Below are 72,089 nucleotides of genomic sequence, written 5' to 3' on the forward strand. Positions count from 1 at the left end.
TGCTTGCCTATTGTAGATTCACTCTTCCCAGTCTGGTGCAGGTCTACAATACTTTTCCTGGTGTCCTTCGAAAGCTCTTTGGTCTTGGCCATGGCGGAGTTTCGGAGTCTGACTGTTTGAGGCTGTGGACAGGTGTCTTTTATACAGATGATGAGTTCAAACAGGTGCCATTCATACAGGTAACGAGTGGGGGACAGAAAAGCGTCTTACAGAAGACGTTACAGGTCTGTGAGAGCCAGAGATTTTCCTTGTTTGAGGTGACCAAATACTTATTTTCCACCCTAATTTACGAATAAATTCTTTACAAATCCTACCATGTGAATTCATGGATTTTTTTTTCACATTCTGTCTCTCACAGTTGAAGTGTACCTCTGGTGCAAATTACTGACCTCTGTCATCATTTTAAGTGGGGGAACTTGCACAATCGGTGGCTGACTAAATACTTTTTTGCCCCACTGTAGATACATTGTCTGATTTTCTTATACAAAGTTTTTTTTAATAAAAGTGAAAATTATAAGCTAATTGACTTGAACTAAGGAATTCTCTATACGCCTACTCATGTGTATATAAAATGAAAAACAAAAACTAACAAAACAAAAAAACGTTGGTTTTTTTCCGTTTATTTCTCTAATCTTCATAGAGGCTGGCACAGTGGATGCATGCAGAATAACATATGCTGCTGTAAGAGAGAAGGGGGGTATTTACTGACCAACAGAAGCACAAAATTACTTCTGTAAAAAGGATTGCTTTTGTTTTCTTATATGGTGTTGTCTGTAGCTTTGTTAGATGTGTATATATTATTTATAAATGTAAAGATGTGAGTGACAACTTGAGTTTCTAAAACTTATGCGTCAAATAAAATCCACATATAATATGACTTTAAAGCTCCTCTTTTAGACACGTACTGTATCTCATACAGCTCAAACTGCCACATGTGTAGTTACATGTGGCAGGAAGTACAGTAATTTGATCTAAAATAAATACGTGTTTTTTATTATGTAAAAACTTCTGGCTACCAACTTTTTTTTTCATCTGTTGTTGAAGCAGAAGCAGGAACCAGCAGAGAGATGTCCTCAGGAAGTCCTTGTCAACCCATCTCAGTGGATCCTTTCTATTCTGTAATACAGTAGGTAAGACTGGGGACAGGGATGCCTCATGAGCTGCATTCACAAATCTGCGATGAATAATAGAGATCGATAAGTTTGGGATTGGTAAATTAGACAACGTCATACATGGCATATGGATACTTTGTAATATGTATCACTCACTCCTGGATTTGGTATGTAAAAATGCTAATTTCACTACATAGAATAAGAAAAACTTTTTTATATCTAACATGCTCCTTGTGTGCTTTCTGCACCATTATAGTAATTTTATTTTCTATTCTTTAAAAAAAATGTCTACACTTATTTTGTGTGTCTTACAGGTTGCAGAGAGAAAGCTGTCTAAAGACATAATTACATCTATGTGAGAATGAAAACAAAGAAGTAACCCAGTTTTATCACGTATTGTTTTTGTTATTAAGCACATCGTACATTGTCATCTGGGTTTGGTGTACATGTCTATAAACTGTTATAGGTTTTCTTTTTTCCGTCAGATACAGCTAGTTGCCATTCCCGCATGGTTATAAATACATATATAGACTGAACCAAACACATACACCTGCCTCTTATTTAGAAGTTGAACTTTAACCAACTTGTTTGATCTTCTTTCTGTTTTTACACATGCATGAATGCTGTTACAATAAAAGAGCTTCTTCAGTTTTCAAAGACACCCACTGTGGTCACCTGCTAATGTCAAAGGGTCACATTACTTTTTTTTCCAATACAGATTCACTGAGTTTGTTTTCAGAAATAACATATAACTGCAAAGTTTGATACTGAGAATGACTTTAACTGACTTTAAGTGTGGTCTAGTACACAGACAACATAAGAGGTGTTTTATTTCATGCTGGAGCTTCACTTCAATAAAGCTGAATTTCTACTTTACGTTTGGACAGACTGTGTGAAAAGCCGAAATCAGGAGCTGAGTGAGGGAGGAAGTGTTCAACTCCTATGGGCTTGGCCTCAATAGGTTATAGTAGGTGATATTTCGAGAGGCTAAATAATGAGTTATTTCAGCAGAATTTCCTCTCCCAGTGTAATAAACCAGTTTACACAGTGTTACATGAGAATATTTTTGAACAAAGAGAGATCATTAGAAAGAAATTAACATGATTTATTGATGTACAAAATTTAGATATGTACAGGATATAGACAGAGGTATTTGGCCGTTAGACTCAGATGGTCCGCGGAATGGATCCTCAGCACTTGAGATATTAGAGAAGGACCCCAAAGAAAAGAAAAGCTATCTTACCATGGCAAGAGTTCTGACCTACAGGGAATGGAGCATATGAATGTAAGCAGTAATGCATGGCAAAAGCAAGACATAACATGCATAAGCACTGTGTCATGTGAGAAACCAAGGAAAAGCAGCAGAATCGAGAACGAGGCTCGTAGGCTGACGGAGGCCAGAAAGGTGCAGAAAAATTGAAAAAAGATGTGGAGCTAAAGGAAAGAAGTAGAGCCTTCATAGGCTTGGAGGTGATGAATCACAGCAGAGCAACAGTGTCAGCAATAAGGCTTAGAGGTGGCAAGGAGCCAGGAGAGAAGAAGAAAATTGCAAAGGATGAAAACTGACGACTCAACAGAAAGCAGAGGCCTGCAAAAAGACTGGTAAAGGAACAAGCGAGAGAAGACCCTGCATTAAGGCTCAGTCTACTGTAGGCCAGGAAAGAGCACAGAGACCATAATTAGGCAGAGTAAGAAGGAAGACTTTCATACCACCACCAGCTATATGCCGACTTGTCAAGAGTTTAGACTTGTGTCACGTAGAAACAGGCTGAACCACAGATCACGAAAACATGATTTAAGCAAGCACATGGATACAGGGTGATGCAGAATTGAAACAGATACAAAAATAAAAGGCCGCTGATGACCTGCAGTCCATTTGAAGACAAGAAGGAGGAAAGTAGTTTATAATTGTAGGCTGTTATCAGTGTTGGGGAGTCTAATACATCTAATACTAGTCTAATACTAAATACAAAATATGAGTAACTGTATCCTGTTACAATTACCGTTTAAAAAGGTGATATTCATAATACAGTTACTTGAAAGAAAGAAATTTATTACACGGCGGTCTTTTCCTGTTTCATATGTTAGGCTATGCCCTCTCTATTTTTGGTAATTCCACGCTGGTGGAAACACAAACAAAACACACATTAAGAGGCTCTAACGTCTGTGTCTCAATCTCGCGGCCCATGTCACTTCTAATTGCGGCCCACATAATGACGTGAAGAAATATTTTTAAAAATTATTATTCAAAAAATGATTTAATATGAAGGCAATAGGCAGAGTGTTACAGGCATAGCCCTAAAGAATGTAGCCTCATGGGCAGTTTAGTCCGTGCTGCAGGGAGAATGGACTGCCATACCTATTATGTGTCTGTGAGCGTGAGGGAGGGAGAAAAAGGAGAGTGGAAAAGTACGAGTTGTCACCGAGCAGAAACGGGAGCTGGAAGCATGTAAATATAATAACAACCACTGCAGCCAAGAAGAGTGCCTGACGAGCCCAGTTGTAAGTAAACTAAATGACTCGACTGTACACTGTGTTCGTGTTTTCCTCAGAAACAATAAGTTCAGTTGGAGCAGGATTTCAACGTCTCTCGCTAGCAAAGTTGACCCAGACAACAAAGTAACGCTAGTTTTCAGCTAAGAGCCCAAAACGAAACCTGACGTATTAGCCAGAGGTCCCTTTACTACGGTTCGGAGCCGCGGACCTGTTTTATATACGCGCGGAATAGTTTTCTATAAAAGATCACTGCAAAAAGTGCAGCCTTACCTAATGTCCACCCTACTGTTACTCATTTTATATTAAGATTTAAAAATCGAGTTCATATTGGTATGGTGAGTAACCTTCAATAATAGTAATAAATCACACAGCAATAGTACATTAATGTAGTTGTAAAAAGCATGATAATATATTAAGTATTCCAAGGTATTCAGAATACGTTACTCTCATTGAGTAACGTAACGGAATCCGTTACAAAATACATTTTGGGACACGTATTCTGTAATCTGTAGTGGAATACATTTTAAAAGTAACCTTCCCAACACTGGGTGTTATCTTATAATATTAAGCCTCTTAGGGTGACTTGAAATGAAGTTTGTAAAGCTGTTGGACACCACCTACCAACCTATTTAGTGATGAAATATCACCATGAAACAGCATAGATAGAGATTTACTAGTTCTTAATGCAGGCCCTTTTCAAAGATCCACCTTTAGTTCACGATCAGTGAACAATGGAAAGTGTTACTGTATTGAGTCCAGGGTAATGCTGCTATAATGACATGAAATATAGGGATGCATGTATTTCCAATTTCATCTTAAAAGAGGTGACGTATTACAGGGTCTAGCTTACAATAAAAAGCGCCTTGAGGCGACTGTCATTGGAATTTTGTGCTGTATAAATAAAACTGATATATGACAAACCTTCCGAGACCATCTTGATCACATAGCAGCACCATGCAGTACAGAAACAGTAGCAAACAGAGAATCTGCTTGCTTGCTTCAATGAAAAAGACAAATCAAAAGATCAAAGGTTTGATCACACTACATTAAAATTGTGTTTTGAATAGTTATAACTATAAATTCAACAAATCTTAAGCAGGTATTCCAAATGCATTTTTATGGAATTCAGACTATAAGAAGAGTACTTTAAATTGGTCATACCTGTTTGCGAACTACTTTTTGAAGATAATATTGGAATATAATATTAAGAAAACAAAATTGTTTCTATGTGTTTGTTCTTTTAAATGCTGTTTATTTTTATTCTATACCATAATACCTTACATGTTGCAGAGTGAACTGACTGAAGACATAATTACATCTCAATGAGTATGAGGAGAATAAAGTAATCTAGATGTATTACATATTGTTTTTGTTATTGAACATTTGTCACTTGGTCTTGGTTTGCATGTTCATAAATTGCAATAACTTGTGTCTTGTCAGTTAGAAACAACTGGCTGCCAGACCCAGATGGTTAATAGTACATATGAGGTCTCGCCTCTCTGTGCCTCTCTGGCTGGCTGACTCACACTGGCTACAGGTTTTGTTTACATTTTGCTTCTCTCTCTCTCTCTCTCTCTGCTGCCTGGCTGGGCGGAGCTCGTTAAGGGCTCTTGATCTTGGCACACGCACCTGTGATGATTGCCACCACCTGATGATCTGTCCGGGTTTGTCTGTAACTATTTAACGCAGTTCACCACTGGAACGTTGAACCTCCCGTGGTCCTACTCTTAGCTCTTTCTAAGAAATCTCCCTGTTGGAGTAACCTATGCTGTCTGTATATAGATTTCCCTGGACCTTGTTACGGACCCTCCCTTTGACTCCTGTGTGTCGCTGGCAAGAACTCTATCTGAGTCCATCCATTAGCCATGACAGAACATTCCAGCCAGAATATGGACTCAGCAGACCAAGACCAGGACCCGACCCAGTGAGCCCTGGCAGCACAGGAGGCGCTGCTGGTCCATCACAAGGAGATGTTTTTGCATCTCCTAGGCGAAATTGTTACCCTGATCTAGGCAGCAGCCCAGCTTATGCCACTGGTGAGAATGCCTCTTGTGGCTGATCTTCAAGAATATTTATACAGTTGAGAGTGGAGAGTACTGGTATTAGACTGAAGGAGGGAACAGAAGCAACAGCATCAACTCTATCACTTGTATGTTTACAACAAGGAAACAATATTTGGGGATTTTAAATTATTTTAATAGATGAATACATCTGACTATTCAGATAGCTGATTTTATAGTTTAATACTCTTAACAGCAATAAAATACCATCCATAAATATTCAGGCTACCCACAGAGAGTCTTCGTCTCCTTCACGAATGCTCCCGGGTACTGCACCATCCACTGGACCAGATCTGGGGCACCCTTTCTGCACAGGCACCAACAAGGAGTAGTAAAAACCAACTCCAAAAACCTTTTTGTTTTTTGTTTGGTTTTGTTGTTGTTGATGTTTTTGTTTGTTTGTGTGGGTGTGGGCAAGATGCGATGGCTGCTGTTTTGTCCATCCATCCAACCGCACACTTCTTTGGGTTGGCCGTGAGCCCCACCTGCATCAAGGATTCCAGGTCGACGGCCACTCGCTGCACATGCTCTGCCCATGTGTTGCTGTAGATAATAATGTTGTCCAGGTGGTCATCAGCATATGTTGCATGTGGACGTATCCTGTCCACGAGGCACTGGAAGGTGGTTGTGACTCCAAACAACGGAAGTGAGACAAATTGGTGCAAACCATAGGGAGGCCATTTTATTTTCCTTGGACTCTGCAGACAAGGGAATCTGCTGGTCGCCATTGATTAAATCCAGTGTCATTAAAAAGGAACAATACCTAAAAGGTCCAGGAGCTTTACGCTTCGCATTTTAAATCTCAGTATTTTTGCACATCTGCAAAGTTGTTTTTGTCTTTCAATTTTGATGGGAGACCTGTAGTGTTACTAAGACCTCAATACAAATTTTATCCCCTCAAATTTTATCTCATTAACTTTCTCTTGTTTTGCAAAATGATAAAGACATTAAATATTTTCATCAATACTTTTATTTTATTACCATCCCAACACAAAAGCAACCTCTATTTCTTGGATCATTTTTTAGGCCAGAGGCATCTGTTTCTCTTATCCTAGAGCATCACCATGGAGTGCACTCAGTGACAAAGATGGAAATAAATGTTCAAAAGTTACACTAAATTAAAGTAATGTTTTTTTTATCATGTATTGAGATCAGAAATACAAATTTTAAGCAGAAATGACAATTATCATACATGAACAGATTCTCTCCCTGACATTTTTGGAGTATATCTGAGTTAAATCATTGGGCAGATAAATATCTACTATGTTTGAATTACAGAATACTTTATCTATAATAGCATTTACTGTCCTGTAACTGAAAATAACTTCAGTGACTTGACTTCAGACATGACCCCTAGAAGAGGTTTAAAATGTTCACTACTTTTGAGACATATCTCAGCACCGTACACCAAACTGAGCACAGGAAACATGAACCAGTCTACAAGCTGCATCAAACACAGCATTAGTCTGAACTGGTTTGTTGTTCCGCCCACTGACAGTGAACTGAAACAGTGAGGCTTGACTTGACACAAAAACAGCTCAGCTTCTCTGGGAACGCTTCTTTTGTAAAACTATATAATAGCATTAAGTCTGAAAACTATTTAATTATTTTAAAAATACTTTTAGTAGGAAAGAGACACCTGTGCTCACTATTGTTAAGTCTTCCATCTACATCAAGACGACATGGAGATCAGAGCTCTCTGCATCAGACTGTGTGAGTAGTTGCTCTAGTTCTACATTATTAATAAATTTAGGTTATTCATTCTGATTAAAAATATGACAGTTTACTTTGTTTTATATTTTAGGCTAGAAAAGTAGTATTTTTGTGGACATATGAGATGTAATAATACTTTTAAACTTTTAGTACATTTAGCAATTTTACAGTACATGTGTTAGTTACTCTGTACCTCGTTTATCTCTGTTCAGTGATGACCATCATGATTATCTTGGGTGTACAGGATGAGAAAGTTGGTGAGTACCAGCTGTTTGCTTGTCCATATCAATGTTCACATTTTGGACAAGGAATTTAGCAGAAAAAAAATAACTTGTGAGAGAAAGAACTGTTTCTGTGATATTTGTTATTGTTTTATTTACTGTTTTATTTGTTCACTGTTGATGTGTGGGATGCCAGATTTAGTAGTAAAACTTTAAACTGAGTCTTTCTTTTTTCTTTGTTTCAGATGCAGTTTCTCTTCGTGTTGTTCCAAACAGATTGCAGTTCTTTGAATATGAATCAGTGACATTTCACTGTGAAGGAGTCGATTATTGTGAAGTTTTGCATAAATTCAAAGGAAAAATAAAATCATGTAGTAAAACTAATAAGAGGACACCAACAGGATCATCCTGCTCCATTCAAGCTGTTTATGCAGACAACAGTGGAGAGTACTGGTATGAGCTTGAAGGAGGGAGAAGAAGCAACATTATCAACCTCTCTGTCACTGGTATATTTGAATAAACAAACATTAAACAAAAATTAAAGAACTTTTTTTATAATAAGTTTTAATTAAATTTAATTTCTAGTATTTAATTATCAAATGCATCTCATTTAGCTGGTCCTGTGATCCTGGAGAGTCCTGCTGTTCCTGTGTTGATGGAAGAAACTGTGACTCTAAGCTGTAGAAACAAAATTCCTTCCTCCAACTTCAAAGCTGATTTCTACAAAAATGGATTTTTCATCCACAGAAGCTCCACAGGAAACATGACCATCCAGAGAGTTTACAAGTCAGATGAAGGACATTACAAGTGTAGCATCTCGGGAGCTGGGGAATCACCAGAGAGCTGGCTGAACATCACAGGTGAGACACTGAGATGTTTTAAAATAATGTTGATGTATAATTTTTATATGAATGACAGCTGATGCTCTTCATGCAAAGCTGTTGAATCTGTTTGTATTAGCATCTTTGAAATACTTTGAAGTTTCCAGTGTGCACATCTAAAATGCACATTTAAACAACTAAAACAGGTGTGCCAAACTTCCATAGTGTTTTAGAAGTTTTAAGTTGGTTGGAAAGATATTTCATGTCATTATGAAGAAGCTAAAATTAACGTTTGATAGTTTACCATTCTTGTCTCATTTAAACCTTCCTGTCTTTTCTAACCATCATTTAGATTCTCAAAATGTAAATTACACGATTAATCCAGACAAAGAAGTGTGCCATTCCTCCTCTGCTGCCACACCTTGGATCATTTTAACCATTTTAGTCAGTGCTCTGTTGGTGGCAGTGGGACTGTATCACTTTGGCAAAGGTTACTGGAAGAGAAGTAATGAAAATTATTATTATTGTTATTATTGTTGTTGTTGTTATTATATTTATATTGAAAATTACTCTGTCAGACTGATACATTGTCTGATTTTCTATTCCAAATAATTAATAAATATTTATTTCTTTAATCTCCGTAGAGGCTGGCACAGTGGAAGCAGGCAGAGCAACATATTCTGCTGTAAGAAAGACAAGAGGTATTTTACTTTGCAACAGTAGCACAAAATTACTTTTCTGAAGAAATGGATTGGTTTTGTTTTTTGCATCTTTGTTAGATGTGTATGTGATATTTATAAATGTATGAATGCAAGTGATAATTTGAGCTTCCAAAAGCCTCCAATGAAAACCGCATAGAATACAATTTTAAAGCTCATCTTTTAGACACGTACTGTATCTCAATATAGGTACATGTGGCATTAGATACAACTTCAGACATGCATTCAGTTTCAAAATCAACTTTAGATTGAGCCCAATTACTTTCTCTTTCAAACAATAATATTCAGTGACTAGCATTAATTGTCTCACAAAGTATTCTTCAGGAGAAAAAAAATGCAGAATACAACCAAGAATTTTACAATTTGACAACCCATAAAACAAAGAAATATATGATTTCCTTGTTTTGTCATTAAGTCATCAAAAATTTGAAAATAAATAAAATACCTTCAAATGATATCTGAGATTCTTAGGGGGTAGAGTATATACTGTACACTAAACCTAATACAAATAGTTAAAAACTGTAAAGTTTTAATATATATTTTAGATTAGAACAAAATAAGCTACAATACAATAAATATGTAAGATTAGATTCCCTGCTTATTACAAAGAAAATACCACAGGTATTTGAGTCGTAATAACTTAGAAATTTCCCCATTATTATGTTCTTGTGTCTTTCTTGTTACTCTACAATAAGCGTTTTATTAACAAGCTGTAGTTCCACATTATTACCTCCAGTTTTGGGGCCCTTATTATCCATATTATACATAGATTTAAGTGTAATATTATTAATCTGTAATGACTATTGTTACCATGCTGTTAAGTGACTATTACTTTGGTAACTGCATGATCATAACTTGGAAATTCCTAAATTATGTTATTGTTGTTACCATACTATTAAACCTTTCTTTCTAATAGAAAGTGCTACCCATTTAATTTAATCTCTTGTCAAAGCAGAAGCAGGACCCAGCAGAGTGATGTCCTCAGCAGGTCCTTGCCAACCCACTGCAGTGGATCCCTTCTATTCTGTAATACAGTAGGTAAGACTGGGGACAGGGATGCCTTATGTGCTGCATTCACACAATGTGTGATGCATAGTTTGGGATTGGTAAAATAGACAATTTCTTACATGTAATATGTATACTTTTTCATGCATTCGACTCACTCACTCCCAGATTTTTGTATGTAAAATATAGAAACAGAAACCTAATGTTTTACATCTACCATGCTTATTTGGGAACTACTCTATGAAGTGGATATTGCTGTGAAATATGCACCATTATAGTAATTTTGTTTTCAATTCATTTTTTCCCCCCTCTACACTTCTTTTGTGTGTCAGGTTGAAGAGAGAGACCTGTCTGAAGACTTAATCACATCCGAGTAAGAGCGAAAACAACAAGATTTTATCACATATTGTTTTTGTTGTTAACCAAATTGTACATTGTCATCTTAGTTTGGTGTACATGTCTGTAAACCGTTATAACTTTTTTTACTCAGTCAGATGCAGCTAGTTGCCATTCCCATGTGGTTATAAGTATATATAAAGACTGAACACAAGCACAAGCGCCTGCCTGATATGTAGAAGTTGAACTTTAACCAACGTGCTTGATCTTTCTGTTTTTACACATGTATGAATGCTGTTACAATAAAAGTGCTGCTGCAGCTTTCATAGACACCCACTGTGGTCAACTGCTGAAGTCAAAATGTCACATTACTTTATTTGAAAACAGATGACCCGAGGTTGTGGTCAGCAATGAAATATAACTGCCAAGTCTGATGCTGAGCACGACTTTAACTGACTTTAACTGTGGTCTAGAACTGAGACAAAATAAGTGGTGACTTCATGCTGCAACTTCTCTTCAAATAAAGCCAAAATAATTATGTGAATTTCTACATTTTTTGGTCAGACTGTGTGAAAGCAGAAGTCGTGAGGGAGGTCAAACATGATTTGAGCAAGCACATAAATATGGGGAGATGTAGAACTGAAACAGATACAAAAAGAAAATATCGCTGATGGCCCGCAGTCCAGTTGAAGATAAGAAGGAGGAAAGTTCTTTATATTTGTAGGGTGTTACCTTACAATGTTAAGCCTCTTAATAAATAAATGATTGTAATTGGATTGTAAGGCTCTAGAGGTACAACTTACCGACCTATTTAGTGACCTTTGTGACCTTTGATCTTTGAAAAATCACCATGAAACAGCACAGACAGAGGTTTACTAGCTCTAAATGCAGGCCCTTTCTGTAGATATATCTTTAGTTTGCAATCGGTGACAAATAATGATATGAAATATAGGGATGCACATATCTCCAATTTCACCTTATAAGAAACATGCTCGAAATGTTCCTGTGCAGGACAGGAAACAGAAGAAACTAAGGAGGGCCACTCCTGCTGACTATTGCTTGAACCCCCAAAATCTGAAGATGGTGCTAAATTTTCAAAGCACTGAGATGAAGAAAGAAATGGACATACAATTCAAAATATTGAGCAGGTATGACAAACCTTTCGAAACCATCTTGATCACATAGGAGCACCATGCAGTATACACACAGTAATACACAGGGAATCTGCTACTCAGTGAAAAAGACAAACCAAATGTTCAAAAGTTTGCTCTCACTGCAATAAATTCAGAATCAGAGAAACTTTATTAATCCCAGAGGGAAATTGAGTTGTCATAGCAGCAAATATACAACAAACAAGAAGCAGTCAAGAAAATGAGTGTAGAAACAGAGTGATGATAAATATTAAGATAGATAAATATAGAGAAGTGACAGGGTGCATTGAGGTGTAATTAATTTTTTTCCACATATGTGCGGAAAGAGTCAGATAGCAGCAGGAAGGGATGACCTTCCAACAGATAGCGAGGTTGAAGGAACCTGTTGCTGAAACTGCTCTTTGGATTGTCCAGTGTGTTATGGAGGGGGTGGGAGCATTCTATCGCTGATCACCTCCTCCAGGGTGGCGAACTTCATGCCAACAACAGACTCAGCCTTCACAATGACTTTGTTCAGTCTGTTTGGGTCCTTTGCTTTGATGCCTGCACCCCATGCACGCCACAGCAAATATAGCTTGTGATCCAGATGAACTCCCAGATACTTGTAGGCTGTGACTATTTTCACATTAGTCCCACCAATGCAGACAGGGGAGGGTTGGGATCTGTTTCTGCCAAAGTCCACCACCAGCTCCTTTTTTTTGGCCACATTCAGCTGCAGGTGATTCACCTCACACCACCTCATGAAGCGATCAATCAGTCCTCTGTACTCTGTACTCCTCTTCCCTTCCCATCCCCACACTTTTCCAATAATCAGAGAATTTCTGGAGGAGACAGGTTTCTGTGATATACTTGAATTTGGCGGTACAGATGTTGAAGATATTGAAGGGGAAAGAACAGTTCCCTGGGTTGCTCCTGTGTTGCTGTTCAGACTCTCTGACACAAAGCTCTGCAGTCTCACAAATTGTGGTCTGCCTGTCAGGTAGTCTGGACTGGTGGAGCCTCCACCTGCATGTCATCCAACAACAATCTCAGAGTCCGGGCTAGATTGTGTTAAAGGCACTGGAGAGGTCAAAGAACATCATCCGGACTGTGGTTTGGGGTCTGTGGAGGGAGGAATACACTCTCTGCAGCAGATGTATCACTGTGTTGTCCACCCCCAAGTGGGCCTGGTATGCAAACTGCAGAGGGTTTTGTGACTTGCTCACCAGGGGTCTGAAGTGTTCCAGGATAAGTCTCTCCATAACGTTCATATTATGAGAAGTTAGTGCTACAGGCCTGTAGTCATTTAATGCCGCTGGATGATACTTCTTAGGCACTGGGACCAGGCATGATGTTTTCCATAGCACTGGGACTCTCTGGAGGTGCAGGCAGATACCACATACTATCTTACAGGTTGCAGAGTGAACTGACTGAAAATATAATTACATCTCAGTGAGATTGAGAAGAATAAAGTAATCCAGATTACTTACATATTGTTTTTGTAATTGAACATTTGGGAGTTGGGTTTGGTTTGCATGTGTATAATTTAGAATATCTTGTCTCTTGTCAGTTAGACACAGCTGGCTGCAAGACCCACATATTTATAAGTACATATGAGGTTTGAATGCCAATAAAAACACCTGACTTAGTCCATCTGCTGTCTTTTGAAATGTATTGATCCTGTTTACAAGAAATGAGTTGTTACAGCTTGTACATGCTGATACTCACTGTGGTCAACCACTAATCTAAAACTGTTGGTTTACTTTTTTCCCCAGACACATCACGCTTGAGGTCAGCATAACAAGCATGCCTCTAACTGAAATATGATCTAGTACCAGACAAAACACAATGTTTAAAAAATTATTTGACAAGAAATGACTCATTAAGTTTAAATAAGTTTTTGGTTTCACAAGTCACACCCAAGCCTGGTTACTACCAGATTTACTGACTCACTTAAATAGAACTCATCTTTTTTTTTTTTTTTTTTTTTTTTTTTTTTTGTGTCCCAGTTTGGATCTTTAGCCATCAGAATTGTTGTCTTAAGGCCAAGAAAGATGCCAAGCGGATTTATTTTACCAAGTGGATCATCATGGCCTTGCCATATTGGTCCATTTGATTGACCTTTATTATAATTATGAATTTATTTTATTTTCAGTTGCTACAAACGGGACAGACATGACTGGGGGATAGGACAGGGAGAAAGAATGAAAGAAAGAGAGGGAGAGAAAGAAAACCAAAGGGGAGAAGAGACGGTGAGAAGGGGGGGAAGAAAGAGAAAAAAAAGAAAAAAAAGAAAAACAAACAAAACACCTGGATCACCTGTATGGAGAAAAAAAAACAGAAGAGAAAGCAAACAACAAAGAGCAACATAATTAAAAAAAAACAGCACCATCACAATAAACTAGCTAGCAGTAGATATCAGTAGATACTAAATAATAAACGATATTGTGCAGCATGCAAGATAGACAGCGCACAATGTGCTTTGAGGCAGCAGCCAAGAAAGCTGTAGTCCGCGTCTGTGAACACCCGTGTGTACACCTGTGTGGATCAGCATGCTTGCATTCCAAAGGTTTCTCATTGTAACGAAAAAAAAAAAAAAAAAAAGGTGGCCTGCCACACCATGAATCATATAGTGACGTGTAAAAGTTGGTCCGTTGCTAAAACTGCTGCTTAAACAGCTAACACATACTGAACATATGTAGGAGATTTCATGCGATTCTTACTGATGACAGATCTGGACTAAAGTGATCACTCTGCCCACAGTGTCACCGTCTCGGAGGAGTGGAGCTGGGCGTGAAATGCTCAGAAATCAGGGGAAATGCTGCACTGACCTGTTTTTTAAATCGTAACCTTGAGAATTTCCCAAACGTGCCATCCCAAATTTGGAAAATTTGAAAGGAGTAGGTTATCTTCATCTTTATCTTCACTTGGAAGTGAAACAATTTGGACAATGTTGGACTGTCTTAGCTGAAGCATCTCTGTGCCGTTTGGAAGCTGGGGATACTGCCAATGGAAATCAGGGCATCATACTTAGCCTCGTATCCAATGTTTGGATACGAGGAGGCTGTTCTCGTCAGCTTTTAACTTCTAGGATGAACTGCAGCCAGCACATTTAACTAATAAGTTTGCTCTCTCAATAACTTAAACAGTCGTACCAAAATCACTTAACATAACAATTATAGCTTGCTGTCTTCCCTGGCTATGGCTGGATAAAGACATTATGTTTCAACATTATTTAGCTATAGGCAACAGGAATTTTAAAAGGCTGGCTTTTTGAGCTGGCATTCTGTCTTAACCAAACTGTGTGCATATATTCATCAAAACTTGCAAGCTGTCTGAAGTGCACAATTTGAATCTCAGTAAAATTGTAAAACGCAGACTTGAAATAGATTTTCTTTCTTTCTTTGGCTGCAGAGGGGCTTCACACAGCTGAGCTCGGAGCTCGCAGGCCTTCTTTCTGGAACACGGCAGCAGCACACAGCCTATTTTGCCTGAGGCCTGATGTCAACGGGTCTTCAAGACAAAACATGTGTGAAAGAAGCACATTTTATCTGTAAGATGTCAACCCGTCATTGCGTGGTTTCTGCAAAATCCATTTCTTGCTGTGGCAGTTCTTTCTTCCTGGAATATTAGGGATATCTTTTAAGAAAAAAGAAAAAAAAGAGGAAAAAAAGAAAGGAAAGAAAAAGAAGAAAAAAAAATAGAACTCATCTAACAAAGTAAAGTACACTAGATCTATCTATCTGTCGCATATCAGTATTTAGATAGTGGTTTGCACACCAGCCAAATCATTACCTTGGATCTCATGGTAATAAGGTTGTGTTAATGTTAATGATTGCATTGACGAAAACGTTACTTTGTGATTCTGTTTAAGTTTGTAATGTTGTTAAACTACTGTGTTGTTTAAAAAGTTTCACGCTGAGGAACCTTAACAAATTAATAAATGACAAATAAAAAATATGTTTGTCAGTAGATTCCCTGAGTGGGCTGAGAAGCCCTAGAAGATATTTCTACATTTGTGACATATTTCTGCACAGTTCACCAAACTGAGCACAGGAAACATGAATCTGTCAACACGCTGCGTCAAACACAGCATTAATCTGATCTGGTTTGTTGTTCCACCCACTGACAGTGAACTGAAACAGTGAGGCTTGACTTGATGCAAAAGACACTCAGCATATTTACCAACACTTCTATTGTAAAACTAGATTATAGCATTAAGTCCTAAAGCATTTTAATTAATATTAAAATACTTTTAGTAGCAAAGAGATACCCCTGCTCACTATTGTTAAGTCTTCCATCTACATCAAGACGACATGGAGATCAGAGCTCTCTTCATTAGAATGTGTGAGTACTTTCTGTTTACTTTTCTAATCCATTTCTACATTATTATAAAATTTGGAGTGTAATTTTCAATCAAAAATATGACAGTTTTATTTATATTTTAGGTTAAAAAAGTAGACTAATGTATTTTTATGGTCTGCGTATGAGATGTCATAGTACTTTAGTATAGTTAGTAATTATACGGCACATGTTTTGGTAACTCTGAAGCTCTTTCATCTCTCTTTAGTGATGGCCATCATGATTATCTTGGGTGTGCAGGATCAGGAATTTGGTGAGTACCAGCTCTTTGCTTGTGTATATCAAAGTTATAATATTAGATTATGGATGAGCTAACCAACTGGAGAAAAGTAAAAAAAAAATGTGGGAGAAAGAAATGGTTTTGTGACTTTTTTTTTTACTGTTTTATTTACTGTTTTATTTGTTTACTGTTGAAGTGCAGTATGCCAATTTTAGTGGTAAAACTCTAAACTTTCTTTAGTCTTTCTTTTTTCTTTGTTTCAGATGCAGTTTCTCTTCGTGTTGTTCCAAACAGATTGCAGTTCTTTGAATATGAATCAGTGACATTTTATTGTGAAGGAGTCGATTATTGTGAAGTTTTGCATAAATTCAAAGGGAAAGTGGAATCATGTAGTAAAACTAACAAGAGGACACCAACAGGATCATCCTGCTCCATTCAAATTGTTTATGCAGACAGCAGTGGAGAGTACTGGTATGAGACTGAAGGACGGAGAAGAAGCAACATTATCAACCTCTCTGTCACTGGTACCTTTGAAGAAACAAACATTAAACAAAAATTAAAGAACTTTTTTATAATAAGTTTTAATTAAATTTAATTTCTAGTATTTAATTATCAAATGCATCTCATTTAGCTGGTCCTGTGATCCTGGAGAGTCCTGCTGTTCCTGTGTTGATGGAAGAAACTGTGACTCTGAGCTGCAGAAGCAAAATTCCTTCCTCCAACTTCGAAGCTGATTTCTACAAAGATGGATTTTTCACCCACAGAAGCTCCACAGGAAACATGACCATCCAGAGAGTTTCCAAGTCAGATGAAGGACTTTACAAGTGCAGCATCTATGGAGCTGGAGAATCACCAAAGAGCTGGCTGAAAGTCACAGGTGAGACACTGAGATGTTTTAAAATAATGTTGATGTATAATTTTTATATGAATGACAGCTGATGTTATTCATGCAAAGCTGTTGAATCTGTTTGTATTAGCATTTTTAACACAAAGAAATGTTCAGTGTGGAGACATAAATTGGACATTTAAGTTTGTACACCAAACTTTCCATGGTGGTTTAGGAGCTTTTAAGTTGATTGTCAAGATGCTTAATGTCATTATGAAGAAGTTAAAATCAATATTTGATGGTTTAACCATTCTTTTCTTTTTAACCATTATTTAGATTCTCAAAATATAAATTACACAACTGATCCAGATAAAGAGGGGGACCATTTCGCTTCTGTTACCATACGGATCATTTCAACCATTTTAGTCAGTGCTCTGTTGGTGGCAGTGGGACTGTTTCACATTGTCAAAGCTTGCTGGAAGAGAGGTAATGACAAGTATTTTATTGTTATCACATGGAAATCTAATCATCAGCCAGATACATTGTCTGATTTTCTTATCCAAAGTTTTTAAATAAAAATGACTATCATAAACTAAATAACTTGATCTAAGAAATCATCTATATATGTTTAATGTCTTTAAAAAAAACAAGAAAAAACAATTCACTTATTTCTTTAATCTTCATAGAGGCCAGCACGGTGGATGCAGGCAATATAAGCAACATAAGAGCAGCATAAGTTGTAAGATAGACAGGAGGTATTTTACTGAGCAAGAATATCACAGAATTACTTATGTGAAGGAAAGTATTGGTTTTGTTTTCTCATGTGGTGTTGTCTGTATCTTTGTTAGACGTGTGTTTACTATTTATAAATGTATAGATGTGAGTGATAATTTGAGCTTCCAAAACTTCCACCTCAAATAAAAGCCACATAGAATACAATTTTAAAGCTCCTCTTTTAGACATGTACTGTATCTCATACAGCTCAAAATAGTTACATGTGACGAGAAGTACAACTTCAGACATTCATTCGGTAATAGGTCAGAAATGTAATATCTTAGTTTTGTACAAAGGCATCTTTAAAACCAAGAAGCTCTTAAAAGCAGCTGATATTCTTGTGGTCAAAGTAGAAATACCAGGCAAACAGCAGAATTTTTTTTTGTTAGCTCAGTGTTCCCTTAGCACCACCTTAGAAAACAGGCCAAAGTAGAAATGAAGTAGAAATGTAATCGATTTTCTTTCTAACCCTGAAAGTCAGATTTTCCTAAATGTTTAAATAAAGTCTACATTGAATAACAGACAGGGATCATCATGACTAATATTGCTGTGGTTGTTATTCCAGTCCCTCCCACTGTCCCTCTTCATTATTCTATTCTATGAAGCTGCATCACTGTCTCTCAGTGTACTATTACCCAACTGGTACCACTGTTGCTACCATGACATTACTTGGATATTAAGAGGTTATTACGCTGGTAATTGAGTAGTAATAACTTGAAAATTAACACGTTATTATGTTTTTGTTTCTGTCTTATTAACCTATGATTATCAAGTATTTTGTGTGTCTTACAGGTTGCAGAGAGAGAGCTGACTGAAGACATTATCACATCTGAGTAAGAGCGAAAACAAAGAAGTGACCCAATTTTTATCACATATTTTTTTTGTTGTTAACCAAGCTGTACATTGTCATCTTACTTTGGTGTACATGTCTATAAATGTTATAGTTTTTCTTTGTTCAGTAAGATACAGCCAGTTGCCATTCCCACGAGGTTATAAGTAGATATAAAGTTTGAACACAAGCAAAGACACCTGCCCGATACGTAGAAGATTAACCAACTTGTTGGATCTTCTTTCTGTTTTTACACATGTATTCATGCTGTTAAAATAAAAGCTGCTGCACCTTTCAAACACATGACTCAGGACGAAAGTTCAGTGGTCTTATTTACACAGAGAATGATGAAACTATTTACAAAATCTCTAAAAAAAAAAAAGGAAAATCCACAGTCTCTTTATACATTAATCCAAAAATCAGTGAAAGTATCAATTTTAACCTTTAAAAATGTAGATGTTTTAAAATGTGATGCCAATGCGTATGATGTTTAAAAAAGTTTAATCATTGTGCTGCAGCACTCCCTGTCACAGAAGGCAGCCCTTACAGTATCCCTTGCAAAATGTGAAATTAAAAAATAAAAAAGAAAGAAAAAACTCTTTACTATCACTGCTGTTAAGGTTAGGGTCATTTATTCATTTGTCTCAGAAATACATGATTTAGGAAAATTTAATAAAGCCCGTTGTCACAAGGAGTAATTACAGCGGATAACTCCGCTAACATGTTTTATTTGCCAGATTACGAGATGCACTTCCTGGTGCAACATCAAAGGGATTTGTGTCTCTTCCTGGAGTTTAGAAAGTTCTAATGAATAAATACAATTCCGGAATAATAATTTTTCATAGTGAGGTACCCACTATCACAATATTATTAAATAATCTTTTTCTTGTTTTCTGTTGTGTTCTTTTCTTGATAAAAAGAACACAACGGAAAACAAGCATATTAAAGAGCTCAATTTCTCAGAACACGCCTTGTGTCCTTTTGCTGGCCTCATCCAAATGATCACGATCTCCAACTTGAGAATATAGTAATGGCTATGACCATTAAGCAGAAGAGACTCAACTCCTGAGTGCCCATCATTAGGAACTGCCATTTAAGCAGCAAGTAACATCTGAAGCATAAAAACTGTACAGCCAGAGGAAGACTCCATTTTGGCCTATTATGAACGTCTCAGCATCATCATTAAGTAATAATATTACACTTATCCCTTTCCTTGAAAAGACCAGTGAACATTTTGTGTGGCTTTTGGACTGGGTTAAATATTCACATTTAGATAGTTTCTAGTCTGCTGTGAGCAAAAAAGGTCATAGTATATCATGTTACTACGCCTTAAGAGAAATTGTAGTTATAATTTAAAAAATTATTATTATTATTATTATTATTATTAATAATAATAATAATAATAATAATAATAATAATAAAACAGTACGCAACTTCTGCAATTTTGCTCAAAGTGTGATTCTAATTGGCTTGATCAGTCAGTCCACATTTCCTATTGAAGAAATAGGAAATTGGAGAAATAATACCAAACCACTCTCTCTTTTTTTTTTAAATTCTTTATTTCTAAAATATTACCTCACGAAGGTGATTACAGGCATTAATCAACACAATTTACAAGGGAAAAACAAAGCAAAACGAAAGAGAAAGAAAAAAGAGAAAGAAAAAAGAAGAAAGAAAACACAGTCGGGAGTGACCAGTTAGCTAGGTTGGTGGTTTCAATCTTTGAAAAGAAGATTCGGCTTATGGGTATTGGCATATAGGACCCACTTATCCCAACACAAATGGAACCAACCCACCCTGTCATTGACATGAGCTGTTACCTCCTCCATCCTATAAATCTCTAGCGTAATTTCCCACCATAATGACAAGGTCGGTATATCTTGCAAGGACCATTTCTTAGTTATACTTTTCTTACTTGCAACAAGTAAAGCTCTTAACAGACATGTATCATTTTTAGACCAGTTCTGCGGTATACAACCAAAAAAGATTGTCTTCATGTCCAAAGGGAATGTACAGTCAAAAATGCCTTGTAATGTACCATGAATGTCTTTCCAGTAAGTCCGTAGCATAGGACAGTCACACATAATATGGGTGTGATGTGCTCGTTGGTGTCCACAGTTTTCTCCAACACACAGGAGGATTCCCATCATAATGAGCCTTTTGACACAGAGTAATAAAGAACCTTATCAAAGACTTCCATCCAAAATCAAACCACTCTCTAAGTAGCTTTTTGTCCTTTGTAAGATAAGTCAAAGTGGGTACCACTGAGGTAAGCATCAGTTCAGTTAAAATGTGCACTGTGAGAGTCACTGCACCAAATTAAATCACTGCATCTTGGTGAATGTAACTCAGCTACCTAGCACTGAAGCCTCTATTTTTCTCCATTGATATTTGGATTTGACATTACATTTACTGCTGTTAGAGATTTAAACATTTAAGCGTTGGTGTAACATATTTCTACATTAGGTTATGTAATGTTAGTATCCAATAAATGTCAGATAGTGTTTTTTAGCATTCCAGTTTCTATTTTAGGTTTAGTTTCTGTGAGGTTTGGGTTTTTGTTTCATTTCTACACATCTACCATGAAAAGGTGTTATACTGGAACTCAAAAATCATCAAAGGAAAGAGTTTGTCGTATTTGTATGTGCCTGTGTGAACTATAGCCTCAGTTTCCTCCATTAGATGGGTTGCTGAATGATGAAGCCATGAAAGGTTCTATTTTTTTTCTTTATTTCACTTTTAATAGTGACTTTTCCACAGTTCAAATCTTCACTTCTGGTTTAGAGCTAATAGAAGTGTGCTAAGCAATGTTTTAGGGAGACATTAAGATGACCTGCTGGAGTAAAAACTGAATCTCTGGCACAACTAGGCTCAATTAAGGCTGGCCGTATGCCGCAACTGTTTGGGGGCAGGAAAAAAACACTGTAAAAGAGAGCTGTAGATTAATAATAACTAATAATTAAATGCAGAGAATTTCATTACAGCTGTGTGACTATATTATTAGTTTACAAGAGTCAGAGTTGGGAATTCTTTAGTAGTTAGGACATCTCTTTAACTAAAGGGTTAGTCATAATGAGGTTTTGGCCTGATGCTGATAGTAATAGTAACTTTGCCACTATTGTTAAAAGACTACACTCTGTATGTGTTTGTCTTTTTCCTTTTTCATAATAGGGATTAATAAAGTATGCTGATTCTGAATGCTGAACTGAATCTTGATAAACATTATGAAATGGCCAGCAAGTAAAGAACGGATGCACCAGTACTGGTTGACTAGCATAAATATGAACACCACACAAGTGTTAAGTAATAGTAAAGCAGTTTCTTCTTTCTAGCTGTTTTAATGATGACTGATAATCTGTGAATGATCACAGCTCATTATGCAGTGAAGGGAAAAACCTTGCCCCTGCTGCTATCTAGTGGTTACTCTTGGTAGTGCAGCATGAGGAGAACAGAACAACAAATGATGTTGCGTTCACTGATTTCAATAAGCGTTTCAACTCTGATTCACAAGGTCCCAATTCTATTCTATTCTATTCAATTCAATTTTGACTCAGACAGTCAGAGATATTATACTTCTTATCATTTATCAGTACATGTCCATATTTTTATATCTATGTATACAAAAAGCTGACATGTGTGAGACTTCATCAGAGGTGTAAGCATCACAGCAGATGCCTTTGTGTCAAAGTAACTGAGGAGAAAAAAATATGAAGGAGATTTTCCTGGCCTGTCTTTTTATAGCAGATAATCTTAAAAATATTCTGCAGTAGATCTAAAACTGAAGAAAACCACGAATCAACATATGAACATTACCCGATGCTGCAGCAGGGCAAAGTTACAGAGGTTTTATTAGAGACACAGCTAAGCATTTAGCAATTTGGCAAAATTTGTGAAAGTTTAAACTTCTTCTGTGTTGAACAGCAGTAATTAAGCTTTCTTGTCAGAGATCATTTAAAAAAAGAACAGAGGGCGACATCACTATAAGCAACAGAGGACTGGGGCGCAATAAGCAAGCGAAAACAGATTTTTTGATGGTAAACTGGTCTCGAAGCACACTGAGAGAGAGAGAGATGTGGAGGAAGTGTGATTTTATCGTGGTGGAAGCAAAAAAGCAAAAGAGGGAATTCATGACCATATTTATCAAATGTGAAGCGTAGTTTTAATCTTCTTTTGCTGCTGAATAAGTTATTTTGCTTTCATTTCGTCAAATGTTTTTATTCATTGTTTAGGTAAAGTTCATATAAAAGACTGGGGGACCTTGAAAGCAATGCAGCTACTTTGAAATCTATTTTTCTTTAGCATCGCGTTAGCTGCAGAAAGTAGTCACACAGGAAAACAATAACTGTAGACACATACTGTATCGCATGCAGCTCAAAATGTGAAGTTCACCTTCAGACATTCAGAACTGTAAAGTGTAATATCTTTGTTTTGTACAGAGACAGCATTAAAACCAGAGTAGCTGATATTATTGTGGTCAAATTATCAGGCAAGCAGCAAAAATTCAATTTGAAAATGAAGTTTTTAGTTAGCTAAGTGTTCCGTATGCCATCGCTGACATAATGGGCCCATGTAGGAATGACATTTATTTTCTTTCTAACAGGTTATTATTCCCCTAACTCCCATTGTCTTTGTTCATTACTATGTGAAGATGTATTGCCCTCTAGACCTAGTTGCCATAGCTTAGGCCTTGGTGACACTTAACCACAAGGTAGGACTAATTGTGATTAAAAGGCATGTCCATGATGGCGTTGAGACATCAGAAACATCAAGAAGTGATTTAAAATGTTCTAAGACAAATAAATGTTTTATTATGTAAAATCTTTTGGCAACCAAGTCATTTAATTTAATCTGCTGACCAAGCAGAAGCAGGAACCAGCACAGAGATGTCCTTGGCAGATCTCTGCCAACCCATAGCAGAAGACCCCTTCTATACTATAATCCAGTGGGTTAGACCAGGGACAGGGATTACTTGTGTGCTGTGTTCACACAATAGATCTATAAATCTGGGATTGGTAAAATTGACAACTTCATACAAGGAATATTTATACTTCATACCACTCACCAGGGGCGGAGCGTGGGGGTGGCTTACTGGGCTTAAGCCCGGGTTGTTTTGTCAGAAGCCCGGGGTCTTTTGGGGTGTAATTTTTTCATAGTTAGATGCCTGGCTGACAACTGTATAAAACAAAAAGTACACACAATATTCGAAGCACATAGTGCACACTGTGGGAATTTACGACTGTGCGTGAATCCCCCCTGATATTGGTATGATCCGAGCTCAGGCACTAAGCGACTGAGCGAGAGGGCGGGGCAGTTTCTGTTCTGTTTCTCTCCATCAGATGCACGGTCCAATAGACCTATTTACAGCTTAGTCCAGGGGGACACTCAACCACAAGGTAAGACTCAGTGTGATTAAAAGTCATTTAATAGTGACACTAAGATTAAGGGAAAAAAAGGAAATATCACCTAGTATTTGAAACAATCTAAGGTAAATAAGTGTTTTATTACATAAAAAATGGGCTTCAAACTAATGTAATTTTATTATAGAACAACATATTTCAACAAGATTTCCCTAAAACCTTAAATTAAAACCACTGAATATAGAGGTTAGCAATCCTTGGTCATTGTCACTGATATTACTTTGGTCCTCTATTCTTTCACTCTCACTGTTTCTCTCCATCAGATGCACGGTCCAATAGACCTATTTACAGCTTAGCCCAGGGTGAAACTCAGCCACAAAGTAAGACTCATTGTGATTAAAAGCCATAATGTTATTATGGTTACCTATCTTTTCACTCCCACTGTTTCTTTCGGTTTTATTGTATTAGATGAAGGTGAACTGTCTGCTAGAAGCTTTTATACAGTTTAGCCCAGGGTGACACTCAGCCACAAGGTGAGACTCATTGTGATTGAAAGCCATTTAATAGTGATGCTTAGATTAAGCAACAGCAGAAACATCACCTAACAAGTGTTTTATTATATAGAAATATGGGTTACCAACTAATTTATTTCCATCTATTATCAAAGAAGAATCAGAACCCACCACAAAAATCCTCTCACCAGGTATAAACCAGCCAATAGCAGAGGATCCCTTTTATTCTCCAATCCAGACGGTAAGACTGGGGGCAGTTATGCCTTACGTGTTGCATTCAGATAATATGTGATGAAGATGAATAAATGGGTTTCATAGTGTAGACACTCCAATGCTAACTCCAGTGTTATAATATAGATATACAGTGGTGTGAATAAGTGTTGGCCCCATCCTGATTTCCTAGTGTTTTGTATTTTCATAATAACATGTTTCAGATTATCAAACACATTTTAGTAACATACAAACTCAAGTAAATAACTCAAGTAAATACAAAATGCGGTTTTTAATTAACGATTACATTGATTGAGGGAGAAAAGTTATACAAACCTGGTCCTGTGTGAAAAAAATGATTGCCCTTTTTGTTAAATCAGGAATTAACTGTGATTAATCACATTGTTCGGAAAGCTTGGAAAGCTGTTTCACTAACAGTACTCAGGCCTGATTACTGGCAGACCTGTTGAATCAAGAAATCACTTAAACAGAACCTGTCTGACAAAGTGAATCTGCTTAAAATATGTCAAAAAAAAAAACAATATCATCATCATCATCTAAAGAAACACCTGAGAAACAATGTCACTGAAATCTATCAGTCTGGAAAGGTAACAAAGCCATTTCTAATGCTTTGGCACGCTAATGAACCACGGAGAGAGCCATTATACACAAATGGAAAAAACCTGGAACAGTGGTGAATCTTCCCAGGAGTTACTGGTCTACCAAAATTACTTCAAGAGCACATCAACGAATCATCCAGGAAGTCACAAAAGAACTCAAAGAACAACATTAAAGAACCACAGGCCTCGTGTTTCAGTTAAGGTCGGAGTAAGAAAGAGACTGGGCATAAATGATGGAAGAATTCAAGGAGAAAACCACTTCTGAACAAAAAGAACACAAAGACATGTCTCACATTTGCCAAAAACATCTTCAAGACTTTTAGGAAAATATTCGTGGACTGAAAAAACAAAAGTTAATTTTTTTGGAAGGTTTCAGTCACATGGCATCTGTAATAAAACCTACAGCATTTCAGAAAAGAAACATCATAGCAACTGTAAAATATGGTGGTAGTAGTGTGATGGTCTGGGCTGTTTTCCTGTCTCAGGACCTCTACCAAAACATCCTGAAGGAGAATGTCTGGTCATCTGTTCGTGACCTCCAGCAAAGCAGACTTGCGTTTTACAGCAGGACAATGGTCCAAAAAACACTAGCAAGTCCAAATGAAGATTTTGGAGTGGCCCAGTCAAAGTCCTGACCTCAATACTGACCTAAACTGAGTTGCTGTTGCATGACCTTAAAAAGGCGCAATACCATGTAGGTTTGGATTGTTTTCATCCTTAAAATGAACACCTGTATTTAGGAACAGCATTTTGTGTTTACTTGTGTTATCTAGCTCTAATATTTAAATTTCTTTGATCTGAAACATTCAGGTGTAACAAAAATACAAAAAGAACCAACTCAAAAATCTGGAAGAGTGCAAACACTTTTCACATCACTGTATATAGCGTATTTACTCATTCCCAAACTTGTGTTAAATGATGCTGCCATGAAATAATACGTATGTAGAAAAGAAACCTTGTTACAGCACAGAGTACAAGAAAAATATACTTGTTTTTTTTATTTTATTCCATTCTATCTTGCAGGTTGCAGAGTGATCTGATTGAAGACATAATCACATCTCAGTGAGAGATTTTGTAATTGAAGATTTTTCATTTGGTTTTGGTTTCTACATTTATAAATCGTGATAACTTTTGTCTAGTTAGACACAGCTGGCTGCCAGACCCACATGGTTATAAGTAGATATGAGGCTGAAAGCTAATAAAAGCACCTGACTTGACCTGTCTGTTGTCTTCTATGTGTATGAATGCTGTTTACAAGAAAAGAGTCATTACAGCTTGTAACGCACACACTCACTGTGGTCAACCACTAATCTAAAACTGTTGCATTACATTTTTTTCCCAAACAGACGCATCACCTTCTGGCTGAGCCTAACAAGCTTGTCTCTAGGGATGGGTACCGGTGTCCGGTGCCATGATGGCACCGGTTCTGACATAAACGGTAGTAACCAGACCGAAAAGCAGCGCACATTTTGGTGCTTTATTTCGGTGCGTTTTTTTCCTGAGCTGTGATACACTTCTAGCCAATCATTTTACGTTTCCGAGGATAGTAGGCAGGGCCAGGTACGTGCGTTCTTTTAGAGCAGAGCTACAGATTAAAAATGCCCAAGGCGAAGCGGTCAAAGTCTGGCTGTACTTCACAGCAAAAGATGCAAACTCAGCAGCCTGCAACAAGTGCTTTAAGCTGATACTGTGATACTGTCAAAGGAGGTAACACCTCGAATCCGATGAAACACCTGGCGACGCATAGCGGGCTTTTTTTTAAAAGCCAAGAAATGCGCTGTATTTGATAGCTTGCTGCGAGACCTCACACCGAGCACATCTACTGCGGGTGTGGTGCCTGTTATCGGACCCGGAGTTAGCAACATCCCCCAAAAACATGAAGAGGAGAGTCCTGGCCCCTAGCCCTGCCAGTGTAGCAGAAATGATGACAGATGATGATGGCAGCAGCAGCCGTTCTTCTCTGCGTGAGTAGCTTAATGTTGTTTGTGTGTAATTTACGTTGAGTAGGCTAACCACGTTATGACCTCAGGTCATCTGGATCCGGTCTTTTATCAGTTCCCAGAGTCAGAACCAGACACGGAGAAGCTGCATTCAGCTTTTATGCTCCTTATATCTGGAACAAACTCCCAGAAAGCCTCAGATCAGCTGAAACACTCAGTTTATTTAAATCCAGGTTGAAGACTCACCTGTTCTCAGCTGCATTTGAATAAAGCACCAAATCCACACTTTTAAGCTTAAATTTCAAAACTTACACTAACTACTGATCTTATCTATTTCTGATTTTATCTGTTTTGATTTTATATACTGTTTTGTTTGTTTGTTAAGCTTAAATTTCAAAACTTACATTAACTACTGATTTTATCTACTGTTCTGATTTTATCTGTTTTGATTTTATATACTGTTTTGTTTGTTTGTTTGTTTGTTTGTTAAGTGGGTTTAGAGCTCTGGGTAGCTCCTCAGCTGGGTCTAGACTGGGTCTAGAGAGTATTTTAAATTCAGGGAATTTAAAATAGAAAGTAGCTCGTCCACAGAAGGACTGGTAGCTCCCCTTACGATAAGGGTTCAGATCGCGCGAACAGGTGTGAAATGTGTGTGTTTAGTTAGTTTGTTTGTTTGCTTGTTTTAATCAATTTTAAATCATGCTTTTTATTTGTTTTTGTTTCTAATGTCTCTGTAAAGCACTTTGAATCACCTTGTTGTTGAATTGTGCTATACAAATAAATTTGCCTTGCCTTGCCTATTACGTTAATGCAGGTAAGGTGAAAGAATGGAGAACACAAAATTGGTCCAAAAACCTCTCATGTTCAGCTGGTTTTTGTAAAAAGATAACAATGTTAGCCTTTTCTGCAGCTATGGGGCATATATGGTATCACTCTTGGCTGGAAGTAAGGTGAACTAGCAAACATCATCATAGCTACATGCGGCTGTCTTCTTGTTTGATGGCAGATACTCCCTTCACCCTGGCCAAAAAGGCTAAAATGACCAAAGAAAAAGAGGGAAACGGCTAAACATGAGAGGTTTTTGCATAAAGTTTGTGTTTTTCCCATTGTTTAAGCACTGCTTCCAGCCAAGAGTGATACCATATATGCCCCATAGCTGCAGAAAAGGCTAACATTGTTATCTTTTTACAAAAACCAGCTGAACATGAGAGGTTTTTGGACCAATTTTGTGTTCTCCATTCTTTAAGCACCGGTTTGAGCACCGTTTGAGCACCGGCACCGTTTCAAAAGTACCGATTTGGCACCGGTATCGGATAAAACCTAAACGATACCCATCCCTACTTGTCTCTAACTGAAATATGGTCTAGTAAAAGATAAAACACAGTGTTATACAAAAAAAAACTTTACAACAAACGATTCATTAAATTTAAACAGGATTTGCATTTACATGACGCACCCATCCCTCATTGCAGTTAGACCTGGTGACTCACTTAAATAGAACTCATCTGATGAAGTGAAATACGCTAAAAGATCTCAACAAGCAATAATAGACAAGGAAAAAAAAGTAGGACACTCAAAGAAACAAAGTCATTGACATAAAAATAAAGATTTTGAAGTGGTCTAGTCAAACTCTGGACCTAAATCTGTTTGAAATGCTTGACATAATGTTAAACAAGCCATTTATGCTTGAAACCCCTCCAGTGTGGCAAAAAAAAAAAAAAAAAAAAATTTTGCAAACAAGAGTGGGCCAATTTCTTTTTTGCATAGGGCCAGGTAGGTTTGGATATTTCCATTAATAATCTAATCATCTTTTAAAAACTACATTTTTGTACTTACTTTGGTTATTTTTGTGTTTTTCAGATTCACCACAGCCCTACCATAATGTTTACCTCATCTTGCAGACTGTGTTCATCAAGATGATGGTGGCTCTGCTGCTGCTGATGGGTCTACTTCACTATGGGAAAGTTGGAGCTACAACAACTAACTCATGTTCAACATCATGTAATTGTAACTGTCATTAAATCAAAGATGGCGGTGTGCTTTGATGCAGTGGTTTTCTGCTCTTCACGTTCGGTGCTTTGTTTTCTATATTTTCTACATGTACAGTGGCTTGCAAAAGTGTTCGGCCCCCTTGAATTTTTCCACATTTTGTCATATTACAGCCACAAACATGAATCAATTTTATTGGAATTCCATGTGAAAGACCAATACAAAGTGGTGTACATGTGAGAAGTGGAACGGAAATCATACATGATTCCAAACACTTTTTACAAATAAATAACTGCAAAGTGGGGTGTGCGTAATTATTCAGCCCCTTGAGTCAATACTTTGTAGAACCACCTTTTGCTGCAATTGCAGCTGCCAGTCTTTTAGGGTATGTCTCTACCAGCATTGCACATCTAGAGACTGAAATTCTTGCCCATTCTTCTTTGCAAAACAACTCCAGCTCAGTCAGATTAGATGGACAGTGTTTGTGAACAGCAGTTTTCAGATCTTGCCACAGATTCTCGATTGCAAAGACGCTTACACACATGGATAATGGTTAGAATAAGTCTCTGGGTCAGAGAGTCCCAAACATGATATTCTAAACCAACTTTGAATCACTAGAAGAAAAATGGATAATAGTATTCGATTATCAAGGCTGGGGAGAGAGGTGTTTTCCTTTTCTGTCTCTTACAGAGAAAGACGAAGACACCAGACGAGGTCATGGAAATATGAGGATGCTTCGCAGCAGACACCAAGACTGCCACATCCGTGCAGTAGGAGGATAGTTGCTATAATCTATGCTTTTGTCTCACTATATAATGTTGTGCAGCGCACTTGAGCATTGTCCTTTTTATGAAGCATGCTGCCGATTCACACAGAGGTCACCAGCACTGTGTAAACTTATAATTTCAACTGCCAATGCAAACGAAATCTTTTTTAAATGACAGATCTTTCTCCTGAGATTCCTTCCAAAAAAGTCTGAAGCTTAAATCTCCAACCTGATTGCCTCAATCAGCTTCAGGTGAGGGAGGCTGTAGGCCCTGCCCATGGGTGGATACCAGGGAGGTCCAGACCTTCAATGGAATTTTACAGCCACACACCCAGACCATGACACTTGTGTGTGTTTAATTGATTTTCTTTTATTCTGTGTTCCCTTCCTCCTTTTTCAATTTCTTGTATTTAGTCTATGCATGTTTGTGTGTCTCCATATGAAGTCTGTTTACTTTTTTGTCCGTGTCAAGCTCTTGTGTTGTAGTCAGTCTGGGTTTCCTGTTTTATTTATCCATCATTCCATTCAGCTGTGTTCAGGTGTTTTCTCTCATCCCTGAGCTCATTTGTGCATTTAAGTTTTCAGTTTTCCTTTGTTCATCGACGCATTGTGATCTGTCCTAACCCAGGCTGTGTGCTCTCTCCTAGTATTAGTGTTCTTAGTTTCTATCAGTTGATGGCTGAGTTTTGTGCTTCAGCAAGCTGCTATTTACATTTAGTCTGCATTTAGTTCTTCCCTCTAGAACCACACAGCGCTTCCATGTGTCAGGTGTAAGGGAGCGGATGCTGTTGGCCCCTACCCACCACCCACCCACCCTTACATGCATCGTAACCAGACATTTCTATGTTGAATTTAAAAGCAGATCCTGACGACACAATCGTTGTTTTGGATAACTAAACTAAAAAAACTAAACTAAAAAGTACAAAATAGCTTTGTGGCTGTCTCTCTCTCTCTCTCTCTCTCTCTCTCTCTCTCTCTCTCTCTCTCTCACACACACACACACACACACACACACACACACACACACGTATATGTTGGGTATTCATATCTTTTGGGGACATCTAGTTGGCATTATGCTTTCCCTAGCCCCTTACCTTAAAGTTAACCAAAACCCAATTCTAACCCTGTCACTAAAACCACATTTTGAGTCTCAAAAATGCCTTCAAACTTAGCCGAAGAAAAGGTTTACAGTTCAACATACTCCATGTTTTATTTTCTTGGCTTGTATAGAATTAGCATGTTCATGTGGCATTTGAAAATTTTCCTTGTTCCTGTATGCATATTAAGTTAATTGGTGATTCTCACTCTGTGTTTTAGCTTCATTGAACACACAGAGAGAAAGAAAATCAGTAAAAGATGTCCACTGTGAGCGACCATCTTTGAACAGAGGCGGGGGTTTACGACACCAACTCTCTGCCATCTATAATCCAGTTTTGAGATCCCTTCCCAGACGCCTTAACGCCCACTCACATCCTGGGCCATCTGATCTCAGGAATTCGCATGATAAGGTGGGGCCAGGTTTCACCATGAACTCACCCGAAACTCTGGCTGATTGGGACCCACACCCAGTTTCACACCTTGGCTCAGGCGATTAGAGGATCATCAGGGGGTCCTTTTGTCCCTCTGTGGGGGGTTACTCCCACTAGGTTTATATCTGGGACTCTCCACCATTTGACCTTACACAGCAAATTCAAAAGTGTTAAATATATTGGTGTTAGTAGACCTTGTGCAAAAGCAGAGTTAATTTTACTCTAAGTAGAGTCACTTTCTTTTAATGTAACTCTGAGGTGTAAAACATTAGTAGTTAAAATCGAGTGTTAAAAATGAGTGTTTCTATATTAAATCTGGAGGTGTCAGAATGGAAACATTAACTCTTGACCTCTTAACTCTGAACTCCTAAAGGGGCTATGACACTAATAGAGTAAATTCATAGACTCCGCCCCAGCATCACAGGTTCCGAATGAAGCTGAAGGGAAGCCATTTCAGAACATTTAGCTCTCCATTTTTCCGAGTTGTTTGCCACGCCTGGTAAGTCATTTTTTATGAGATTCTTGTAATTATTATTATTACTACGTTTTATTTCTGTGGCTTTTTTGAGTCGAGACAAAGCTGTGTGAAAAGCATTAGCACGTTGCTCGGTGATAGCATAAAAATCTGTTTTAGCTAGCTGAAATGTATTGTTGGCGGGCAAAAGACTTGCATATGAGTGTTCAGTCATTTTTTTGCTAACTCAAATACACTTAAAACAATGTTTAGGTTGGCATAAAATTATGGTGGCACTTAAAGCCTGAAAACTATCTCCCACATAAACTGATATAGTAAACGGCAGTAGCAGATGTGCTGACTGGCTTCTATGTTAACATTTAGATCTTTTCAGAGTTTTGTGCACTCACTTTAGGTAAAAATTAAAAAGATCAAGGCTTATAATTTATTACGGAATTAACTATTGTCTGTGTTCTTCAGTTGTTATAGAGAGCATCATTTTAACAAATGTGTTATGGGTAGGGCTGTCACAAACAATGATTTTGATAGTAAACTAGTCACTGATTATTTTTGCAATTAGTCCACTAATCAGATCATGCATCAATTGGACGTAAAACGTACAGCTTATTGCACCAGCAGCATCTGCTCTTATATAACTATCATTAGATTACAGCTTTAAGTGTTTAAGGTATGTGCTAACTAAAAATAAAGACAAGATGGTAGTTTATTAAATGTTAATTAAATGTGCAGAGTGTTTCGGTGGAGTTTAATAAAGTCAGCCGATTTACTCAGGAACAAATAAAATACTGAAAAAAGCCAAACAATAAAATTTTTAAGTTATCTAAGTGACTTGTATATCATGTTTAACCTGAGTAGCGAAAGACTGCGGTGGGTTTGAAAACTATTTGCTGGGAGTCCGGTGTTCTCACGGCTCTAGTGAGCCTAGCACCCGGCTCGCTATCGAGCTGGTGGGTAACAGACGTCTCCGAAAACGTCGGAGCGCTTTTGAAAATATGTGGTGTCCTGATAAACTGAGCCGATATTTGAGGTTTACACAGCTACATTCTCGCCTGAAAACACGTTAAACGTTTATTTTGTGACCCAGAAAGAATATTAACAGTAACATTAAAACTAACTAGCTGCCGCCATTGTTGGAAACTGAGCAGGGCCGCGCTATGAGTTCTGGGACACAGCTTCTTCTTCTTCTTCGGGGTTTAACGGCAGCTGGCATCCTTGTACATGCAGTGCTGCCATCTTCTGTTTCAGTCCGTTATTACACTCTTAAATCCTATTACTTATTCCTGTCTTTTGGGATTTTACAAAGCGACTTTGATAGTCGACGTAATCGTGACTATAATATTGACTTGAAAGATGGACAAATTGTTTAGTATCTAGAATTGTCTTTTGGGAAAATGCTTTGCTTAACACAACTTATGGATCATGATTCTTCTTTTTTCAATTGATTACCAGGTTATTTGTCCAATTAATTACTGTACAACTAATTTTTTTATTGAATCTCCACACAGGATATGCTTGCAAAGGTGGAATATGGGGGAGTGCAGAAGTATGTCAAAGTTCCAGAAAGTGATGAATGCTTTCATTTCCACCAGTTTCTTAAAGATGGTTTGTACTCATGTGCAATTTTAAATGAGTATAAAATTATCACCTATAAGTGATCAACAGTAAGACTTGGTGGTTTTAATAGTATAGTGACATTTCGGATTTCTTTGTTTTAGTTATGGACAAGTTCAGCTTGCAGCCTCAATTCTTCACAGAAGGTGTACTCATCCTCACTGATACCTCTGACACTGAAGTTGACGCAGACATTTTTGATGAGCTGGTAAAGTCTGGAGTTCGAGCTTTCAAAGTTGGATATAGAATGCAGACAGCAACAGGTACAGTAGATCCATAATAATTTAGAGGAGTACATTTCTTCATGATCTTCAAAGTTTACATGATTATTAGCCAGATTTAACAACCTTTCAGATTCCAATTTTCTTCTTTGAAAAACTGTAAAATGCTTTTACATGTTGAGAGCATATTACATGCTGTTATCAGATATAATTTATGTGGTTGAACATTATTGCAGTTGTTGTGACTTCTCATATGCATTTTGCACATTTTTTTCAGTGCCTTTTATGTGCCTTTTTTTTCCCTTTAAGACATTGAGATCAGTGTGGTTGACGATGAATCAGAGTCATCGGTACAGCCAATCCCTCTTGCCCTCCTGACATCACCAGTTTCATTGTCAGACCATCCATCGTCCCCAGCTTCTACCAGTTCATCAGATTCAACTATGATCCTCAAAAGTACAAAGAACAGGAAGAAGGGCCTACAAGAGCTTGATCGCGATGAAGCGAAGCAGGTCAAAAGCAAAGCCTAAAGCAATTTCCAGTGCTTAACAGCATTTTACAAACACTAACTTTTTTGTATAATTGACTTCAGTTTAATCAGTATGACTTTTTTTTTAAACAGAAGGTGTGTAGTGTCCTGAGCTCAAACCCAAAGGGTGAAGAAATTTTCAATGAATACGACAAAACTAAAACACTGTCAGATCCAACTCGTCGACAAATGGTCAACATACTGGTTGCAGATATGATAGAATCACACGGGTAAGTATTCTTTGATGATCATAAAAACAATTGTCGAGTGAGCAGAAGAGCAATACACTTTTTGTTTTTGAAAGGAGGATTCCACCCATAAGTGTTCGGACTAACTATGCACTGGGGATTGCAACACTTTTTCCATATCTCCAAGATCCTTACTCAAAAAATGGCTATGTAAGTGTTATCTCTGAAACGCAACATCTCTGTAATTTATACATGTTGTTAAAGTGGTACCAAATATGCATTCCTTTGTTGCATTTTTTTGTTGTGTATGTTTTTTGTTTGTTTTTGTGTGTGATTAATGTGTATGCATGAGCAGGAACATTACTATGATCCGGAGGCTAATACTGGCTATCTTGCTTGGAGACTCAAGATTGTCCAACGCAATACCTATGATGGTGCTAGTGGGTGTCCCAGGCCAAACTTCCAGCACAGTCCAACAACCCGAAGAGAATCTTTGTTTGTTAGTGGACAGCTTTTTGGTGAGGAGTGCAGAGAGGCTCTGTCTGTTATTAGACACTCAACAGATAGGTCTGTGGTTAAAGAGAAGATGAAAGCTACTTTTGAATATAGACAGAAGCTGGTACATGACCCAGATGCAACATCAGCAATCTTGGATGTCTTCCCTCGTTTCCTTGATACACCGGGGTTGGTGAGTATATTTTTAGACATTTCATGATCTGAAACTAAAGATAACATTTTGCCAAGAACTCTTAAGTAACCAGTATTTGGTTCCTGTTTTGTCTTATTAATAGATTGATCAGGATTTTGCAATGATGCTTGGAGATGAGGCCTCTGGAAGATTTCTTACAAAGTGGTCTTCGTATTTCAAGCAAAAAATCATCGCAGAAACCCAAAGTCTTCCATCAAGTCCTTGTGTTGAGGAGTTACGAGCATCTTTTGATACGGAGGCTTCAAATGACTGGGGTAAATTTGGACAGTGTTTCAGTATATAAAATACTTACATTTCCATTTGTCTGTCTTAAAACAGTTAACTGAGCGTAAATAGACTAGTAAATTAGTAATTTATGCATCCTTGTGGCTGTAAGCATTTCCAGAAATCTCATCATTTAACTGCTTATTTTCCAACTGTTTTCTAGTTCATGTTTAACCTTTTGTCTCAAATGTGCTTTTTGTCTTTAAGGCTGGGATAGTGACATGGCAGCTCTTCTGTTGTTGCTGCATCTCCTGCCCCCAACATCAAAAGGCCACAAAAAAACAGCAAGAATTAGCTCTGCACAGGCAGCCAATCATCTTGTGAGATTCATCAAGGTATGCTCTATTACTCTACTCTAATTTTTTGTAAAAACTGTTTGTAATTAATGATTTTTGGTCCATGGTAAGCCACAAGATAAAAACAGAAAAGATGCAGTAAATTAATTATCTTTTGTGTATTTGGTATGAAATCATGCTGTATCTATAGATATCAGAAGAGATAAAATCTGGTATGGCTTTCCTTTCCAAAAGAAGTTAATCCACAGATTTGGGTTCAGCACACACTCATTGCCCCTGCAAACAGAAGAATGTGAACTTCAAAAATAAAGCATTACTCTGTTTTATTCTACTTGGATCCATTTGTGTTAAGACGGGTTACTTGCTTGGGCCCACAGACCTTATATGCAAGCCAAACAGTTGAAAAGAAAATTTTACTCATGATTGAAATGTGCTATTCAAATTCCAGGAAGGAGTCAGCCTCACTACTTTCCTGGAGAAAGCTAACACCAGGCAGCCCTTCCTTCTCTGCATTGGTGAACAAAAGAAGAACATTCAGAGGTTCTTCATCGTTGTAGACCAGAAAGCTATCCCATGTGATGCTCCAACTTCAGTGGCTGCTTTTGATGGGCTTTTCAAAGCACACTTTGTCTTCAGCCTCTCATATGATGAAGCTCTTTCCAGTTTCTACACCTTCATTCAAACCACAATCTACAACATTGATGTTGGAAACACAAAAGAAAGCCCTCGAGTCAAGGAACTGAGAGCACGTCTGCTGCGAGACCGTTAAATGCCCGCAAGGTCCACACGCTTTTAGGAGGATTTAAAAAAACAACAACTGTTTGACAATGTTCAAATGCTTTGTTTGTAAAATGCACCACAAAAATTGTTCAGCTCTTTGTCAACATTTAAAGTTTCATCATGGTTTATATCCAAACAAAAATCTGCGTTTAAAATGTGGAGAGCAGGGATGTCTTTCATCTTTTTGTACTTACAATGGCTTTAGAAAACATCTTCATAATGTACATAGTCATTATCACGATAAACATGTAGGGATGGAACAGGAAGTTGCCCAACAAACACATTCTCTAGGAGACTCTTTTAGTGATCAACCATCTACTTCTGCATCTGTATCACAGGTTCCCACTGTTATTTCACAGGACTCGCTTGTTGGAATGTGTGGATCTATTGTCGCTCACTTACAAGCTTCTGGTCTTACTGAGAGTGCTGTTCAAACAATAATTAGTTCTGTTGAGGAAGTTGTCAGTGATGTTCAGAGTCAAGCAAGAGAAGTAGTACTCCAAACATTTTCCCCTGATAGTAAGGAATCAGACATTTACAAAAGAGTTGAGCACAATTTAAACCAATTAGATAACCCCTTTTCAAAATTTAACACTGAGAAAAAAAGACAGAAATATTACGATGAAAAATGGGAAATAGTTGAGCCTAAAGAATTTGTACTTGGTGTAAGATTGGATACACGTAGACATAGAACTACAGGGGTTTATAGCGAAACACCTGTCAGAGACAAATACATGTATGTGCCCATTTTAGGTACGATACATTCAATTTTCAAGAATAAAGACATTAGAGAATGCTTCTTGCATGAGAAACAAACACAAGCTGGGTTATACAAAGACATTAATGATGGATTATATTTCCAAAACCATCCTCTGTTTTCACAACAGAAATATGCTCTACAGATTTTACTGTATTACGATGATTTTGAAACTGCTAACCCATTAGGTTCGAAGAAAGGGATCCACAAACTGGGCTGTATTTATTTCACTATAAAAAACCTCCCACCAAAGGTTAACTCTGTGCTGATGAATGTACATCTAGCTGCTCTTTTCTACACAGAAGACTTAAAGAAATATGGTTTTGAAGAAATACTAAAGCCTTTGATTGATGACTTGAAAATTTTAGAAACTAAAGGAATCCTGCTTCCCTTTACTGAAGAGCCAGTGTTTGGTTCTGTTGTTCAAGTTACAGGAGACAATCTTGCTTTAAATGGCTTACTAGGTTTTGTTGAATCATTTAGTGCAACAAACTGGTGTAGGTTTTGTTTAGTAAACAAGGAAGAAATTCAGTCTGTGTTTAATGAAGACAGTTCGGACATTGTTCTGCGCTCCAGAGAACTTCATATTGAACACTGTAATGCATTAAGTGAAGACCCTGCTCTCACTTCCATTTATGGAGTTAAAAGATCTTGTGTGCTCAATTCATTGGAATATTTTCACAGCACTGACAATTATGCAGTTGATATAATGCACGATTTATTGGAAGGAGTTGTGCAGTATGAGCTCAAACTTTTTTTTCAATACATGATCAAAAATGGCTACATCTCCATTAGCACATTACTTGACAGGATACAGACGTTTAATTATGGTTTTGTAGAGCGTAAAAATAAACCAAGTGGGTTAAAAATAGACGATAACAGCAAACACTTAGGTTTAAATGCCATTCAGTCATTATGTATCCTACGCAATACTCCACTAATTTTTGGAGACATAGTTGAGCGGGACAATAGTCACTGGAATTTTGTTCTCCTGTTGTTGCAAATTGTTGATATTGTGTTGTCCCCAGTCCTTACTGATGGCATGATATGTTACTTGAAACATCTGATCTGTGATCACCATAACATGTTTAAAAACTTGTTCCCTGGTAGAAAATTAATTCCTAAACACCACCTAATGATTCACTATCCAAGGTGTATTAAGAAAATTGGCCCTCTTATCCACATATGGTGTATGCGTTTTGAAGCAAAACACAATTTTTTTAAAAGGGCTGTCAAAAATTTTAAACACCTTACAAAATCTCTAGTAAAGCAACATCAGCGTCAATTGGCCTTTTACTATGAAAACTATTGTTTTAAAAGATTTCAGTTCGGTCCTTTAAAATTAAAAAGAGTTGATAGCATGGAAGGTGGACATTTGTTGTGCGAGTCATTAAATGTAGATTCATGTGTAAATGTTTCAACTACAAATTGGGTTAGAAATTATGGCACTGAATACCAGGTTGGTTTGTTTTTATGCACTGGAATGTCCAGTGATCTACCAGTGTTTAAGAAAATTTGCTATATCATAATACATGAACAACATGCATTCATAATAGGCTGTACTGTCAACACCTTGTACTTTGATGAACACTTTCATGCATACTGCATTGAAGAAAAAAGTAATGAGCATGTTGTTATTTCAATTGACCAGCTCAACTATGTTAGACCCTTTGACAAGCAATATTCAAATGAAAATGAGAAGATATACATTATTCCATATTGTTACATGTTTTAAAAAATGTTTTGAAAATGTGGTGCATATAAAAATAAATCTTTTTCAGAAGAACATTGGCTCTTTTTAATATTTTTTTCCCCAAGGAATTTCTAAAAGATCAGAACAGTAAAATTTACACTTTTTAGAATTAAATAGACGATAACTCTTTTGTAGTCAAAATAAAATACTCTGTAAGAGTTAATATATAAACTCTTAACACCTAGTTAGTGTTAATGAGTGTTAAATTTTCAACTCCAGGCAGATTTGATATTTAACACTAAATCAGAGTTAATGTACCAACTCTCCAAAAAGAGTTAAATTAACACTCTCTGGTGTGGACCCATATAGACACTTTAATAGTGTTGAAATCAAATCTGACGGTGTTAATTTGGACATGCTGGATTTGCTGTGTAGAACTGAAGAAGCTTCTCGGATGAGAGGTGAAACGTCTTCAAGTAACTTAAAGAAGTCCAGACGCTTTTCTTTGCAAGCTCCTTTGACTATAGAAATTGGTGTTTTTCAAAAATAAAACTATGAAGACACTCAAAATAAATTTCCTGTGGTGGGAAACTAGTTTGTGCAACTTTTTTGTATTTACAGTTTTGAGGGATAAGCCTCTTAAATTTCTCTAACTAGAAATATATGTTAAAAAACAAAAATGATTTTCAATTTTTTTGTAGTTTATTGCACTTTTTTGCAATTTATGTAATTACTATGCACTTAATGCATGCATATTATTAAAATTTAGGCTGTAATGGTTGTATTGATGTATAGCAACTTGAAATGCTCCCAAAAATGGCACCACAACATGTAAAAATATAATATAAGCTCTGGCGGACTTGGTTCTATGGTAGGTCTTAAAGGGTTAAATGTCCATCTGGTCAAGCCAAATGACCTATGAAATGTCTCTAACTCTAAATAGCCCTGTAGATGATCCACTTCCCAGTAGAATAGCCCTCTTGTCACAAGAACCCTTCTGTTATTTGTCAATAAGCTCATCCTTTAATGTTTTTTTCTTTCTTTCTTTCTTTCTTTCTTTCTTTCTTTCTTCCTTTTGTTTTGTTTTTTATTTATTTTAAGAGCAAATGGGGTTAATGTCAACTTACCAATAACAAGCTCCATGCCAGATTTTGCACCAATTTCAGGAACAAGGCAGCTGTATGTTCCTGCATCAGAGACTTGCACTTTGGAGAGTTTCAGTGAAATGTCACCACATTTCAGTGTGTTGACAGACAGTGATGTTCTTCTGGAGTATAAAGTATTCTGAGTCAGGAGCTCCGCATCGTTCCACTTTAAGTGGACAAATCTTGGTTTAAGGTCACGTCTAGACCATTCCACCATCAAGTCAAGAGCATCCCTAGCTGGTTCTAGCTGGCGTGGTAAAATGATGTCATCACCTGTCATTGCAATCAATGGCTGAGTTGGACCAATCAAATTTAAAGGTAACCAATTTGTTCAGCTGTTAGCATTAATAAGGTCTATTTCCCTGTTGGAAAAGCTGTCTTTGAGTCTGTTTGTCCAAGACCTCATCAACCTGAATCTCCTGCCAGACAGTTGTTGCGTGCACACCAGTCTGACAGCCTGTGAACCTCAGTTCTGTATCGTATCTCATCACCCCCAGGGACGAGCCTGGGTGGGTACTGACACAGTCGTGTATTTACAGTGTGTACAGTAAGTGTGCTGCCACTGCTGGGGTGCAGTAGCTCCACCACCCCACTAGGGGAGGAAGCGGGTTTGTGTACTCAAGTTTCTCTAGTAAATATAGGAAAAGTTCATGGAGTCTGGCCAAGTTGATACCAGCACACAAAATATTAGCTCTGAAGTTGGCTGTACTGGAGCATGAGAAATATATGCTTGTAAGTACGATTATATTCTGTGTTCATGTTAAGCATGTGATGTAAAATGGGTTGTTGACTCTCATATTTGAAGCCGGCATGTTAGCTGCACTGCCGATGCTAATTGTGTTAGCATGTCAATAGGAAATTCCATTGTGTGTTAGCATCAAGCTAGCGGGATTTGGAGTTAACATGTTTTCATTTATTTTTCTTGGTTATACCAGCTATAGTTCAAGTTGCTAAGTCTTCAGTCTGTACTTTGTAATGTGAGAAATATATTATGTTCCAGATGTACGTTTTAATATGCTTTTCTTATGTTTGTAGTTTTACAGTGCCTTCATTAGGGAGACAAATAAACCCTGCAATGAGAACTGGAAGCCTTTGCCTCTCCTTTTGAAGAACTGTTTATCTATCTGCCAAACTGGGCATCAACGTACAGGGAGGGCAGAACAGTAAAAAAGCATCATTCTCATCAACCAGATAGTTCTCTAAAAGAAAGGATGGATGAGACGCTGGAAACAAGGTCAAAAGTGTCCAGTTCTTCACGTTCCAGCCAGCTTACATCATCATCTACTGCTGCCGCCAGAGCACGAGCAAAAGCAGAAGCTGCCCGTGCTCAGCTCTCCTTTGCTAAGCAGGAAGCCAGCATCCTAAAACAACAGGCCGAGCAGCTTAAAAAGAAAGCAGATCTGGATGCAGAGCTGCACGTACTCAAATCGCAGAAGGCAGCTGCAGCAGCCCTAGCTGAGGCTCAAGCTTGGGAAGCATCTGCGCAAGAGAGTGAGCACCCACAACAGCCCCAGCTGGACGGCATGCAGCAAATCAGCCCATTAGAACGAGTCCAAGAGTATGTGCAGCAACAGTCAGAACTCGGCGACGATCTGCAGACTCCACAAGTTAATCATCCAGAACTCCTATCTTCTCTGGTGCCACAGCCAGCCACGGCCATCGATGCAACACCAAAAGCTCACAAGGAACCAAGTATCCATCAGCCCAGTAGGAGCAACAACCAAGAATTCACACCTTTGCCAGTCTTCCGTGCTTTGAGCCCAAAGAGAGAATCTTGCAACTGGAGCTATGGAGGCGAGCCAGCAAACTATGATCGATTGCACCATCCTCAGTCTAAGGTATGGACACCCACACCTGTAAGGAGTAGTCATGCTGACACGTCTGATCTAACGAGATACCTGATACGGAAAGAGATGATCAGCTCAGGCCTGCTGAGGTTTGATGATCGACCAGAAAATTACTGGGCTTGGAAGGCTTCCTTTCTAAGTTCAATTCAAGATCTGGGTGTAACACCTCAAGAAGAGCTAGACCTGCTATCCAAATGGCTCGGGCCACAATCAGCAGCACAAGCCAAGCGAGTCAGGGCTGCGTACATAAACAATCCCACTGCAGGTCTTCAGATGGTGTGGCAGAGACTCGAAGAGTGTTTTGGCGCACCAGAAGTCATTGAACATGCACTTTTAAAGAAAATCCAGGATTTACCGAAGCTGACGAACAGAGACAACCAGCGTTTGAGAGAGTTGGGGGATCTTCTGCTAGAACTTCATGCTGCAAAGTCAAGCGGTCATCTCCCAGGCCTTTCACACCTCGATACAGCCCACGGGGTGAATCCGATTCTGGAAAAACTCCCATACAACCTTCAGGAGAAGTGGGTTGCAGCTGCCTCGAGGTTCAAGAGAGAGAATGCAGTGTCTTATCCTCCATTTTCCTTTTTTGTGAAACTTGTGAACGAAGAAGCTAAAATTCGTAATGACCCGAGTTTTTCGTGTGTAACCGGTGCCAACGCCAACAATCCTAGAATCGAGACAATGACACAACAGAAGTATCGTTCACATGTCTCTGCTAAGAGGACGGAAATAGCAAGTAATCTGGCAGCCAGCCCAAACGTTCCTACAGGCAAGAACAACTTGGACCCCGATAAACAGTGTCCACTACACTGCAAGCCTCACCCTCTCAGAAAATGCCGTCTTTTCAAAAGTAAGACCCTGGAAGAAAGAAAGGCATACTTAAAGGACAACAACATTTGTTTCAAGTGTTGTTCTTCTGTGCAGCACATGGCCAAAGATTGTCCTAAATCAGTGCAGTGCACAGATTGTGGTAGTGAAAGACATATCACCGCACTACACCCCAATCCTCGTCCTCAAAGAGCAGAGAGCCTGGTGGCTAGTGAAGGGTATGGCGGGGAGGAAAGAGAAGGAGAAGCAAGTGTGGCTGACGTGACATCAAAATGCACAGAAGTATGCGGAGACTCAGTTGGTTCAAGGTCATGCTCTAAGATATGTTTGGTCAGAGTGTATCCTGCTGGGCAACCAGAGAAAGCTGTCAAGGTGTATGCTGTTCTAGACGAACAAAGCAATCGCTCCTTGGCTAAAACATACTTTTTTGACATCTTCAACATTGAAGGACAGCTTGAGCCGTATACACTGAAAACATGCTCAGGTGTTGTGGAGATAGCAGGGAGACGAGCCCGTGACTTCATTTTGGAGTCCCTTGATGGCACCACTCAGCTTCCCCTGCCTACTCTCATTGAGTGCGATATGATACCTGATGATAGGACGGAAATCCCATCCCCAGAAGTCACTCATTTCTACCCACATCTGAAGGCAATCAAGGGAAAAATCCCAGAAATTGATCCAGAAGCTGACATCCTCCTTCTCCTTGGCAGAGACATTCTGCGTGTGCACAAAGTCAGAGAACAGCATAATGGTCTCCATAATGAACCATATGCTCAACGACTCGACCTTGGTTGGGTGATCGTAGGGGAAGTGTGTCTGGGAGAAGTGCATAAGACATCCAACATCTGTGTATACAAGACCAACATTCTACCAAATGGACGAGCTTCACTCTTGAGTGCATGTCCAAACAATATGCAAGTCAAAGAAAAGCTTGGTTGTCACACCTCGAACCTAAGTCTTCAAAGCTCTGCACAACACTTGAAAAGTAAGGAAAGTGAGTTTGCCAGTCAGGTGTTTCAAAGGACACAACATGATGACGTCCCGGCAATGTCAATCGATGACAAAAGTTTCTTGAAGACATTAGATGAACAAGTCTATAAAGACAGTTACAATACTTGGGTTTCCCCATTACCTTTTCGGTCACCACGAAACCACCTTCCCAATAACAGACCTCAAGCTTTAAAGCGTCTTGCATCTCTTCGGAGAACTCTGGAGAAAAAACCACAAATGAGGAAACACTTCATCGATTTCATGCAAAGAATGTTTGTTGAAAAGCAAGCAGAGCTGGCCCCTCCATTAAAAGAAGGTGAGGAAAGGTGGTATCTACCAATATTTGGGGTTTACCACCCACAAAAACCTGACCAGATAAGGGTAGTGTTCGATTCAAGTGCCAAACATGAAGGGGTTTCCCTCAATGATGTGCTCCTGAGTGGACCCGACTTGAACAACACTCTCCTTGGGGTTCTGATCCGCTTCCGCAGAGAACCTATAGCAGTTACAGCGGATGTGCAGCAGATGTTCTACTGCTTCAAGGTGTGCGAGGAACATCGCAACTTTCTGAGGTTCTTATGGTATGAAAACAATGATCTCCAGAAAGCAGTAAAAGAGTTTCGAATGACAGTACATGTATTTGGCAACAGTCCATCACCAGCAGTTGCCATTTACTGCCTCAGACGAGCTGCTAAGCAAGCAGAAGACTCCACTACCAGTGCAAGGGAGTTCATCACACGCAATTTTTATGTGGATGATGGACTTGCATCTTTTCCTAATGAAGCAGAAGCCACTGGTGTCCTGCACACTGCCCAAGCGATGCTAGCTAAATCAAACATTAAGCTACACAAGATTGCATCGAACAGCAGCAGTGTTATGCAAGCATTCCCATCAGAAGACTTGGCCAAGGATTTGAAAGATCTAGACTTGGGAGTGGAGTCACTACCTCTTCAGAGGAGTCTAGGTCTAATATGGAATCTGGAAACAGACAACTTCACCTTCTGTGTGTCGAAGGAGGAGAAGCCCTTGACAAAAAGAGGGATTTTGTCTGCAGTGAACAGTTTATTTGACCCTTTGGGATTTGTAGTGCCAGTCACAGTGGGAGGAAGACATTTAGTGAGAAACCTCTCCATTGAACAGTATGACTGGGACACACCATTGCCAGCTTCAAAACAAGAACACTGGAAACTCTGGAAAGACTCTATGAAAGACTTAGATCAGCTCCAGATCCCAAGGCTATATGTTCCAGTGTCTTTGTCTACACAGACTCAGCACAGAGAGTTGTGCGTGTTTTCAGATGCATCAGTCATGGCTATAGCTGCTGTGGCTTACTTGAAAACAATTTCTGCAACAGGAGAGATCCACGTGGGATTTGTTATGGCAAAGGCAAAGCTGGCCCCACACCCAGCGCACACCGTGCCCCGTCTTGAGCTTTGTGCTGCGGTTTTGGCAACTGAAATGGCAGTCTTCATTCAAGATGAGATGGATATTGACATTCATTCTGTGACGTACTATACTGACAGCAAGATAGTACTGGGCTACATATATAACACCTCACGCAGGTTTTATGTCTATGTGTCAAACAGGATAGCACAGATCAGAAAGTCGTCTCGTCCAGATCAGTGGCATTACATCACCACTGAAGAAAACCCAGCAGACCATGGGACTCGGCCAACAACTGCTGCAGCTCTCAAAGGCACCAATTGGTTCACTGGACCATCATTTCTATTGGGCCCTTCACAACGACTCCTTCCCCAGAGTGATGACTTTGAGCTGATACATCCGGAGGTGGATCCAGAAGTTCGCCCTGAAGTAACGACCTTCAGCTCACTGGTTAAAGAAAGCTCGCTTGGAGCTCAAAGGTTTCTTACATTTTCCACTTGGAGAGCTTTGACTCGTGCAGTCTCCACACTAATCAAAAAGGCAAGGAGTGTTGCAGATACACATGGTGGCAACACTGGGGATGAAGAAGAACAAGCAGTAAAAGTGATCATTAAAACTGCACAACAAGATGCCTTTGCAAGGGTGTTGCAGTGTCTAGCCAAAGGGGACCGAATCCCAAAACAAAGTCCACTGCGAAAGCTGACACCATTTCTGGACAAAGATGGGCTATTAAGAGTTGGCGGCCGTATGTCCTCAGCCGATATGTCCTTTGATGATAAACATCCTCTGGTCATTCCCAAGACGCACATTGCTACATTATTGGTCAGAAGATATCACGAACAGGCTGCGCACCAAGGACGCCATTTCACGGAGGGAGCTATTAGGTTGGCAGGACTTTGGCTGATTGGGGGAAAAAGGCTTGTATCTAGTGTGATACACAAATGTGTAACTTGCAAAAGGCTGAGAGGTAAAATGGAGGACCAGAAGATGTCAGACTTACCATCTGAAAGACTTTCACCAGATCCACCATTTACTCATGTAGGGTTGGATGTTTTTGGACCTTGGATGGTGACTGCCCGAAGAACAAGAGGAGGGCATGCGGAAAGTAAACGATGGGCAGTAATGTTCACTTGTTTGACTACCAGAGCTGTGCACATTGAGGTTATAGAGACTATGACCACTACAAGCTTCATCAATGGGCTCAGACGTTTCATTGCCATAAGAGGGCCAATCAAAACAATCAGATCAGACCGGGGAACAAATTTCACTGGAGCCTGTAAAGAACTCAGACTTGACACATCAGATTCTGAGGTGAGGAATTACCTTAAAAGCAACAAGTGTACTTGGATATTCAATCCTCCCCACTCTTCCCACATGGGTGGGGTGTGGGAGAGGATGATTGGTATCGCTCGGCGAATCTTAGATGCTCTTCTTCTGAGGCTGAATCCATCGTACCTCACACATGAGACACTTGTCACCCTGATGGCAGAGGTTACCGCCATTATAAATTCAAGACCATTGGTCTCAGTGTCTTCTGACCCAGAAGCACCGGCAGTTCTCACCCCATCAATGTTGTTGACACAGAAACGAGATACGTTGACTGCTCCCTCTGGGGATTTTGATGTTAATGATCTGTCCAACAAACACTGGAAAAGGGTCCAAGCACTCGCTGATGCATTTTGGAAGAGGTGGAAAACGGAGTATCTGACCACGCTTCAAACACAGAGAAAGTGGACAACAGAGAAGCCAAACCTTCAAGTGGGAGATGTTGTACTGATGAAGGATTCACAAGTAAAAAGGACTGAGTGGCCTGTTGGACTTGTGATTAAAGCCTTTCCTAGCCAAGATCATAGAGTACGTAAGGTGGAAGTGAAGGTAGTCAAGAATGGCACTCCTAAAGTGTATTTGCGGCCAGTGTCGGAGGTTGTTTTACTACTACATCCAGGGAATGGGTAGTGGTATAATTCATTATACCAGGCGGGGAGTGTGCTGCCACTGCTGGGGTGCAGTAGCTCCACCACCCCACTAGGGGGAGGAAGCGGGTTTGTGTACTCAAGTTTCTCTAGTAAATATAGGAAAAGTTCATGGAGTCTGGCCAAGTTGATACCAGCACACAAAATATTAGCTCTGAAGTTGGCTGTACTGGAGCATGAGAAATATATGCTTGTAAGTACGATTATATTCTGTGTTCATGTTAAGCATGTGATGTAAAATGGGTTGTTGACTCTCATATTTGAAGCCGGCATGTTAGCTGCACTGCCGATGCTAATTGTGTTAGCATGTCAATAGGAAATTCCATTGTGTGTTAGCATCAAGCTAGCGGGATTTGGAGTTAACATGTTTTCATTTATTTTTCTTGGTTATACCAGCTATAGTTCAAGTTGCTAAGTCTTCAGTCTGTACTTTGTAATGTGAGAAATATATTATGTTCCAGATGTATGTTTTAATATGCTTTTCTTATGTTTGTAGTTTTACAGTGCCTTCATTAGGGAGACAAATAAACCCTGCAATGAGAACTGGAAGCCTTTGCCTCTCCTTTTGAAGAACTGTTTATCTATCTGCCAAACTGGGCATCAACGTACAGGGAGGGCAGAACAGTAAGGGACTTAGTGAAAAGCTGGTATTAAGGCTGAAGGATAAGGAAAGAGGAGGACCCACTCTCTGTACAAGGTCAGAGAAAATGTCTCTGGTCCAGCAGCAGGTGGTAAAAGGAAGTCTGATATCTAGCAGTTTTACTATGAGTTTGCCTGGGAATATCATATTAAAAGCTGAGCTAAGTACACCAAGAGTAACCTAGCGTAACGCCCCTGTTATTCCATGTGGGAGATAGTGGTGTGGACCATTGTTACAATGGCGTCTTCAGTTGATCTGTTAGCTCTGTATGTGAACTTAGAGCAACTGGTCAGTAGTTGTTGAGGCTGCCAATGTTGTTCCATCTAGGGAGTGGGACAATTTTGGCCTTCTTCAGGTATGGCAGGATGCAGGACTAGGACAATGAAACTTTTAAGATCTTAGTGAAGACCCCAGCCAGCAGGTCTGCACATTCTTTTAGGACCCTCCCAGTCACCCCATCTGGAATGGTGGCCTTCCTGGGATTCACTGCCCTCAGTGTGCACCTCACCTCATATTCTAGTCAACGTGGTATTGCAAGGCTTGTAGTTGGTTAGGTGCTGATGTAGCAGATTTCAAATGGTTGACTGCGTTGTGACGACAGACACAGACTGGCTGGAAACTGGATTTATTTCTAAAAGACAAAGTGCAGCAGCAAAATCAGTGTCACACAGCAACAGCAGGCCTCTTCTCATCCCAGTGTGGAGTCCATGCAGCTCTGCTTACAATATATAAAAGAAAATACAATCTATCAAAAAAACGGTGTGGATTCTCCCAACAGCCACTTTAAAGTCAAATGTTATAGTGGGGTAAAACAGAGACAAATATGAAGCCACTAATAATAACTTGTAATATTTAAATCCCCACTAAGATGGATCAATTACACAATACATATTCAAACAACTTTAACTTTTCCCAACATGGCTGAAAATACTATTCAGTGTGCAGCCTCAGGTCATGAACTCATTATACACTTACACATACCTAAAAGACAAAGTGCAGCAGCAAAATCAGTGTCACACAGCAACAGCAGGCCTCTCCTAATCCCTGTTTAGCACAAGTAAGGACCACATAAAGGGTGGTGTAACAGATAAAACGCAGTTCCAATTACTATTTTTCTCGTTCAAAGCAATCCAAAACACTTTGGGAGCTTTTAGCCATAAGAACTAATACTTAGCAAAGACAAATACACCAAATTTAAACGTATAATTTAGTACAGGGAGAGGAGCTACAGAAAGTATGCCTCACCAGTGTGGAGTCCATGCAGCTCTGGCTGGGAAACCCCACACACGCAACATGTTTACAAGTGGCGTCACACTGATTAATTCCCCACTTCAACAGTGACACGTGGAACCTTAGTTTTACATAAATTAAATTTACACAATAAAAAATAAATAAACTATATACAATACAGTTTTGAGAATGTTCACACTCAGTATATTATATCTCAGCTACACTGAAGTGATCTCCAATATTCCTCTTGTGCACTGCCTTGGCATCTCTTTTCAGATCAGATCTGGCTGCACTGTAATATATATCGTTACCAGATGTGAAATCAGCATCATGTTGCTTTCAGATCTGGACCTCTTTAGTCATCCAAGATCTCTGATTAGAATACACCCAGAGAAGTCTGTCCACAGTGAAACCGTAGACACAGAAGTTTATGTATGAGAGCACAGAAGTTGTGTGCTCTTCAAGGTCCTGGTGATCAAATTCACTCCAGTCTGTGTTTTCAAAACAGTCCTGCAGCTGATGTGATACATCTTGTGGCAAGGTTTTTAACAGTCATTATGGCTGGTGGGGGGCATTCCTGCTGACAGGAGTCTATGCAGGGATCAGTGGCATGGACATGTGGCATGACAAACCTAGTTGTGGCAGAGGGGTTGCTCTGTAGCCTTTTTGGATGTTGTTCTAGGCTTTATTAAGTATGTTTTTCTCCCTTCTGTTTTCCCCCTTGTTGTAAATCTTGACAATACTGACCTTAGGTAAGCATGGTTAAAGTCCCCAGCTATCATGTGCACTGTGTCAGGATAGGAGATCAGCTGACTGCTTATTGCCTTGTGCAGCTCTTCCATAGCTGAGGTAGCATTAGCATCGGGTAGTACATATACAGCCGGGGTCCCCAATCCCAGTCCACGAGGGCCGGTGTCCCTGCAGGTTATAGATGTGTCCTTGATCCAACACAGCTGATTTAAATGAATAAATTAACTTCTCAACATGTCTTGACGTTCTTCAGAAGCCTGGTAATGAACTAATCATGTGATTCAGGTGTGTTGACCCAGGGTGAGATCTAAAACCTGCAGGGATACCGGCCCTCGTGGACTGGGATTGGGGACTCCTGATATACGGCCATTACCATGACGACAGTAAACTTGTGAGGTATGTAGATGGGTCTGCATTTCACAGTCAAATTGATATAGATGCATAAACCCCCTCCTTTGTCTTTGGCCATTCCCGTCATCATGGTGGACCATATGACATGCTAACTCAATAGACAAGTCCAGAATTGATGGTTGCAGCCAAGTCTCCATGGGCAGTATAATGCTGCTGTCCTGTACACACTTGTTGGCTGCAGTCTGCAATATCAGTTTGTTGATTTTGTTTTTGTCTATGGATTTAACATTGGAGAAGAAAATACTCAAAACCTGTGGCTTAAACCTGTGGTTGCTTAGCCATGGTAGTGGGCCCACCCTACAGCCTTTTAAAATCAATCAGAAGCCAAAGTTATGGTCCCTCAGAATTAAATGGCTATTTTCTAAAAGTGTGTTTTCTAAAAGGCAGAAAGATCCAATGTACCTGAGTGTGTGGGTAATTCTTCAAAAAATATTTAAAAAACCCCAACCATTTTAGGCATATATATATATATAAAGGTCAATCACTTCTGCTGTTCAATACCTAAGAAATTTAAACAAACATTTTGTGTCAAAATGCTCCAAATGGCAACATCCCTGGCAATGAGCTCATTAAAAGTTGTATCACCTTTTACTGTTTCACTTCAGCAGCATCTTTATATAATGTCCATATGTTAGTTCCTGGTTTTCTGGAGTTTTTTGTCTACTGAAGCGGTTTTATGCAATAAAATCCAAAAATAAATTAGAAGAGTTTAAAATATACTTACTTTTACTATGTTCCAGCCTCAGCAACATTGTCCCAGAAACATCTGCTGTAATATTTACATCTCTGAAGAAATCTCACAAGTTTTATCTTTATTTTGACACCAAGATTATTTACATGGAGTTTGTTATAGCAGACAAATACTCTGTTCTTTTTGGGTGTTTCATTTTCAAGCAGGAAGCTCAGTTTAACAGCTATTTATTTCTGCGGAAGATATTTGAAAGGTTAACATGTAAAAATAAAATAAAAATGATGCTTTTTCTGAATCAGTTTCCATGAAATATTTCTATTTATGGTGCAAAGTACAAAGATTTTGGAATAAATCATGGAATGAATAAAGAGGTCTGTCAGCTAGATACATTGTCTGATTTTCTTATACAAAGTTTTTTTTAATAAAAGTGAAAATTATAAGCTAATTGACTTGAACTAAGGAATTCTCTATACGCCTACTCATGTGTATATAAAATGAAAAACAAAAACTAACAAAACAAAAAAACGTTGGGTTTTTTTTCCGTTTATTCCTTTAATCTTCATAGAGGCCGACACAGTGGATGCAGGCAGAGCAACATATGCTGCTGTAAGAGAGACGGAGGGTTCTTTACTCAACAACAGTAGCACAAAATTACTTCTGTCAAAAGGATTTTTTTTGTTTTCTTATATGGTGTTGTCTGTAGCTTTGTTAGATGTGTATATATTATTTATAAATGTAAAGATGTGAGTGACAACTTGAGTTTCTAAAACTTATGCGTCAAATCAAATCCACATATAATATAACTTTAAACCTCTTCTTTTAGACACGAACTGTGTCTCATACAGCTCAAACTGCCACATGTGTAGTTACATGTGGCATGAAGTACAACTTCAATTACTTCCTTTTTTAACAGTAATATTCAGTGAGTAGCATTAATTGTTTCACAAAGTGTTCTATTGAATAAAGAAAAAAAAATGCAGAATACAACTAAGAATTTTACCATTTGACAAACCCATAAAATAAAGAAATGTATGATGGAGAGGTCAAAAATATGAAAACAGATAAAATACTTTCAAAATATATCTGATATTCTTGGCGTGTAGAGTATTTATTGTACAATAAATCTAATACAAATAGATCCGATCTGTAGTTTAGTACAAAGGTAAAAGCAACAATTTGTTAAGAGGTGCTGATATTCTTCTGGCCAAAGTACTGATAGTGGGACTGCATCACTTTAGGAAAGATTACTGGAAGACGGGTAAAGAAAATTACATAAATATTATTATTACTATTATTATTATTATTATACCTAAAAAGTAATTCTCTGTCAGCTTCTCTATCATCAGATGTTATTATCCAAAGCTTTTAAATAAAAGTGAATGTTATTAGCTAAATGGTTTAAACTGAGAAACTGTCTGTGCCTGTTTAACTTGTTTCTCTTTTTTTATTTGCTTTTCTCATCTTCATAGATGTTGGCGCAATGAATGCAGACAGAGCAACATATGTTGTTGTAAGAAAAAACAGACAGACTGAAGGTATTTCAGAAACAGTAGCACAACATTACTTCCATTTGTTTTCTTGTGTGTTGTTGTCTGTATCTTTCTTTGCCTGTTAACTTCTGTGTGATAGCTATAAATGTATAGATGCAAGTGATCATTTGAGCTTCCAAAATGTACACCTCACATTAAAACCACATATAACACAATTTTAGCTCATCTTTTAGACATCTACTGTATCTTATATAGATCAAAATCAAAGGGGACATGTGGAATTCATACATGCGTTCAGTTCCAATATAAACTTTAAATTAAACCCAATTAATTCCCATTTTGAAAGTAACTGAATGATTGAACACCTGAACCATAATATTAACATCAGTGAATGACATTAATTGTCTCACAAAGCATTCTACTCTGGATTATAAGATAGAGAGGTCAAAAATTAGAGAATAAATGAATGAAATACAATTCAAAAATATATTTAACATTTTTGTGGGATAGAATATATGTTGTATAAAATAGCAAATCTAGTACAACTAGATTTTCTCAGAACTGTAAAGTGTAATAACTTTTTTAGTACAAAGTAGGAAAACAACAAGAAGCTATTAAGAGCAGCTGACATGGTCAAATCAGGTAAAACAGCAGAAACTCAGTTGAAAAGTTCTTTTAGCACACTTTACATAATGGGCAGGTGTAGGAATGACACTGATATAATTGTCCAACTATGAATTAAATCAATAATCATGAATTCATTGAATAACAGACACAGATATCATCACTAATATTGATGTGGTTATTATTCCCCTCACTCCCACTGTCCCTCTCCATCACAAGATAAAGCTGCATCACAGTCTAGATCTTTTTACTACAGCTTAGGCCTCAGTGACACTCAACCACAGGGTAAGACTCATTGTGATTCAAAGGGATTTCCATGATGGCACTGAGATATCAGAAACAGTAATTTGATCTAAAAGAAATACATGTTTTTTTATTATGTAAAAACTTTTGGCTACCAACTTTTTTTTTCATCTGTTGTTGAAGCAGAAGCAGGAACCAGCAGAGAGATGTCCTCAGGAAGTCCTTGTCAACCCATCGCAGTGGATCCTTTCTATTCTGTAATACAGTAGGTAAGACTGGGGACAGGGATGCCTCATGAGCTGCATTCACAAATCTGCGATAAATAATAGAGATCGATAAGTTTGGGATTGGTAAATTAGACAGCGTCATACATGGCATATGTATACTTTGTAATATGTATCACTCACTCCTGGATTTGGTATGTAAAAATGCTAATTTCACTACATAGAATAAGAAAAACTTTTTTATGTCTAACATGCTCCTTGTGTGCTTTCTGCACCATTATAGTAATTTTATTTTCTATTCTTTAAAAAAAATGTCTACACTTATTTTGTGTGTCTTACAGGTTGCAGAGAGAAAGCTGTCTAAAGACATAATTACATCTATGTGAGAATGAAAACAAAGAAGTAACCCAGTTTTATCACGTATTGTTTTTGTTATTAAGCACATCGTACATTGTCATCTGGGTTTGGTGTACATGTCTATAAACTGTTATAGGTTTTCTTTTTTCCGTCAGATACAGCTAGTTGCCATTCCCGCATGGTTATAAATACATATATAGACTGAACCAAACACATACACCTGCCTCTTATTTAGAAGTTGAACTTTAACCAACTTGTTTGATCTTCTTTCTGTTTTTACACATGCATGAATGCTGTTACAATAAGAGAGCTTCTTCAGTTTTCAAAGACACCCACTGTGGTCACCTGCTAATGTCAAAGGGTCACATTACTTTTTTTTCCAATACAGATTCACTGAGTTTGTTTTCAGAAATAACATATAACTGCAAAGTTTGATACTGAGAATGACTTTAACTGACTTTAAGTGTGGTCTAGTACACAGACAACATAAGTGGTGTTTTATTTCATGCTGGAGCTTCACTTCAATAAAGCTGAATTTCTACTTTATGTTTGGACAGACTGTGTGAAAAGCCGAAATCAGGAGCTGAGTGAGGGGAGGAAGTGTTCAACTCCTATGGGCTTGGCCTCAATAGGTTACAGTAGATTATATTTCGAGAGGCTAAATAATGAGTTATTTCAGCAGAATTTCCTCTCCCAGTGTAATGAACCAGTTTACACAGTGTTACATGAGAATATTTTTGAATAAAGAGAGATCATTAGAAAGAAATTAACATGATTTATTGATGTACAAAATTTAGATATGTACAGGATATAGACAGAGGTATTTGGCCGTTAGACTCAGATGGTCCGCGGAATGGATCCTCAGCACTGGAGATATTAGAGAAGGACCCCAAAGAAAAGAAAAGCTATCTTACCATGGCAAGAGTTCTGACCTACAGGGAATGGAGCATATGAATGTAAGCAGTAATGCATGGCAAAAGCAAGACATAACATGCATAAGCACTGTGTCATGTGAGAAACCAAGGAAAAGCAGCAGAATCGAGAACGAGGCTCGTAGGCCGACGGAGGCCAGAAAGGTGCAGAAAAATTGAAAAAAGATGTGGAGCTACAGGAAAGAAGTAGAGCTTTCATAGGCTTGGAGGTGATGAATCACAGCAGAGCAACAGTGTCAGCAATAAGGCTTAGAGGTGGCAAGGAGCCAGGAGAGAAGAAGAAAATTGCAAAGGATGAAAACTGACGACTCAACAGAAAGCAGAGGCCTGCAAAAAGACTGGTAAAGGAACAAGCGAGAGAAGACCCTGCATTAAGGCTCAGTCTACTGTAGGCCAAGGAAAGAGCACAGAGACCATAATTAGGCAGAGTAAGAAGGAAGACTTTCATACCACCACCAGCTATATGCCGACTTGTCAAGAGTTTAGACTTGTGTCACGTAGAAACAGGCTGAACCACAGATCACGAAAACATGATTTAAGCAAGCACATGGATACAGGGTGATGCAGAATTGAAACAGATACAAAAATAAAAGGCCGCAGTCCATTTGAAGACAAGAAGGAGGGAAGTAGTTTATAATTGTAGGCTGTTATCAGTGTTGGGGAGTCTAATACATCTAATACTAGTCTAATACTAAATACAAAATATGAGTAACTGTATCCTGTTACAATTACCGTTTAAAAAGGTGATATTCATAATACAGTTACTTGAAAGAAAGAAATTTATTACACGGCGGTCTTTTCCTGTTTCATATGTTAGGCTATGCCCTCTCTATTTTTGGTAATTCCACGCTGGTGGAAACACAAACAAAACACACATTAAGAGGCTCTAATGTCTGTGTCTCAATCTCGTGGCCCATGTCACTTCTAATTGCGGCCCGCATAATGACGTGAAGAAATATTTTTAAAAATTATTATTCAAAAAATGATTTAATATGAAGGCAATAGGCAGAGTGTTATAGGCATAGCCCCAAAGAATGTAGCCTCATGGGCAGTTTAGTCCGTGCTGCAGGGAGAATGGACTTCCATACCTATTATGTGTCTGTGAGCGTGAGGGAGGGAGAAAAAGGAGAGTGGAAAAGTATGAGTTGTCACCGAGCAGAAACGGGAGCTAGAAGCATGTAAATATAATAATAACCACTGCAGCCAAGAAGAGTGCCTGACGAGCCCAGTTGTAAGTAAACTAAATGACTCGACTGTACACCGTGTTCGTGTTTTCCTCAGAAACAATAAGTTCAGTTGGAGCAGGATTTTAACGTCTCTCGCTAGCAAAGTTGACCCAGACAACAAAGTAACGCTAGTTTTCAGCTAAGAGCCCAAAACGAAACCTGACGTATCAGCCAGAGGTCCCTTTACTACGGTTCGGAGCCGCGGACCTGTTTTATATACGCGCGGAATAGTTTTCTATAAGAGATCACTGCAAAAAGTGCAGCCTTACCTAATGTCCACCCTACTGTTACTCATTTTATATTAAGATTTAAAAATCGAGTTCATATTGGTATGGTGAGTAACCTTCAATAATAGTAATAAATCACACAGCAATAGTACATTAATGTAGTTGTAAAAAGCATGATAATATAGTAAGTATTCCAAGGTATTCAGAATACGTTACTCTCATTGAGTAACGTAACGGAATCCGTTACAAAATACATTTTTGGGACATGTATTCTGTAATCTGTAGTGGAATACATTTTAAAAGTAACCTTCCCAACACTGGGTGTTATCTTATAATATTAAGCCTCTTAGGGTGACTTGAAATGAAGTTTGTAAAGCTGTTGGACACCACCTACCAACCTATTTAGTGATGAAATATCACCATGAAACAGCATAGATAGAGATTTACTAGTTCTTAATGCAGGCCCTTTTCAAAGATCCACCTTTAGTTCACGATCAGTGAACAATGGAAAGTGTTACTGTATTGAGTCCAGGGTAATGCTGCTATAATGACATGAAATATAGGGATGCATGTATTTCCAATTTCATCTTAAAAGAGGTGACGTATTACAGGGTCTAGCTTACAATAAAAAGCGCCTTGAGGCGACTGTCATTGCAATTTTGTGCTGTATAAATAAAACTGATATATGACAAACCTTCCGAGACCATCTTGATCACATAGCAGCACCATGCAGTACAGAAACAGTAGCAAACAGAGAATCTGCTTGCTTGCTTCAATGAAAAAGACAAACCAAAAGATCAAAGGTTTGATCACACTACATTAAAATTGTGTTTTGAATAGTTATAACTATAAATTCAACAAATCTTAAGCAGGTATTCCAAATGCATTCTTATGGAATTCCGACTATAAGAAGAGTACTTTAAAATGGTCATACCTGTTTGCGAACTACTTTTTGAAGATAATATTGGAATATAATATTAAGAAAACAAAATTGTTTCTATGTGTGTTTGTTCTTTTAAATGCTGTTTTTTTTATTCTATACCATAATACCTTACATGTTGCAGAGTGAACTGACTGAAGACATAATTACATCTCAATGAGTGTCAGGGTTCCTGGGTCGGTGACCCAGTGTTTTCAGTTCACATTCACTGTTTATCTACTGCCTGTTCCACTTCCTGTTTTATTGTGTTAGCCTTGGTCTGTGTGTATTATGTTCAGTCCTCTTCCCATTATCATTAGTTCATTACCTCCACACCCGCTCCTGTTTCTCGGGTGGGGGTGACTGGTGTCCAGCCACCTTCTGTGCCTGTCCCAGTGCCCAGGCTGAGGGCAGCCAGAACCCAGCCTGACCTCCCTGGAGGCTTGAAAGAGCTAACCGGTCCACCTACTACTTCACCCCTTCATCCACCTCCTGATCCAGCTTTTCACGCCCTCGCAGTATCACTGGTTAGGCTAGCTGAGGTGTCCCTTGCTCAGGCACCAGCTTTATTAGCCCAGGCTGCACTGTTGTCCCCTTCACTAGCTCACTCTTTAGCTCAGCCATTAGCCTCACCGACCTCTGTTTCTCCATTGGTCTCCTCAGTCCAATCTGTCCTCTCACCTGTAGTTCAGTCTGCTCCTGTCCTCCAGTCCCCTGTCGTTCAGTCTGCTCCTGTCCCCCAATCACCTCCTGTTTCCCAGTCGCCTGTCCACCATCCTGTTCGGTTCCCAGACCTGCGGCCACAGCACCCAGAGCCAGCTGTGAGCTCTCCTGCTTCTCAGCCAGGGGTTTCCGCACCCGCTGGCCCGGCCGCTCCTCAGCCAGGGGTTTCCGCACCCGCTGGCCCGGCCTGTCTCCAGCCGGAGGCTTCAGCTTCGATTGGTCAGGCCTCAGCCTCGGCTTCAGCTTTGCCTGGTCAGGCCTCTGCCTCGGCTGCACCCACGCCCGGCCCGGCCTCTGCCTCGGCTGCACCCACGCCCGGCCCGGCCTCTGCATCGCCTTCAACGTCGCCCGGTCCGGCGTTGGCCTCTGCTTCTGCTCCGCCTGGTCCGGCTCCAGCCTCAGAGCCTTCGTCCTCGTCTGGCCCAGCCTCAGAGCCTTTGGCTTTTGTTTCGCCTGCTCCGGCTTTGGCCTGTGCTTCGCCCGGTCCGGCCCCGTCATCGCCTGGTCTGGCGTCGGCCTGTGCTTCGCCCGGTCCGGCCCCGTCATCGCCTGGTCCGGCGTCGGCCTCTGCTTCGCCCGGTCCGGCCTCAGCCTCAGCTCCTGCTTCGCCGTCGCCTGGTCCAGCCTCAGCCTCTGCAGCGACGCCTGGTCCGGCCCCCGCATCGCCATCGTCTGGTCCTACCTCGTCTGGTCCTACCTCGTCTGGTCCTGCCTCGTCTGGTCCTGCCTCGTCTGGTCCTGCGCCCACCGGGCCATGGCCGGCATGCCTAACACCGGAGAGCCGCCGTTGCCTTCCGCGCGGCCGGCCCCCTGAACTGCTCCGTCGTCTCCTTCGCCGCCGCCGCTGCCTACCGCGCGGCCGGCCCCCTGAACTGCTCCGTTGTCTCCTTCGCCGCCGCCGCTGCCTTCCGCGCGGCCGGCCCCCTGAACTGCTCCGTCGTCTCCTTCGCCGCCGCCGCTGCCTTCCGCGCGGCCGGCCCCCTGAACTGCTCCGTCGTCTCCTTCGCCGCCGCCGCCGCTGCCTTCCGCGCGGCCGGCCCCCTGAACTGCTCCGTCGTCTCCTTCGCGGCCACCGTTGCCTTCCGCACGGCCGGCCCCCGGACCGCCTTTGCCTGAGTGGCCGCCGTTGCCTTCCGCACGGCCGGCCTCCCGAACTGTGTCCACGTGGCCGCCCACCTGAACTGTCTCGGCCTCGGGCCGCGTGGCCACCCTCCTGAACTGTCTCTGTGTGGACTCCGTCCCTCCGTCCTGGGCCCCCTCCGCCCGCCCTGTTCTGGTTCTTTTTCTTTTGGCCGTCGGGTGCCGGCCTTTGAGGGGGGGGGGGTACTGTCAGGGTTCCTGGGTCGGTGACCCAGTGTTTTCAGTTCACATTCACTGTTTATCTACTGCCTGTTCCACTTCCTGTTTTATTGTGTTAGCCTTGGTCTGTGTGTATTATGTTCAGTCCTCTTCCCATTATCATTAGTTCATTATGTTCAGCTGTGTACTCACCGGTCTCTCATTATCATCATTATCACCAGTCTGTGTATTTAAGCCCTCGGTTCTACCCATTCAGTGTCGGGTCATTGATGATGTCGTTCAGTTCAGTTAAGTCAGCCAGCCATTCAGTCAAGTCAGCCAGCCATTCAGTCGTCAAAGCCAGCCAGCCATTTTTCTACCTCTGTTCTGTTCATCCACTCCTTATAATAAACCTTCACCAGTCTTCACCTACCTGCGAGTCCTGCGTTTGGGTTCCTTCCTCCTCGCCTCCACACAACGCCTGACAATGAGTATGAGAAGAATAAAGTAATCTAGATGTATTACATATTGTTTTTGTTTATTGAACATTTGTCACTTGGTCTTGGTTTGCATGTTCATAAATTGCAATAACTTGTGTCTTGTCAGTTAGAAACAACTGGCTGCCAGACCCAGATGGTTAATAGTACATATGAGGTCTCGCCTCTCTGTGCCTCTCTGGCTGGCTGGCTCACACTGGCTACAGGTTTTGTTTACATTTTGCTTCTCTCTCTCTCTCTCTCTCTCTCTGCTGCCTGGCTGGGCGGAGCTCGTTAAGGGCTCTTGATCTTGGCACACGCACCTGTGATGATTGCCACCACCTGATGATCTGTCCGGGTTTGTCTGTAACTATTTAACGCAGTTCACCACTGGAACGTTGAACCTCCCGTGGTCCTACTCTTAGCTCTTTCTAAGAAATCTCCCTGTTGGAGTAACCTATGCTGTCTGTATATAGATTTCCCTGGACCTTGTTACGGACCCTCCCTTTGACTCCTGTGTGTCGCTGGCAAGAACTCTGTCTGAGTCCATCCGTTAGCCATGACAGAACATTCCAGCCAGAATATGGACTCAGCAGACCAAGACCAGGACCCGACCCAGTGAGCCCTGGCAGCACAGAAGGCGCTGCTGGTCCATCACGAGGAGATGTTTTTGCATCTCCTAGGCGAAATTGTTACCCTGATCTAGGCAGCAGCCCAGCTTATGCCACTGGTGAGAATGCCTCTTGTGGCTGAACTTCAAGAATATTTATACAGTTGAGAGTGGAGAGTACTGGTATTAGACTGAAGGAGGGAACAGAAGCAACAGCATCAACTCTATCACTTGTATGTTTACAACAAGGAAACAATATTTGGGGATTTTAAATTATTTTAATAGATGAATACATCTGACTATTCAGATACAGCTGATTTTATAGTTTAATACTCTTAACAGCAATAAAATACCATCCATAAATATTCAGGCTACCCACAGAGAGTCTTCGTCTCCTTCACGAATGCTCCCGGGTACTGCACCATCCACTGGACCAGATCTGGGGCACCCTTTCTGCACAGGCACCAACAAGGAGTAGTAAAAACCAACTCCAAAAACCTTTTTGTTTTTTGTTCGGTTTTGTTGTTGTTGATGTTTTTGTTTGTTTGTGTGGGTGTGGGCAAGATGCGATGGCTGCTGTTTTGTCCATCCATCCAACCGCACACTTCTTTGGGTTGGCCGTGAGCCCCACCTGCATCAAGGATTCCAGGTCGACGGCCACTCGCTGCACATGCTCTGCCCATGTGTTGCTGTAGATAATAATGTTGTCCAGGTGGTCATCAGCATATGTTGCATGTGGACGTATCCTGTCCATGAGGCACTGGAAGGTGGTTGTGACTCCAAACAACGGAAGTGAGACAAATTGGTACAAACCATAGGGAGGCCATTTTATTTTCCTTGGACTCTGCAGACAAGGGAATCTGCTGGTCGCCATTGATTAAATCCAGTGTCATTAAAAAGGAACAGTACCTAAAAGGTCCAGGAGCTTTACGTTTCGCATTTTAAATCTCAGTATTTTTGCACATCTGCAAAGTTGTTTTTGTCTTTCAATTTTGATGGGAGACCTGTAGTGTTACTAAGACCTCAATACAAATTTTATCCCCTCAAATTTTATCTCATTAACTTTCTCTTGTTTTGCAAAATGATAAAGACATTAAATATTTTCATCAATACTTTTATTTTATTACCATCCCAACACAAAAGCAACCTCTATTTCTTGGATCATTTTTTAGGCCAGAGGCATCTGTTTCTCTTATCCTAGAGCATCACCATGGAGTGCACTCAGTGACAAAGATGGAAATAAATGTTCAAAAGTTACACTAAATTAAAGTAATGTTTTTTATCATGTATTGAGATCAGAAATACAAATTTTAAGCAGAAATGGCAATTATCATTCATGAACAGATTCTCTCCCTGACATTTTTGGAGTATATCTGAGTTAAATCATTGGGCAGATAAATATCTACTATGTTTGAATTACAGAATACTTTATCTATAATAGCATTTACTGTCCTGTAACTGAAAATAACTTCAGTGACTTGACTTCAGACATGACCCCTAGAAGAGGTTTAAAATGTTCACTACTTTTGAGACATATCTCAGCACAGTTCACCAAACTGAGCACAGGAAACATGAACCAGTCTACAAGCTGCATCAAACACAGCATTAGTCTGAACTGGTTTGTTGTTCCGCCCACTGACAGTGAACTGAAACAGTGAAGCTTGACTTGACACAAAAACAGCTCAGCTTCTTTGGGAACGCTTCTTTTGTAAAACTATATAATAGCATTAAGTCTGAAAACTATTTAATTATTTTAAAAATACTTTTAGTAGGAAAGAGACACCTGTGCTCACTATTGTTAAGTCTTCCATCTACATCAAGACGACATGGAGATCAGAGCTCTCTGCATCAGACTGTGTGAGTAGTTGCTCTAGTTCTACATTATTAATAAATTTAGGTTATTCATTCTGATTAAAAATATGACAGTTTACTTTGTTTTATATTTTAGGCTAGAAAAGTAGTATTTTTGTGGACATATGAGATGTAATAATACTTTTGAACTTTTAGTTCATTTAAAAATTTTACAGTGCATGTTTTAGTTAATCTGTACCTCTTTAATCTCTCTTCAGTGATGGCCATCATGATTACCTTGGGTGTACAGGATGAGAAAGTTGGTGAGTACCAGCTGTTTGCTTGTCCATATCAATGTTCACACTTTGGACAAGGAATTTAGCAGAAAAAAAATAACTTGTGAGAGAAAAAAATGTTTCTGTGATATTTGTTATTGTTTTATTTACTGTTTTATTCATTCACTGTTGATGTGTGGGATGCCAGATTTAGTAGTAAACTTTAAACTGAGTCTTTCTTTTTTCTTTGTTTCAGATGCAGTTTCTCTTCGTGTTGTTCCAAACAGACTGCAGTTCTTTGAATATGAATCAGTAACATTTCACTGTGAAGGAGTCGATTATTGTGAAGTTGTGCATAGAATTAAAGGAAAAATAGAATCATGTAGTAAAACTAACAAGAGGACACCAACAGGATCATCCTGCTCCATTCAAATTGTTTATGCAGACAACAGTGGAGAGTACTGGTGTGAGACTGAAGGAGGGAGAAGAAGCAACATTATCAACCTCTCTGTCACTGGTACCTTTGAAGAAATAAACATTAAACAAAAATTAAAGAACTTTTTCATAATAAGTTTTAATTAAATTTAATTTCTAGTATTTAACTATCAAATGCATCTCATTTAGCTCGTCCTGTGATCCTGGAGAGTCCTGCTGTTCCTGTGTTGATGGAAGAAACTGTGACTCTGAGCTGCAGAAGCAAAATTCCTTCCTCCAACTTCGAAGCTGATTTCTACAAAGATGGATTTTTCACCCACAGAAGCTCCACAGGAAGCATGACCATCCAGAGAGTTTCCAAGTCAGATGAAGGACTTTACAAGTGTAGCATCTCAGGAGCTGGAGAATCACCAAAGAGCTGGCTGAAAGTCACAGGTGAGACACTGAGATGTTTTAAAATAAGTTTTTTATGTATAATTGTGATATAAATGACAGCTGATGCTCTTTATGTAAAACTGGTAAATCCGTTTGTATTAGCATCTTTGAAATACTGAGGAGTTTCCAGTGTGCAAACCTAAATTTCAAATTTAAACAACTAAAACAGGTGTGCCAAACTTCCATAGTGTTTTAGAAGTTTTAAGTTGGTTGGAAAGATATTTCATGTCATTATGAAGAAGCTAAAATTAACGTTTGATAGTTTACCATTCTTGTCTCATTTAAATCTTCCTGTCTTTTCTAACCATCATTTAGATTCTCAAAATGTAAATTACACGATTAATCCAGACAAAGAAGTGCGCCATTCCTCCTCTGCTGCCACACCTTGGATCATTTTAACCATTTTAGTCAGTGCTCTGTTGGTGGCAGTGGGACTGTATCACTTTGGCAAAGGTTACTGGAAGAGAAGTAATGAAAATTATTATTATTGTTATTCTTGTTGTTGTTGTTATTATATTTATATTGAAAATTAGTCTGTCAGACAGATACATTGTCTGATTTTCTATTCCAAATAATTAATAAATATTTATTTCTTTAATCTCCGTAGAGGCTGGCACAGTGGAAGCAGGCAGAGCAACATATTCTGCTGTAAGAAAGACAAGAGGTATTTTACTTTGCAACAGTAGCACAAAATTACTTTTCTGAAGAAATGGGTTGGTTTTGTTTTTTGCATCTTTGTTAGATGTGTATGTGATATTTATAAATGTATGAATGCAAGTGATAATTTGAGCTTCCAAAAGCCTCCAATGAAAACCGCATAGAATACAATTTTAAAGCTCATCTTTTAGACACGTACTGTATCTCAATATAGGTACATGTGGCATTGGATACAACTTCAGACATGCATTCAGTTCAATCATCTTTAGATTGAGCCCAATTACTTTCTCTTTCAAACAATAATATTCAGTGACTAGCATTAATTGTCTCACAAAGTATTCTTCAGGAGAAAAAAAATGCAGAATACAACCAAGAATTTTACAATTTGACAACCCATAAAACAAAGAAATATATGATTTCCTTGTTTTGTCATTAAGTCATCAAAAATTTGAAAATAAATAAAATACCTTCAAATGATATCTGAGATTCTTAGGGGGTAGAGTATATACTGTACACTAAATCTAATACAAATAGTTAAAAACTGTAAAGTTTTAATATATATTTTAGATTAGAACAAAATAAGCTACAATACAATAAATATGTAAGATTAGATTCCCTGCTTATTACAAAGAAAATACCACAGGTATTTGAGTCGTAATAACTTAGAAATTTCCCCATTATTATGTTCTTGTGTCTTTCTTCTTACTCTACAATAAGCGTTTTATTAACAAGCTGTAGTTCCACATTATTACCTCCACTTTTGGGGCCCTTATTATCCATATTATACATACATTTAAGTGTAATATTATTAATCTGTAATGACTATTGTTACCATGCTGTTAAGTGACTATTACTTTGGTAACTGCATGATCATAACTTGGAAATTCCTAAATTATGTTATTGTTGTTACCATACTATTAAACCTTTCTTTCTAATAGAAAGTGCTACCCATTTAATTTAATCTCTTGTCAAAGCAGAAGCAGGACCCAGCAGAGTGATGTCCTCAGCAGGTCCTTGCCAACCCACTGCAGTGGATCCCTTCTATTCTGTAATACAGTAGGTAAGACTGGGGACAGGGATGCCTTATGTGCTACATTCACACAATGTGTGATGCATAGTTTGGGATTGGTAAAATAGACAATTTCTTACATGTAATATGTATACTTTTTTTATGCATTCGACTCACTCACTCCCAGATTTGTGTATGTAAAAATGCTGATTTCATTATATCCTCCAGAGAACCAGCCTTTGCATTTATGTCCTCTGTAATGAACAGTTTTTTTTGGTCTAGGTCTTGATCTACTAAACAGGACTTTCAGGGCTTTTCGCTGACATCTCATGTGTTTGGGTTGTCTCTTTTAGCTCCAAAGATGCAGGGAATCATAAAAAAAAAACTTTAATGGGAAGATTCTCTTTTTCTTCGATTCCCAGGAGGATATAGAAACAGAAACCTAATGTTTTACATCTACCGTGCTTATTTGGGAACTACTCTATGAAGTGGATATTGCTGTGAAATATGCACCATTATAGTAATTTTGTTTTCAATTCATTTTTTTCCCCCCTCTACACTTCTTTTGTGTGTCAGGTTGAAGAGAGAGACCTGTCTGAAGACTTAATCACATCCGAGTAAGAGCGAAAACAACGAGATTTTATCACATATTGTTTTTGTTGTTAACCAAATTGTACATTGTCATCTTAGTTTGGTGTACATGTCTGTAAACCGTTATAACTTTTTTTACTCAGTCAGATGCAGCTAGTTGCCATTCCCATGTGGTTATAAGTATATATAAAGACTGAATACAAGCACAAGCGCCTGCCTGATATGTAGAAGTTGAACTTTAACCAACGTGCTTGATCTTTCTGTTTTTACACATGTATGAATGCTGTTATAATAAAAGTGCTGCTGCAGCTTTCATAGACACCCACTGTGGTCAACTGCTGAAGTCAAAATGTCACATTACTTTATTTGAAAACAGATGACCCGAGTTTGTGGTCAGCAATGAAATGTAACTGCCAAGTTTGATACTGAGGATGACTTTAACTGACTTTAACTGTGGTCTAGAACTGAGACAAAATAAGTGGTGACTTCATGCTGCAACTTCTCTTCAAATAAAGCCAAAATAATTATGTGAATTTCTACATTTTTTGGTCAGACTGTGTGAAAGCAGAAGTCGTGAGGGAGGTCAAACATGATTTGAGCAAGCACATAAATATGGGGAGATGTAGAACTGAAACAGATACAAAAAGAAAATATCGCTGATGGCCCGCAGTCCAGTTGAAGATAAGAAGGAGGAAAGTTCTTTATATTTGTAGGGTGTTACCTTACAATGTTAAGCCTCTTAATAAATAAATGATTGTAATTGGATTGTAAGGCTCTAGAGGTACAACTCACCGACCTATTTAGTGACCTTTGTGACCTTTGATCTTTAAAAAATCACCATGAAACAGCACAGACAGAGGTTTACTAGCTCTAAATGCAGGCCCTTTCTGTAGATATACCTTTAGTTTGCAATCGGTGACAAATAATGATATGAAATATAGGGATGCACATATCTCCAATTTCACCTTATAAGAAACATGCTCGAAATGTTCCTGTGCAGGACAGGAAACAGAAGAAACTAAGGAGGGCCACTCCTGCTGACTATTGCTTGAACCCCCAAAATCTGAAGATGGTGCTAAATTTTCAAAGCACTGAGATGAAGAAAGAAATGGACATACAATTCAAAATATTGAGCAGGTATGACAAACCTTTCGAAACCATCTTGATCACATAGGAGCACCATGCAGTATACACACAGTAATACACAGGGAATCTGCTACTCAGTGAAAAAGACAAACCAAATGTTCAAAAGTTTGCTCTCACTGCAATAAATTCAGAATCAGAGAAACTTTATTAATCCCAGAGGGAAATTGAGTTGTCATAGCAGCAAATATACAACAAACAAGAAGCAGTCAAGAAAATGAGTGTAGAAACAGAGTGATGATAAATATTAAGATAGATAAATATAGAGAAGTGACAGGGTGCATTGAGGTGTAATTAATTCTTTTCCACATATGTGCGGAAAGAGTCAGATAGCAGCAGGAAGGGATGACCTTCCAACAGATAGCGAGGTTGAAGGAACCTGTTGCTGAAACTGCTCTTCGGATTGTCCAGTGTGTTATGGAGGGGGTGGGAGCATTCTATCGCTGATCACCTCCTCCAGGGTGGCGAACTTCATGCCAACAACAGACTCAGCCTTCACAATGACTTTGTTCAGTCTGTTTGGGTCCTTTGCTATGATGCCTGCATCCCAGCACGCCACAGCAAATATAGCTTGTGATCCAGATGAACTCCCAGATACTTGTAGGCTGTGACTATTTTCACATTAGTCCCACCAATGCAGACAGGGGAGGGTTGGGATCTGTTTCTGCCAAAGTCCACCACCAGCTCCTTTGTTTTGGCCACATTCAGCTGCAGGTGATTCACCTCACACCACCTCATGAAGCGATCAATCAGTCCTCTGTACTCTGTACTCCTCTTCCCTTCCCATCCCCACACTTTTCCAATAATCAGAGAATTTCTGGAGGAGACAGGTTTCTGTGATATACTTGAATTTGGCTGTACAGATGTTGAAGATATTGAAGGGGACAGAACAGTTCCCTGGGTTGCTCCTGTGTTGCTGTTCAGACTCTCTGACAAAAAGCTCTGCAGTCTCACAAAATGTGGTCTGCCTGTCAGGTAGTCTGGACTGGTGGAGCCTCCACCTGCATGTCATCCAACAACAATCTCAGAGCCCGGGCTAGATTGTGTTAAAGGCACTGGAGAGGTCAAAGAACATCATCCGGACTGTGGTTTGGGGTCTGTGGAGGGAGGAATACACTCTCTGCAGCAGATGTATCACTGTGTTGTCCACCCCCAAGTGGGCCTGGTATGCAAACTGCAGAGGGTCTTGTGACTTGCTCACCAGGGGTCTGAAGTGTTCCAGGATAAGTCTCCCCATAACCTTCATATTATGAGAAGTTAGTGCTACAGGCCTGTAGTCATTTAATGTCGCTGGATGATACTTCTTAGGCACTGGGACCAGGCATGATGTTTTCCATAGCACTGGGACTCTCTGGAGGTGCAGGCAGATACCACATACTATCTTACAGGTTGCAGAGTGAACTGACTGAAAATATAATTACATCTCAGTGAGATTGAGAAGAATAAAGTAATCCAGATTACTTACATATTGTTTTTGTAATTGAACATTTGGGAGTTGGGTTTGGTTTGCATGTGTATAATTGAGAATATCTTGTCTCTTGTCAGTTAGACACAGCTGGCTGCAAGACCCACATATTTATAAGTACATATGAGGTTTGAATGCCAATAAAAACACCTGACTTAGTCCATCTGCTGTCTTTTGAAATGTATTGATCCTGTTTACAAGAAATGAGTTGTTACAGCTTGTACATGCTGATACTCACTGTGGTCAACCACTAATCTAAAACTGTTGGTTTACTTTTTTCCCCAGACACATCACGTTTGAGGTCAGCATAACAAGCATGCCTCTAACTGAAATATGATCTAGTACCAGACAAAACACAATGTTTAAAAAAATATTTGACAAGAAATGACTCATTAAGTTTAAATAAGTTTTTGGTTTCACAAGTCACACCCAAGCCTGGTTACTACCAGATTTACTGACTCACTTAAATAGAACTCGTCTAACAAAGTAAAGTACACTCGATATATCTATCTATCACATATCAGTATTTAGATAGTGGTTTGCACACCAGCCAAATCATTACCTTGGATCTCATGGTAATAAGGTTGTGTTAATGTTAATGATTGCATTGAAGAAAACGTTACTTTGTGATTCTGTTTAAGTTTGTAATGTTGTTAAACTACTGTGTTGTTTAAAAAGTTTCACGCTGAGGAACCTTAACAAATTAATAAATGCCAAATAAAAAATATGTTTGTCAGTAGATTGCCTGAGTGGGCTGAGAAGCCCTAGAAGATATTTCTACATTTGTGACATATTTCTGCACAGTTCACCAAACTGAGCACAGGAAACACGAATCTGTCTACAAGCTGCGTCAAACACATCATTAATCTGATCTGGTTTGTTGTTCCACCCACTGACAGTGAACTGAAACAGTGAGGCTTGACTTGATGCAAAAGACACTCAGCATATTTACCAACACTTCTATTGTAAAACTAGATTATAGCATTAAGTCCTAAAACATTTTAATTAATATTAAAATACTTTTAGTAGCAAAGAGATACCCCTGCTCACTATTGTTAAGTCTTCCATCTACATCAAGACGACATGGAGATCAGAGCTCTCTACATTAGAATGTGTGAGTACTTTCTGTTTACTTTCTACTTTTCTAATCTATTTCTACATTATTATAAAATTTGGAGTGTAATTTTCAATCAAAAATATGACAGTTTTATTTATATTTTAGGTTAAAAAAGTAGACTAATGTATTTTTATGGTCTGCGTATGAGATGTCATAGTACTTTAGTATAGTTAGTAATTATACAGCACATGTTTTGGTAACTCTGAAGCTCTTTCATCTCTCTTTAGTGATGGCCATCATGATTATCTTGGGTGTGCAGGATCAGGAATTTGGTGAGTACCAGCTCTTTGCTTGTTTATATCAAAGTTATAATATTACATTATGGATGAGCTAACCAACTGGAGAAAAGTAAAAAAAAATTGTGGGAGAAAGAAATGGTTTTGTGACTTTTTTTTTTACTGTTTTATTTACTGTTTTATTTGTTTACTGTTGAAGTGCAGTATGCCAATTTTAGTGGTAAAACTCTAAACTTTCTTTAGTCTTTCTTTTTTCTTTGTTTCAGATGCAGTTTCTCTTCGTGTTGTTCCAAACAGATTGCAGTTCTTTGAATATGAATCAGTGACATTTTATTGTGAAGGAGTCGATTATTGTGAAGTTGTGCATAGAATTAAAGGAAAAATAGAATCATGTAGTAAAACTAACAAGAGGACACCAACAGGATCATCCTGCTCCATTCAAATTGTTTATGCAGACAACAGTGGAGAGTACTGGTGTGAGACTGAAGGACGGAGAAGAAGCAACAATATTAACCTCTCTGTCACTGGTATATTTGAAGAAAGAACAATATTTTATGATATATTTCAATTAAATTTAATCTCATGTATTTAATTATCAAATGCATTTCTTTTAGCTGGTCCTGTGATCCTGGAGAGTCCTGCTGTTCCTGTGTTGATGGAAGAAACTGTGACTCTGAGCTGCAGAAGCAAAATTCTTTCCTCCAACTTCAAAGTTGATTTCTATAAATATGGAAGTCAGATCCATAGAAGCTCCACAGGAAGCATGACCATCCACAGAGTTTCCAAGTCAGATGAAGGACTTTACAAGTGCAGCATCTCAGGAGTTGGAGAATCACCAGAGAGCTGGCTGAAAGTCACAGGTGAGACACTGAGATGTTTTAAAATAATGTTGATGTATAATTTTTATATGAATGACAGCTGATGCTCTTCATGCAAAGCTGTTGAATCTGTTTGTATTAGCATTTTTAACACAAAGAAATGTTCAGTGTGGAGACATAAATTGGACATTTAAGTTTGTACACAAAACTTTCCATGGTGGTTTAGGAGCTTTTAAGTTGATTGTCAAGATGTCATTATGAAGAAGTTAAAATCAATATTTGATGGTTTAACCATTCTTTTCTTTTTAACCATTATTTAGATTCTCAAAATATAAATTACACAACTGATCCAGATAAAGAGGGGGACCATTTCGCTTCTGTTACCATACGGATCATTTCAACCATTTTAGTCAGTGCTCTGTTGGTGGCAGTGGGACTGTTTCACATTGTCAAAGCTTGCTGGAAGAGAGGTAATGACAAGTATTTTATTGTTATCACATGGAAATGTAATCATCAGCCAGATACATTGTCTGATTTTCTTATCCAAAGTTTTTAAATAAAAATGAATATCATAAACTAAATAACTTGATCTAAGAAATCATCTATATCTGTTTAATGTCTTTAAAAAAAACAAGAAAAAACAATTCACTTATTTCTTTAATCTTCATAGAGGCCAGCACGGTGGATGCAGGCAATATAAGCAACATAAGAGCAGCATAAGTTGTAAGATAGACAGGAGGTATTTTACTGAGCAAGAATATCACAGAATTACTTATGTGAAGGAAAGTATTGGTTTTGTTTTCTCATGTGGTGTTGTCTGTATCTTTGTTAGACGTGTGTTTAATATTTATAAATGTATAGATGTGAGTGATAATTTGAGCTTCCAAAACTTCCACCTCAAATAAAAGCCACATAGAATACAATTTTAAAGCTCCTCTTTTAGACATGTACTGTATCTCATACAGCTCAAAATAGTTACATGTGGCGAGAAATACAACTTCAGACATTCATTTGGTAATAGGTCAGAAATGTAATATTTTAGTTTTGTACAAGGGCATCTTTAAAACCAAGAAGCTCTTAAAAGCAGCTGATATTCTTGTGGTCAAAGTAGAAATACCAGGCAAACAGCAGAATTTTTTTTTTGTTAGCTCAGTGTTCCCTTAGCACCACCTTAGAAAACAGGCCAAAGTAGAAATGAAGTAGAAATGTAATCGATTTTCTTTCTAACCCTGAAAGTCAGATTTTCCTAAATGTTTAAATAAAGTCTACATTGAATAACAGACAGGGATCATCATGACTAATATTGCTGTGGTTGTTATTCCAGTCCCTCCCACTGTCCCTCTTCATTATTCTATTCTATGAAGCTGCATCACTGTCTCTCAGTGTACTATTACCCAACTGGTACCACTGTTGCTACCATGAAATTACTTGGATATTAAGAGGTTATTACGCTGGTAATTGAGTAGTAATAACTTGAAAATTAACACGTTATTATGTTTTTGTTTCTGTCTTATTAACCTATGATTATCAAGTATTTTGTGTGTCTTACAGGTTGCAGAGAGAGAGCTGACTGAAGACATTATCACATCTGAGTAAGAGCGAAAACAAAGAAGTGACCCAGTTTTTATCACATATTTTTTTTGTTGTTAACCAAGCTGTACATTGTCATCTTACTTTGGTGTACATGTCTATAAATGTTATAGCTTTTCTTTGTTCAGTAAGATACAGCCAGTTGCCATTCCCGCGAGGTTATAAGTAGATATAAAGTTTGAACACAAGCAAAGACACCTGCCCGATACGTAGAAGATTAACCAACTTGTTGGATCTTCT

General features: G+C 38.9%; 3 protein-coding genes and 1 long non-coding RNA gene across 6 annotated transcripts; all 4 read left to right on the forward strand.

Annotated features, from left to right (window-relative positions):
• The first annotated feature begins 7,244 nt into the window (after positions 1–7,244).
• On the forward strand, positions 7,245–9,190 carry LOC120723314 (low affinity immunoglobulin gamma Fc region receptor III-like). The gene is made up of 5 exons (XM_040014704.1): positions 7,245–7,638; positions 7,848–8,108; positions 8,217–8,462; positions 8,776–8,928; positions 9,068–9,190. Exons 1-5 carry the CDS (start codon positions 7,596–7,598, stop codon positions 9,163–9,165), a joined length of 801 nt encoding a protein of 266 aa, XP_039870638.1. The 5' UTR covers positions 7,245–7,595; the 3' UTR covers positions 9,166–9,190.
• Positions 9,191–20,893: 11,703 nt separating this feature from the next.
• On the forward strand, positions 20,894–47,855 carry LOC120723297. Its single transcript, XM_040014672.1, has 6 exons — positions 20,894–20,903; positions 23,154–23,157; positions 27,844–27,846; positions 40,768–40,947; positions 41,251–47,429; positions 47,733–47,855. The coding sequence occupies exon 5, from the start codon at positions 41,427–41,429 to the stop codon at positions 47,217–47,219; it is 5,793 nt and encodes a 1,930-aa protein (XP_039870606.1). The 5' UTR covers positions 20,894–20,903; positions 23,154–23,157; positions 27,844–27,846; positions 40,768–40,947; positions 41,251–41,426; the 3' UTR covers positions 47,220–47,429; positions 47,733–47,855.
• On the forward strand, positions 31,704–37,243 carry LOC120723313. Of its 2 annotated transcripts, XM_040014702.1 has the most exons (10): positions 31,704–32,046; positions 33,528–33,624; positions 33,738–33,896; positions 34,164–34,366; positions 34,477–34,613; positions 34,688–34,781; positions 34,927–35,259; positions 35,363–35,534; positions 35,752–35,879; positions 36,289–37,243. In XM_040014702.1, exons 2-10 carry the CDS (start codon positions 33,531–33,533, stop codon positions 36,607–36,609), a joined length of 1,641 nt encoding a protein of 546 aa, XP_039870636.1. In that variant the 5' UTR covers positions 31,704–32,046; positions 33,528–33,530; the 3' UTR covers positions 36,610–37,243. The 2 variants fall into 2 exon arrangements, with proteins under 2 accessions (XP_039870636.1, XP_039870637.1); XM_040014703.1 differs by lacking the exon at positions 31,704–32,046 and having other exon boundaries at positions 33,447–33,624; positions 34,691–34,781.
• A 2,326-nt stretch (positions 47,856–50,181) lies between the features above and the next one.
• LOC120723316 lies at positions 50,182–54,420 on the forward strand. Of its 2 annotated transcripts, none has more exons than XR_005693705.1 (4): positions 50,182–50,252; positions 52,428–52,493; positions 53,499–53,584; positions 53,881–54,420. It is a non-coding gene; the product is annotated as an uncharacterized LOC120723316 (long non-coding RNA). The 2 variants fall into 2 exon arrangements; XR_005693706.1 differs by having other exon boundaries at positions 53,502–53,584.
• The last annotated feature ends 17,669 nt before the right edge of the window (positions 54,421–72,089 follow it).

Source organism: Simochromis diagramma, unplaced genomic scaffold, assembly GCF_900408965.1.
Source record: "Simochromis diagramma unplaced genomic scaffold, fSimDia1.1 OVJJ01000676.1, whole genome shotgun sequence".
NCBI classification, from domain to species: Eukaryota; Metazoa; Chordata; class Actinopteri; order Cichliformes; family Cichlidae; genus Simochromis; species Simochromis diagramma.

Coding starts and splice junctions, on each gene's coding strand:
- LOC120723314 (XM_040014704.1), top strand. CDS start 7,596: ATGACCATCATGATTATCTTGGGTGTACAGGATGAGAAAGTTG. Junction 8,109..8,216: donor TATCAACCTCTCTGTCACTG/GTATATTTGAAT, acceptor CATCTCATTTAG/CTGGTCCTGTGATCCTGGAG. Junction 8,929..9,067: donor CAAAGGTTACTGGAAGAGAA/GTAATGAAAATT, acceptor TAATCTCCGTAG/AGGCTGGCACAGTGGAAGCA.
- LOC120723313 (XM_040014702.1), top strand. CDS start 33,531: ATGCTTGCAAAGGTGGAATATGGGGGAGTGCAGAAGTATGTCAAAGTT. Junction 35,260..35,362: donor TCCTTGATACACCGGGGTTG/GTGAGTATATTT, acceptor TCTTATTAATAG/ATTGATCAGGATTTTGCAAT. Junction 35,535..35,751: donor GGAGGCTTCAAATGACTGGG/GTAAATTTGGAC, acceptor TTTGTCTTTAAG/GCTGGGATAGTGACATGGCA.
- LOC120723297 (XM_040014672.1), top strand. CDS start 41,427: ATGGATGAGACGCTGGAAACAAGGTCAAAAGTGTCCAGTTCTTCACGT.